Source organism: Lissotriton helveticus, chromosome 3_2 (assembly GCF_964261635.1).
Source record: "Lissotriton helveticus chromosome 3_2, aLisHel1.1, whole genome shotgun sequence".
NCBI classification, from domain to species: domain Eukaryota; kingdom Metazoa; phylum Chordata; class Amphibia; order Caudata; family Salamandridae; genus Lissotriton; species Lissotriton helveticus.
This window is the reverse complement of record NC_136062.1, coordinates 180,185,609-180,257,697: the sequence shown is the minus strand read 5'-3', so window position 1 is coordinate 180,257,697 and position 72,089 is coordinate 180,185,609.

Sequence of the window (72,089 nt, the reverse complement as noted above, 5' to 3'; positions counted from 1 at the left end):
AGCTATGCTATGTTTTGTTGTGTTTTGCTATGTTTTGTTATGCTATGTGTTGTGTTTTGTTATGCTATGCTATATTTTGTTTTGCTATTTTATGCTTTGTTTTGTTATGCTACGCGATGTTTTGTTTTTCTATCCTATGATTTGTTTTGTTATGCTATGCTACGTTTTGTTTTTCTATCCTATGCTTTGTTTTGTTATGCTATGCTATGTTTTGTTGTGTTTCGTTATGCTATGCTATGTTTTGTTGTGTTTTGTTATGCTATGGTATGCTTTGTGATGCTATCCTATGTTTTGTTATGCTATGTTTTGTTGTGTTTTGTTATGCCATGCTATGCTTTATTATGCTATGCTATGTTTTGTTGTGTTTTGCTATGCTGTTTTGTTATGCTATGTTATGTTTTGTTGTGTTTTATTATGCTATGCTATGCTTTGTTATGCTATTTTTGATGTGTTTTGCTATGCTATGATTTGTTATGCTATGTTTTGTTATGCTATGCTACGTTTTGTTGTGTTTTGCTATGTTTTGTTATGCTATGTTTTGTTATGCTATGCTTTGTTTTGTTATGCTATGCTATGTTTTGTTATACTATGCTATGTTTTGTTTTGCTATGCTTTGTTATGTTATGCTATGCTTTGTTTTGTTATGCTATGTTTTGTTATGTTATGTTTTGTTGTGTTTTGTTGTGCTATGCTAGGCTTTGTTGTGTTTTGCTATGCTATATTTCGTTTTGTTATGCTATGCTATGTTTTGTTTTGCTATCCTATGCTTTGTTTGGTTATGCTACGCTAGGTTTTGCTATGCTATGCTTTGTTTTGTTATGCTATGCTATGCTGTATTTTGTTATGCTATGATATGTTTTGTTATGCTATGCTATGTTTTGCTGTTTTGCTATGCAATGCTTTGTTATGCTATGTTTTGTTATGCTATGCTATGTTTTGTTGTGTCTCATTATGCTATGCTTTGTTTTGCTATGCTATGTTTTGTTATGCTATGTTTTGTTATGCTATGCTTTCTTATGCTATGTTTTGTTATGCTATGCTATGCTATGTTTTGTTGTGTTTGGTATGCTATGCTATGTTTTGCTATGCTATATGTTTTGTTTTGGTATGTTATGCTATGCTATGTTTTGTTTTGTTATGCTATGTGTTGTTGTGTTTTGTTATGCTATGCTATGTTTCGTTGTGTTTGGTCTGCTATGCTATATTTTGCTATGCTATGATATGTTTTGTTTTATTATGCTATGCTTTGCTATGCTATGTTTTGAATTGTTATGCTATGTTTTCTTGTGTTTTGTTATGCTATGCAATGTTTTGTTGTGTTTTGCTATGTTTTGTTATGCTATGTGTTGTGTTTTGTTATGCTATGCTTTGTTTTGTTATGGTATGTTTTGTTTTGTTAGCCTATGCTTTGTTTTGTTATGCTATGTTTTGTTTTGCTATCCAATGCTTTTTCATGCTATGCTATGTTTTGCTGTGTTTTATTATGCCGTGCTTTGTTTTGCTATGCTATGTTTTGTTATGCTATGTTTTGTTATGCTATGCTTTCTTATGCTATGTTTTGTTATGCTATGCTATGTTTTGTTGTGTTTGGTATGCTATGCTATGTTTTGCTATGCTATATGTTTTGTTTTGGTATGTTATGCTATGCTATGTTTTGTTTTGTTATGCTATGCTATGTTTCGTTGTGTTTGGTCTGCTATGCTATATTTTGCTATGCTATGATATGTTTTGTTTTATTATGCTTTGCTATGCTATGTTTTGAATTGTTATGCTATGTTTTCTTGTGTTTTGTTGTGCTATGCAATGTTTTGTTGTGTTTTGCTATGTTTTGTTATGCTATGTGTTGTGTTTTGTTATGCTATGCTTTGTTTTGTTATGGTATGTTTTGTTTTGTTAGCCTATGCTTTGTTTTGTTAAGCTTGCTATGTTTTGTTTTGCTATCCTATGCTTTTTTATGCTATGCTATGTTTTGCTATGTTTTGTTGTGTTTTATTATGCTATGCTTTGTTTTGCTATGCTATGTTTTGTTATGCTATGTTTTGTTATGCTATGCTATGTTTTGTTATGCTATGCTATGCTTTGTTATGCTATGTTTTGTTATGATATGCTATGTTTTATTATGCTTTGCTATGTTTTGTTGTGTGTTGCTATGCTATGCTTTATTATGCTATTTTGTTATGTTTTATTATGGTATGCTTTGTTTTGCTATGCAATGTTTTGTTATGTTATGCTATGCTTTTTTATGTTATGTTTACTTATGCTATGCTGTTTTGTTGTGCTTTGTTATACTATGCTATGCTATGTTTTGTTATGCTATGTTTTGTTGTGTTTTGTTTTGCTATGCTATGCTATGTATTGTTATGCTATGCTATGTTCTGTTGTGTTGTGCTATGCTTTGCTTTTTTGTTATGCTATGCTGTGTTTTGTTATGCTATGCTATGTTTTGTTGTGTTTTGTTATGATAGGCTATGCTATGCTTTGTTTTGTTATGCTAGGTCTTGTTTTGTTATGCTATATTTTGTTGTGTTTTGTTATGCTATGCTATGGGTTGTTATGCTGTGCTTTGTTTTGCTATGCTATGTTATGCTATGCTATGTTTTGTTGTGCTATGTTCTGTTGTATTTTGTTATGATATGCCATGCTGTGCTTTGTTTTGTTATGCTATGCTATGTTTTGTTTTGTTATGCTATGCTATGTTTTGTTGTGTTTTGTTATGCTATGCTTTGTTTTGCTATGCTATGCTTTGTTTTGCTAGGCTATGTTATGCTATGCTATGTTTTGTTGTGCTATGTTTTATTGTGTTTTTTATGCTATGCTCTGTTTTGTTGTGTTTTGCTATGCTATGCTTTGTTATTCTATGCTATGCTTTGTTATGCTACTTTTTGTTATGCTTTGTTATGCTAGGTTTTGTTTTGTTATGCTATGCTATGTTATGCTATGTTTTGTTATGCTATGCTTTGTTTTGTTATGCTATGCTATGTTATGATATGTTTTGTTATGTAATGTTATGCTATTTTTTGTGGTGTTTGTTTATGCTATGCTATGTTTTGTTATGCTTTGCTTTGTTTTGTTATGCTATGCTATGTTTTGTGATGCTGTGCTATGTTTCGTTATGCTATGCTTTGTTTTGTTATGCTATGTTTTGTTACGCTATGTTTTGTTGTGCTTTGTTATGTTATACTATGTTTTGTTATGCTATGCTATGTTTTGCTATCCTGGTGTGTGGGATGGTGTGTGTGGAGTTGTGTGTGTGTGGTTGTGTGTGTGAGGTTGTGTGTGTGGGGGGGTTGTGTTTGTGTGTGTGTGTGGTTGTGTGTGTGTGTTTGTGTGTGTGTGTGTGGGTATGTGTGTGTGTGGGGTTGTGTGTGTGGGGTTGTGGGTGTGTGTGTGTGGTTGTGTGTGTAGGGATTTGCATGTGTGTGGTTGTGTCTTTGTGTGTGTGGGAGGTTGTGTGTGTGTGGGGGTGGGGGTGTGTGGGGGTGTGTGTGGTGTGTAGTGTGTGGGGCATTGTGTGTGGGGGGTTGTGTATGTGTGTGTTTGTGTGTGTGGGGTTGTGGTTTTGTGTTTGGGGGCTGTGTGGTGTGTGGGGGTTGTGGTTGTGCGTGGGGGGTTGTGGTTGTGGTTGTATGTGGGGGGGTTGTGTGGTGTTGTGTGTGGGTTGTGGTTGTGTGTGTGGGGTTGTGTGTGTGGGGTTGTGTGTCTGGGGTTGTGTGTGTGGAGTTGTGTGGTTGTGTGTGTGGGGTTGTGTGTGGGAGGGTTGTGTGTGTGGGGTTGTGTGGTTGTGTGTGGGGTTGTGTGGTTGTGGGGTTGTGTGTGTGGGGGGTTGTATGTGTGTGTGGGGGTGTGTATGTGGGGGTTTGTGTGGGGGTTGTGTGGTGTGGGGAGGTTGTGGTTGTGTGTGTGGGGGGTTGTGTGTGTGGGGTTGTGTGTGGGGTTGTGTGTGGGGTTGTGTGTGTGGAGTGGTGTGTGTGGGTGTGTGTGGGGTTGTGTGTGTGTGGGGGGTGGGGTTGTGTGTGTGGGGTTGTGTAGTTGTGGGTTTGTGTGTGTGTGGGGGTGTTGTGTGTGGGGGTGTGTGTGGGGGGGTTGTGTGTGTGGGGGGGTTGTGTGTGTAGGGGGTTGTGTGTGTGTGGGGTTGTGTGTGTGTGGGGTTGTGTGTGAGGGGGTTGTGTGTGTGGGGGGTTGTGTGTGGGGTTGTGTGTGGGTGTGTGAGTGTGGTGAGGTTTTGTGTGTGTTTGGGGTGTGTGTGTGTGGGGTTGTGTGTGTGAGGGGTTGTTTGGTGTGGGGTTGTGTGTGTGAGGTTATGGTTGTGTGTGTGTGTGTGCGGTTGTGTGTGTGGGGTTGTGTGGTTGTGTATTTGGGGTTGTGTGTGTGTGTGTGCATGGGGGTTGTGTTTGTGTTTGTGTGCTGGGATGTTTGTGTGACATTAATACTAAAAGCATCTCAAAATAAAGGACCACAAACATTGAGTTTGTGGAAAGAGAAAGCCCATTGTAAGTCAAACGGCGCTGAAAAGCATTAACACAACAACGTTCTTTGATGTTTGATGTACTTTGGACGAGAACATCAAAGGGGCGCTGCTAAAGTTTTCACGGGCGAAAGTGACACATGTTCTTTGATGTTTGATGTTCTTTGAAGGAGAACATCAAAGGGGCACTGCTAATGTGATTGCCGGCAAAAGTGATCTTGGGCGCTTAATGAGGCTGACAAATGGTGCGCGTGCCCGGCGCACATGCACTGTGCCCGATCCGCCTGCAGACTGAGAGCATTTTTTAAAGTCCCTTAGTATACTCTCGCTGAACAACGCATGTGTGTTGGTTCAGCGAGACCTAAAAATTAATTAGTAGGTGCCATTTAAATGATTGTCAGAGTAATTACTGATGCACACAAATAAATCTTGCATTCTTACAGTGCAAGCACATCTCTTACATAGAGTATTTGAACAAAGTCATAAACCTGCCTCCAAGTCATAGTTCCTATAAAGTACTTGTAAAGCGACAAGCTATGTGCCCTTGTTTCCCCTTGAAAAGCACTGACACCTAGGGCCTCATTTACGAGGTTTTGGTGCAGGGCAGTGCCACAATGCTTCTTGCTGTGCTGGCCTGCGTCAAAAGAAAAGGGCTGGAATGTGCAGTATCTATAAAATACAATGCATTCCTGCCCATTTCCCCTGTGCTTTTGAACAATGGGTTGCCATGCGCCAAAGCAGGCACCCTTGCATCACAATGCAAGGGTGCCTGCATTGCAGGGCTGATTGATTTTGTGCAGGAAGGGACACCTTCCAGCACAAAATCAATCAATTCAGGTGATTTCTTGCCTAAACTGCCATTATTCCACCTTTAATTCTTCTGACTCACACAAACTGAGTATGTCACCAGATAATATGCATTGCATTCTCATAAATGCTCGATCGATGCCCAAACACCAAATCGAAATCTGGGACCTGGTAGATACCATGACCCCAGATATCTGTTTCATTACTGAAACCTGGCTAAAGCCCCACACAATATCTGCTATTGCCCTGGGAGTACCAGAAGGTTACAAATTTCACCATTCAGACCGCCCCGAAAAAACAGGTGGCGGCATTGCTATAATTTATAAAGAGCACCTTAAATTGGATATCCTAGACAAGCAATGCTGTAAAGAATTGGAAATATTGATCTATAGAATCACTTTCCCCAACAGAAAGACCAGCAAGGGAGCACTTATTTATAGACCTCCAATTACATGTCCAAGTTTCTGTATATCCCTCCTAGAAATACTTGGCCCACACATACGGGCTAAGGAGGATTTCCTTCTCTTAGGGGATTTTAATATACATACTGACCAACTCGAATCATCTGAGACTAAGAGCTTGTTTGCTGATCTGGCGACCATTGGCCTTACACAAAAAAAACAGGGTCCCACACATGAAGGTGGACATTGCATTGAATTGATATATACTAATTTTGATAATATATCCTGCAATAAACCGACCCAATTAGATTGGTCTGATCACTTTTTATTGGAGTTTACTATTTTTAAAATTAACAAAGGCTCCTGTAAGAAATCCCTACCCCCTACTATGCGCAGACAGTGGCATAAACTCACATTGGAGGCACTACAAAAGGTCTGGGAAAAACCCGATATTAAGGACACAGACGAAGTGGAACATAGCTTAACAATATTTCAGGACTCACTTACTGTAGCCATTGATAAAATTGCCCCCTTTAAAGCATTTAGGGAATTCCCGGTGGCTAAACAGGAAAAATGGTACACCAAGGCTCTCAGAATGGAGAAGCAAGAATGTAGGAGGATAGAGAAGAGGTGGAGAAAATTTCATTCGGAGGAAAACAAGAAGGCCCATTGTGCAGCCCAAATAAATTATTAGAGCTGCCCGTAAAAATAGCATAGCCCAACAACTTACGAAAGCTGGCAATTCACCAAAAGAACTCTATAGGATTCTTGAGACATTTGTCAAGCCAATGGCATGTATAAGCCCAGATGACTTCTCGCAAAATCTATGCGAGGAAGTCTCCCTATATTTCGAAAACAAAATAGAATCCATCTACGATAAAATTCTAACATCCCAAACAGATAGAGGCTCCCTGATTGTCCCCCTCCTCGCAGAAAACACAAACTTTACACTGACCACTTTTCCCCCTATCAATAATGGAGAGCTTCAAACATTAATGACCAATGTAAAATCCGGGTCTCCGGAGGATCTTATTCCTGCCAAAACATTAGCTCCCCTGAGCATTTTGTTAGGCCCTCTCATTCAAGATGTAATCAACCAGTCTTTGAAGAAGGGTTACGTACCAACTGAATGGAAAAGAGCGGTGGTGAACCCCATCCGTAAGAATGCTGCTCTCCCCTGGACGGAGCTCTCCAACCTCCGGCCCATCTCCCTCCTACCTTACCTTAGTAAGCTGGCCGAGAAACATGTCAACGCACACCTGTCCAATTATATCGAGGCAGCGGGCGGCCTAGACCATTCCCAATCCGGTTTTAGGCCAAACCATAGCACAGAGTCAGCCCTCCTGTCAGTGACCGATAACATCAGGATGTCACTTGATGGGGGGAGCTCAGTGATTCTGGTGCTATTGGATTTGTCCGCTGCTTTCGACACGGTGTCGCATAAAATTCTTCTCGGCCGCTTGAGGGAGGTGGGAGTAAAAGGGACCGCCCTGGTGTGGCTCGAAAGCTTTCTTGCGGATAGGCAACAAGGTGTCCCATTAGGCTCCCACAAATCTATCTGTAGGAAGCTCACCAAGGGAGTGCCACAGGGCTCATGTCTAAGCCCCACGTTATTCAACGTGTATGTGGCCCCCTTGGCGGACATCATAAGATCTTATGGGTTCTCCCCAATTTCCTATGCTGATGACACCCAGTTGTTGTTTCCCTTCCAAACCATCACACCTGCAGTCATGCAAACTTTTCAAAATGGTATGAGAGCTGTGGCAGGCTGGATGGCCCAGAACTTCCTCCAATGCAATGTGACCAAAACCGAAGTCATGTTGTTTGGAGGGGCCACCCTGCTTTGGTCCCCTGACTGGTGGCCACCTGAGCAAGGACCTGTCCCCGTGCCAAAACAGACCATCAAAAATTTGGGAGTGCGCCTTGACCAAGCACTGATACTAAAAGATCATGTCAATCAAGTCACGGGAACTTGTTTCCGAGTAATCGGACTTCTACGACGCATTTTCCCCTTCCTGCCTGACATCCATAGGAAGACGCTGGTACAAGCACTAGTCATCGGACGGATAGATTATTGTAATGGACTACTCATCTCTGCCAATCAAGAACAACTGTGCAGACTGCAGGTGGTGCAGAATACTGCAGCAAGACTCATCTTGAATGCCCTCCCCCGAACCCCCTCACGCCCACTCCTCTCTCATCTTCACTGGCTCCCGGTGAGACAACGCGTCAACTTTAAATTATGCTGCATAATGCATAAGTGTATTTATGGGTCTGGCCCCAAATACCTAAAAGACATATTTGTCCCTTACTCTCCTGGACGCTCCTTGCGCTCCAGCAACACCATGTTGATGCAGGTGCCCAGAGTGACGAGAGCAAGACAGGGAGGACGGGCCCCTTCACTCAAAGGCCCTATGCTATGGAACTCTCTGCCTCCACAGCTGAGACAAATCCCCAATCTCCTTTCTTTCAGAAAGATATTAAAAACATTCCTTTTTACCCAAAACTAATGCCCTTCAGCTTTCCTACTCTGTCATGCCCTATTATGTTTCTTAACCCCTTCAGAAGCTACGCGCGGAGATACCCCTTCGGGGCTGATTCAGGCGCGATGCAAGACTATAAATAAATAAATAAATAAATTTCATCTTTTATTTTTGTTTCTTTTTATTAACCAACGAAAAGTCGACATTACAGAGCACTGGAAATGTGCACATACATGCTTCGAGTCTAGAGCATACATGGGTACAGACATACAGATTACACTGCATAATAACAGAAACTATGGCGTAAGTTGGTCATCAGAAACAGGGTCCGGGGTGGGGCACAGATACATCTGCAATAGTTATTCCGTTTGCTCCAGGTGGAGGACCATTTTCTGGGACATTCACGGGAGACATACACAGTTTTTTCTATGAACATGCATTAGTCCGTGTTGGTTTTCCAGGAGTCCCTGGGTGGCTCCTTCGCACCCCATAACTGCGCGATGTTCTGTTTAGCTATCATTTGGCCCAGCATAGCCCATATCTTATCTCTGCTGTTGAGGTCCGTGTGCTCCCAGATATTCAAGAGGCATGTCTTGGCCTCCAGCCATATGACTACTCCCGACACCCGACTCATACATTCAAGCACTTGTGACCAATAGAACCGGACAAGGGGGCACTCCCAGATTATACACATGAATGAACCAATCTGCCCCCATCCGCGCCTACAGTCACCCTCATCCATCCTTCCCATTTTAACCAGCGTTGGTCCGGAAACATATATCTTGTGGAGGATCTTTAACTGGACCAGACGCAGTTTAGAAGAGATGGCAACCTCCTTCGGGGAGGCCAGAGCCTCTTGCCACTTCTCATCATCTATCTCCAACTAGTCTTCCTCCCAACGCTGTCTCAGGGGCATCAGGGGATCCAGTGTGTTATTAACCAGTTTTTTGTATGTAAGAGATATAATCCCATCTGGAAAGTAACCATCTAAGAGTCTGTCCTCTAGTGGCGAAGCATCCGATAGGGAGGTGTCCTTGGGTATGTTCGACTGCAGCGCGTGTCTGACTTGCAGATATCTTAAGTACTCTGAGTCCTCAAGGTCGTGGCTTTGTGACAACTCGGCGAACGACAGCACCGCCCCGTTTTTCCACAGGTCTCTGACAGTAGAGATCCTGAACAGATCCCACTTGTCAAAACCCCTGGTGGTGCCCAGTGTGTCCAGCCTTTCCGAGTCCCACAAGGGAGTCGCCAGAGTGAGTTTCCCTACTAGCAGCATGCCATATAGCCACCGAATGTTTAGGCGGGCCTGTAAGGGGATACCGTTGGGGCCTAGTGTAGAGGGCTCTGTATTACGTACTCCCGGGAAGTAGCCATTTGTCCTTCCTGTAGGTAGGATCATCTCCAAGTTTATATACGCAGTGGTTTATGGCAGCCAGTTACGTGGACCAGTAGTATCTCTTTATGTCGGGTAGACCAATACCCCCGTCATACCAACCGAGGACCAACTTCTGCAGCGCAATACGAGGCCTATCCTCAAAACAACAGGTTAAGTGATTTCATCTTTGTATAAGTGCTGCGAAATGCAGCACACATAGAACAAGCATTTGCAATGCAATGGTTTTGCCTTTGTTAAAGTTAGAGCTATTGGCATTGCTCTTTACATTATTTTTATTTATGTTTTTTTTAACATAAATAAATGGCATTGTCATTTACAATGCCACTAGCTTTATCTCTCGCAAATGACACACACAAACACACACAGAGCCCCCCAGCCACACAGAGCCCCCCACACACACAGCCACACAAAGCCCCCCACACACACAGCCACACAGAGCCCCCCACACACACAGCCACACAGAGCCCCCCACACACACAGCCACACAGAGCCCCCCACACACACAGCCACACAGAGCCCTCCACACACACCCACACAGCACAAGCAGGCAACAGGGGCACACGGAGGCACAAGCAGGCAACAGGGGCACACGGAGGCACAAGCAGGCAACAGGGGCACACAGAGGCACAAGCAGGCAACAGGGGCACACGGAGGCACAAGCAGGCAACAGGGGCACACGGAGGCACAAGCAGGCAACCGGGGCACACGGAGGCACAAGCAGGCAACAGGGGCACGAAAACTGAGGCACAAGCAGGAGACAGGGGCACGAAAACTGAGGCACAAGCAGGCGACAGGGGCACGAAAACTGAGGCACAAGCAGGCGACAGGGGCACGAAAACTGAGGCACAAGCAGGTGACAGGGGCACGAAAACTGAGGCACAAGCAGGCAACAGGGGCACACGGAGGCACAAGCAGGCAACAGGGGCACACAGAGGCACAAGCAGGCAACAGGGGCACACAGAGGCACAAGCAGGCAACAGGGGCACACAGAGGCACAAGCAGGCAACAGGGTCATGAAAACAAGCACAAGCAGGCAAAAGGGTCACAAGCAGGAATTGTAATTTAGACAGGGCTGAAGTCGAGAACGGTCAGTAGGGAAGTAGTGCGGCTGGTGCAGTGGTACCAGGCCGAAAGGTTAGAGGAGCTGTCTGCACCTCAGTTTGGACAGTTTCCACTCCCTAACAGGGATTGGTGGGAGGGGGTCGTTCTTTAGGGCTGTTACTTCGGGGACGCAGTGCACGCTCCTGCCTGCTGCCTCCGGGACACGACAACAGACAGGGAGAGGACAGGCTGGGAGGGGACAGGCTGGGAGAGGGCAGGGAGGGGACAGGCTGGGAGAGGGCAGGTTGGGAGAGGGCAGGTTGGGAGAGGGCAGGTTGGAAGAGGGCAGGTTGGAAGAGGGCAGGCTGGAAGAGGGCAGGCTGGGAGAGGGCAGGCTGGGAGAGGGCAGGCTGGGAGAGGGCAGGCTGGGAGAGGGCAGGCTGGGAGAGGGCAGGCTGGGAGAGGGCAGGCTGGGAGAGGGCAGGCTGGGAGAGGGCAGGCTGGGGGAGGGAAGGCTGCGAGAGGGCAGGCTGCGAGAGGGCAGGCTGCGAGAGGGCAGGCTGCGAGAGGGCAGGCTGCGAGAGGGCAGGCTGCGAGAGGGCAGGCTGCGAGAGGACAGGCTGCGAGAGGACAGGCTGCAAGAGGACAGGCTGCAAGAGGACAGGCTGCGAGAGGGCAGGCTGGGAGTGGGCGGCACGTATTTGTCCATACGGTGTTATATGAATTACTTAAAAACCCTGCATTTGAAAACTCAAATGCATCAGGATTTTTGTTTTAATTTTTAGTTTGCCCACAGGGGTCTCTTTGTTTTCGAGCGAACGTCTCCCAGGTGTTAGACATAACCCTTGTTCCGTATTTTTCAAATCAAGTGTGAGAAGTAACGCTGCCGCCAGACCACTTCTGAAAGGGCCTGTGACTAGTTGATCAAAGCCGCTAGTTTCCAAGCAGTCACCTGAAGGATGCACGTTACAAGGATGAGAGCACAGTCCCGATTTCGACTAAAGAAAGTTTTCACATTAAAACCTTGCCGTTCTGTTTTTTAAGGCCCCTTTTCTCCAAAACAGTTTTATTAGCCGGACATTGATGAAACTTAGACTGAAATGCTTGAAAACGTACTAAAAATAGTAAAAACCGAAACGATAAATTAGAGAAAAAAATATATATTATTGTTTATTTATTTGTCGTGGGTGTGGCGAATTCGCCGCTTCTCGTGAGGGTTTAGGACGCCTCTTTGTCAATGGCGTGTGCCCCTTTATCCTGCGGCCTAGATGTGTTAAAGGGAGGCTGGGTTTGCGCATCTGCAGCTCTGCACCTCCTGCTGGTTTTCATCCCGTGGCGCAATCTCTGCAGACAAAGGTCGGCGAGGGCGGCGCGCGCTGGCAGTGCGGACTAGCAGCAGCCTCCAGCCTCCACAAGCAGCCCAGAGGGTCGCGAGCACCAGCCTCCATGCCCAGTGCGTGAGACCCGGTAACCAGGCCCAGCTCACATAACCAGGGCCCGACTCTTGTATAAACTGTCTGCCGCCGTTACCAAGCATCCATAACCAAACCTCTGCCTATATCACCAGCCCTCTTAACCAGTTCCAGGCTCCGTAACAATCCCAAACCCACGTAACCAGACACCGACCTTCATATATAACCAGCCCCCGTTACCAGCCTCCCATGGCCAGACCCCTGCCTATACAACCAACACACAAACAGTCCTCTTAACCAGCTCCCCGTAACCAACTTAAACAAGGTACACCTGGAGCCCCCCCAGCCCTTGCAAACTCACTGGGCTGTTCAACGAGGCCCTGGCCGGACCAATGGCCGCGAGGCCCCGTGATGACGCTGCGGGGCTCTGTGGCAGTGGAATAAATGGCGGCACACATGAACAGCGGGAGGGCGGGGCGGGAACGGTGCGAGTTCAGCGGGAGGGAGACTTAATCGTTGTCTACACAGAATCACAGCGGGACCTGACCACGGGCAGCGGAAGCATTTACGGGCCGGAAACACGATGGGGGGCGGGAACGGGGCACACACGGACAGCGGGAGGGGGGCGGGATATCAAATCAAAATGCAGAGCACTCACCTGGACTTCTTGGAGCAATGAGAAGTCGACGGGCCCCGGCGCCATCATCGGCGGAATGAGAGAACACGCCCTGACAAAAAAAAAAAACAACTCCGCCCACCGCTGCATGACATCAGGTTTTCGCCTGGCGGCTGCGCACTAGTGACGGAGAGTGAAAACACGCCCAGCGAAAAAATCGCGGGAACGCCCCCGAATCTGGTCCGGGATTGACGGACAGAGCCGTCTCCCAATGGCTAGCCTCCATTTATGGAGCTAGCCAATGGGAGCAGGGGGCGAGTCCCTGTTCCCCACTGTAAGACATAAGGTTTTCCTAGCGCATGCGTACTTCGTACGCATTTTGCTAGGCAAAACCTAAAAAGGAAAAAACAAGGAAAAATAAAAACATTAAATGTTCACAAGATAGATAACAACCTTAATTTTCACGCAGACATTTGGGAAAAAATGACCCATTTTGCTCCATTTAAAGCAGTCTCTCCTGACTGCTGTACATTCCCTGAAAGATGAAACAGGACTACTTGATCCACACCATGTAACCTGGACTTATGCCCTTAGGTTTGTCATATTTGTTCTTATCATGGATATGTTTCCCAAAAACTGCAGCCACTTCCCTTTCCTCAGACCAGCAGTCGAAGCGCATAAAGAAAAGTATGGGAACTGTGATCCTGAGTACAATGAAGGTGGGGGGTCAGCGAATGTGGGGGCAGGGGTAGAGATGTGGCTAATAAGAAACAAAATAACCTGCACTATTTTGTTGGCCTTTCACATGCAGAGATAACTGCATGAAAAGTGTACTGCACACATCTTAGATGAAAAATAACTGCAACTTAATTTTATCTGTGGGAAAATCATTTTTCTGGTAGAAAAGCTTGGTTGGTGAACGCAATCAATTTAGATGTCTGTGGGTGTAACTGGCAAGTCACTGATTTGAATTCTGGTTGGAAAACTGAGCAAATAGTAATATTTATTTATAGTACTTAGAGGTCCAAGCCTATGACAGAAAGCACTGTGGATATGTAAGTAATTTAATTTAAAAAATGCATTAAACAGAGTATAAATGAACAGTTGTAAAAAGAGTGTGTTAATATGTTTACTGTGCCTTCACATGTTTTGTGTTTAGTAATACGCTGACTGGACCTAGTGCAAATCTTTTAATAGGTTTCCATTATAAGGACAAATTCCTGATTCTATCAATTAAAGCTTATATGGCTCACAAACAGTCTTCAGATTTGCTGATGAACTAATTGCACACATTTGCATTTCTTTCAGGAGCAGGCATCCTGTAGAGAAGGCTTTCATTTTCAATAGCTGCCTCTCCCTTCGGTCACTTCACTTCCCACGTCTTCTCTCCTTCATAGATTGGTATTTTTTAAATAAAAAGTATAGAAATTGTTTTAATGAAATTTCTATAGCCTCATAGCCCGCTGCAGAGGGCTATACCGGTTCTTAAAGGCCTTGAACATGTGTTATAGGCCTGAGCTGTAGGGGAGGGCCTATAACGAGGGGAAGCATCTTTAACAATAGGTATAGCCTGGGGCAGAAGGGCTATAAGGCTATTAGAACATTCCACCCACTAAGGGTAGAATGTCCTAAATTACGAAGGGACAAATAGAAAGACAAACATTGGAATGTTGGAGAAGTCTTATACCAGCCATCATAAGCCCAGAGCCAAAACATTGTCTTTGTAGTACATATGGTTTCACTCTAGTCTTTTTAGAATACTTTATTAGAATGTTTTTACATGTAGAATGCATTTCACTGTTATGTTCTGTGGTTTTCCTATGATATGTGGGTTCTTTTCTATGGCAGTTACTGGTTCCTGCTGTAGCGGAGAGTCCGCTCTTGTTATCTCTCTGGAACTTAATAAAGGACTTTCAACTTACCTGGATTTCCTCCCATCTATTAACTACAACTTTTGGCGACGATACTTTTCAACCCATCGCGCAATCCTTCATGCTTCTAACCTCATTTGCAGTTCAGACAAGAGCTGACAAGATTAAGTTTCTTCATGTCAACTCTATGCTTCCCACCTCAAGTGTTTATAAACATTGGAAAATCTTTTTCGTGAGGTGAGTGTTATATAGACTTTGAAATTTACCTTGGATAACTTATCCAGGACTGCGTGAAGAAACATCTTGGTTGTTGTGCAATTGGATGTTTCCATCTATATACTATAGTGTTACGTTTTGATTTTTGTGTCGAAATAAGCTTATGACACTTAAGAAGCGGCACTGAGCAACTTCCGGAACGTATTCTGGTGTCTACGCTGACTTGTGTGCTTCTGCCAATGTATCGAGTGAAGCTGAATACAGCATGATGCATCGCAATAGTATGCTAGACAAACTCAGTATTTGGTCAGTCGAAACACATGTGTAGCATGTCTGGCGTTTTTGGGCGTGTCTGTAAATCGTGTGAAGTTTACCTTAAGTCGTGTGTACACTGCCTCAGACCGTTAACGCTCTGGTACTATTTCCTTCAAGTGCATGCCTTGTAATGATGACATCATGAAAAACACAAGGGAGTTAGCGAAGATCTAGTGACGTCTGTCATTGAATGACTCTTCCATTCCCTCCGTGACGTCTCATCATCATCCAATCAGCTGCACCAGCTTGACGTTAGCACACGTCTGCGTGCAAGTCCTCGGAAACACTTTGTCATCTAATCAGCTACACCGGCTTGACGTTGGGATACGTCAGCGCGTAAGTCCTGGAAGAATTTTTGTTTTTCGGTTACCATAACAACCCAGCCCCAGTATACTCGCGTCTAAGGATACCGACGCTACGCGCCTTCTTGCGCCTTGCCCTGCTCGAGTCTCCGTCGGCGATACACACGCCATTGCGAAACAGTTTCAGGTACTGAATTTAGCTGAATACCACTTTCTGTGAAAATTCTTAATGTTACATTGCTAATTATCTTCTGAATCGCTCGTACTCAGTTTTTTTTTACGCAACTGAATGTTAGTGGTTTAACCTTTGTTTAAGTTTGTTTGCTCTGTATATTTTCCATACACTTATTTTAGGGTTCATTAATACCATGACCATACATAGTTGCTCACAGAATTGTTCAGTGGTACTCCCACCAAGTTTTCTCCCAAATCCTGACCAACCTAGTATATCCTGGGAAGACTGGTTCCCAATGTTTGACAATTACTTGGACGCGCTTGACGCACAGGAGTTTTCGGCTAAACGGAAGAAAGCGCTTTTGTTGAGTTCATTAGGGAAAGAGGGCCAACATGTCTTTAAGTTCCTTCCTCAGGCCCTACAAGCTAATGGCCAAGCACTTCCGGATGAATACAAAGAAGCTGTTTCGCGTTTAGAAGTGAGATACTCTAAAGAAGAAAACTTAGTCATGAATAGGTATAAATTCTACACTAAAAGTAAAAAAACTGGTGAATCTATCGATGACTTTGTGTCGAGACTTAGAGAAATGTCAGTCAAATGTAAGTTTGGTAACATGACTGATGAACTGATCAGGGATCAGCTCATAGTTCAGTGCAACAATAAAAAAATTCAGGAACGTTTGTGGGCAGCTAAAAATCCAAACTTACAAACTGCTATGGAATTGGCCAAAATCGTAGAACAGTCGGAAGGCTGTATGAAAGAGCTTGAGAAAAGGTCAACGTCAAGTGATGTCAACGGACTCTCTGTTCAAGAATCAATAGATCATCTTCAATGTGATGAGGAACAAAGTGAAGTTGCAGCAGTTAAGAACAAGAAAACATTAAAAAAAAGTTTTGTCCCCGAAAGTTCAAAATCCTACTAAGGTTTATAATACCAAATTGTGTAACAGGTGTGGGAGCGCTGGCCATTCTTCTGACTCAAACTTTTGCTTTGCAGCCAAACAGGAATGTGGACGTTTGGGTCATTTTGCGAGAGTTTGCAAAAGCAAAGCTCATTCTCGTGTTGCTTGCATACAGAATACTACAAGTGTGGCCAATAAAGGTAACAACATTTTAGTGTTGGGATCAAATTTGTCTTGTCTAGAAGAGGAAGACAAACGAAAGAATAGGCCCAAAGCACCATTCACAATTAATGATCGAGTTGTCCATCTAATGGTTGACACTGGCTCACGGTACACGTACATTCCCAATGCCTTGTTTGTGAAAGTGTGGGGCACAGGACCTCTTCTTCCCAAAGACATTTCTCCAGGGGGTTACCAGGGGGTTACCAGGGAGAACATTTAGACATTCTTGGTTACTTTGAGGCAAACATCAAGTTTTCCAACAGACAAATTCAAGGGAAAGTTTATGTGTCTGTGTATGGCCCTGCTATCTTGGGGTGGGTACATCAATACTACCTAAGCATCATACTCAATCCTCGCGCAAACCCACAGTTCATGATTATTGAAGATGGAGGTGTAGAATCTATTCTCTCTGAAGCTGCAGATGTGTTTGGGAAGAGTCTAGGTCGTCTCAAAGGGTATTCTCACAAAATCATTAAAAAAAAACCTCAATCCCCATACAACACAAAGTTAGGCGGGTCCCTATTGTTGAAAAAACAACGAATAACTATGGGTCTTAAACACAAATATGTGTGTATGAGGCTGGCTATGTGTCTGCTTCAGGCATTACTTTGAAGACAAACTATTGGACAAATACCCATTATGAAAAATGTCCATCAGTTACACGTTTCGTACCACCCAGTACATCATTTGGTCTACTTCACAGTAGGTAGTCCATTGTTTATCTCCATGAATAGAGTAAGGAGACAGTTGTCTGGTAGGTTGTTATTGTATTTGTAACTGAAAGCAGTGCATAAGTGATTAGTGAAAAAAGGTGAATGTGTTCATAATAAAATTGGATGGTGCATACAATACAACTTTATTCTGGAGTCATGCACCTCCAAAAATAAAAACAATAGAGTGCAAAAAAGTCAGATGGTTCAAACAAATAACTTCTGACTGGGTAATCTGGTCGACATGTTTCTGCGGACTTATAAAGGTCAAAGTATGTACCTGCCGCTTCCTCAGGACCCATTAACTAAATTGCTACTGCTTGTATGTGAAAAAAATAAATAAGACAATTAACAAAAGGACATTGGTGAACAATAATGCTAAATGTCACCTGTTCACTTCTAGTTTTCCTCCTTAGGTATGGAAGTCCGATTATAAATTCACCAGCGTGTCCACACATAGACAAAGAAATTGAAATATGATAACACCATCATTAGTAAGGGCTATACTTAGACATTGCTAAACTGTTAGCATATATGATACAATGACCTTAGTATGCGCTCCATTGTTCAAAAGTAACAGGGACTCACCTCAATTTGTGAGGGGAAAATGCCTCGCCTCACCTGGCAAATGGCTCAGGAATCTGAAGCACCGCTCTGTGTTGCAGAAAATATTAAAAAGTTGTGACGAAAACACATGACCACCAGACAGTGCAAAACACAATCCCTAAGAACACTCGCCTACTCGATAAGTGTGCTTAAGGGGACTATCTTATGTCAGATTATTTCAATAAAAAGCTGTTCGTCAGCCGACTTATCTCTAAATTACTGTTATTTTTATCATTTATTGTTCGTTTATTTCGCGTTTCTCCACACGTTTTCTCACGTTTTTTTACACGTTTTTTTCCTTCTACTAGGCGTAGATATAGTGCCTATCGGTTGGCTAAACATCGATTTATTCATACCTCATCCTACTCGTGCGAAAAACTCAGTTCAAAGATGTGGTCTCAGTGTGGGAGGCATGTATCATTGAGATCCACAGACTGTGTCCTGATGTCTTAAATTGCAAACTCAGTCAATAATTTACCATTTACTTCCTGTATCTTAATTAGTATTTCTACTCCCAATCTTCACGCGGGGACAGGGTGCTTAGCGCAGTTATCAAGTCAGTCTGAGTTTCAAATGATTTGCAGCTCATTCAGTCAGACATACTGTCATTGATTATTCAGACAGCGCGCTTACACTCTCGGGTTAATCTTGGTTCGTCCTCTCACCCATACACCCTTACCTCTCCATCGGTACTCCTGTCAGCCTGCCGGGCTGTTTGGGGAGGTGCCGCGGATCCAGTAGGGTACTTCCTTATTGTTTTTTACGCGGCCCTGATTGGACCACCAATTCCTCATTAAACTACCATGACTCATGGGAAATGTAGTTTGTAACATGTCGTGCACTGTAATATGACGATCTTTCTATTATAATGACTATCTACAATGCAAAATGATGTTTACATTATCGTACAAACCCACTAGATCACTAGTTTAGTTAGAAGCGAGTGGGGTACTTGCTTGTTATCTTTTATTTTATTTATTGCGCATTTACTTCGAAGTCGTAATGGAGTTAAACTTTCTCTCCCACAATGTATCTAGAGTTCAAAGACTTCTAGCGCGGGTGCACTGTGGATTATTAAATCTTAAGTCCACATTATCTTATCAGGGACGTCCTGGTGCATTATGGGATACGTAGTTCGCATTTGTGTCCTTACTATCTCCAAATCACTCTGATAGTGCAACATCATGTACTATAATTATTGAGACCCAAAATCGTGTATTGTTATATTAACCTCAATACCATATCAACATGTTAATGGATGGCCAAAGACCCTAACGCCGCTTCTATGCACTCCGCACCATACAGTACGACAGAGAGAGTTATTTATGTTCTGTTCGTTCACAAAGTAATAGGAAATCCTTTAAATACTGTTCGCTCATAAGGTGTTAGAGCAGTCTCCCTCATTTTTGCCGTATAAAGTATCCAATGAGTAGGCAAGTCTGTAGTGTCATCCAAGGGATGTCTTTATTTAATCCGGCTTTGTCACAATTAAGTCTATAATGTCATCCAAGGGATGTCTTCATTTAATCCGGCTTTGTCACAATTAAGTCTATACACCCATCTTTGTTCTATTCTGAAAAGATATTTGGACACATCAGTAATATGTGCTGGAATGTTGGGCTGTTCCAGTACCGTCCACTCGAAGTCTGTAGGTTTGTGGCCCACTTGGATGTAATGGTTCGTTAGACGGGTCGCTTGTATTTTACACCTTATTGTGCTCTTGTGCTCGGAGATCCTTGTTCTAATTTTTCGGGTAGTCATTCCAACATACCTGAGTGTGCACGGACAAGTGATGAGACAAATCAAATTGCTACTATTACAATTTGTGAAACGCTTCTGTTCCCAACAGCGGATGGTCCCTATATCTATGGATGTTGTGTGTTTAGTCTGCGGGCATGCGGCACAGTTTCCACACGGATGGTGCCCTGTTACAGGTGGCATATTCCATAGTGTGCCGACTTGGTGAATCTCTCTGGCTGCCGGTCTGGTGTGAATCAATTGGTCTCTTAGACTGGTTGCTCTTTTGAAAGCAAAAAGTGGTTGTTCCAAGGTGTCTTTGCCAGTGTTCAAAATCTTCCAGTGCTTTCGTACTATGCGTTGAATCGCATTTGACCTTGTGCTGAAAGTATTGACAAATGTCAGTCTTTCATTCTTCTCTTTGGGGACAGGTGGTTCTAGTAGGGCTTCCCGATTATTATTCGCCGCTCTTTTTTTGGAGCGTTTGATAAGTTTCTTTGGGTAACTCCTATCACCAAGTTGTTGGGCTAGGTCTTCAGAGTGTTTCTCAAAATCTTCCCTTGACGAGCAGTTCCGCTGCACTCGTAAGAACTGTCCATATGGCAAATTGTCACGCAAGGACTTCGGGTGACAGCTGGTATATTCCAACAATGAATTTCGAGCCATAGGCTTCCTATACAGTTCTGATTCGAGACCCTGTGGTGTTACTGTTATTAACAGATCCAAAAAGGCCAGAGAGTGCTGGTTACTTTCCAGTGTGAAACGCAAGAACTTGTTGCGGTTATTCAGCCAACTGTGGAAGGACTGGAGAGAGATGTCATCCCCACGCCAGATAACCAGGATATCATCGATGTATCTCCTCCATGTACGTATTGATGTCATATACGGATTGTCATTGTTGAGGACGTGGTCCTGTTCGAATTTATGCATGTATAAATTAGCCAGGCTCGGCGCAAAAACACTGCCCATGCTTGTCCCTGACATTTGTAGGTAGCACTGGCCTTCAAACTCGAAAAAGTTCTCTTTCATGGCTATTGTAGCCAGATTCATAATCATAGAGACAGGTGTTATTGAATCAAGGTCTCGATCACCCAGCAATGTTTCAATCGCTTCTAGCGTTTCGTTTTGAGGGATGGAGGTATACAATGACTCCACGTCAAAGGATACTAAAAGTTCTGTTGGGGGATCAAATTCTATGTCAGGCAGGAGTCTAAGTAAGTCCTTCGTGTCCTGAAGGTAGGTTGGCATCAGTTTGACCATTGGTCTCAGGAAGAAATCAACAAACGTTGATAAAGGTTCCAGTATCGATCCGATCCCGGAAATTATTGGACGGCCAGGTGGAGGTCTCTGTGCCTTGTGGATCTTTGGCAAGACATAAAAGTATGGTCTGATAGGATGTGAGATTGTCAAGTAGGCTGCTTCCTAATTCGTTATCCATCCTTCCGCCAATGCCTCCTCTACAATGTGTCCAATGGTTGTTGATAGCCTTGGAGTTGGATCTTCTGTCAACAGTTGGTAGGAACGGGTGTCTCCTAGCTGGCGTAAACACTCCTCTCTGTAGGTTGTCGTATCCATCAGTACTGTGGCCCCGCCCTTGTCAGCTGGTTTGATCGTTATTGAATGATCCTTCATGAGTTCTTTTAAGGCATCTTGCTCAAATTTAGGAATATTCACGAACGGTTTGTGTGTTTGTTTGAATAGCTCCTGCACATCGTGCTGTACAGCTTCTTCAAACGTGAGAACCTTAGCAGGCACCGTGCTTGCTAGAGGACTGAAAGTCGATGGTTTCTTCAGTCCAGTGTTTTCAAAGTTCATGTCGACCTGGTCATTCTTGGAGAAGAAAAAGTGGAGTCTCACCTTTCTGAAAAATGTAGACATCTCGATCTGTGTCTGGAACGGATCGCCCACATTCGTCCCCACAAAGCCAAGGCCTCTGTTAAGAACCTTCTCTTCCAAAGGTGTCAAAGTCCGCAAACTCAAGTTGACTATGAGGCTGGTCCCACGCTCGTTCCTGCTTGTTCTTACGGGATCTGTTTGCCGCTCCGAAGTCCCATTCCTTGTTGGGGGACATTCCATTGTACTTGTCCCTGTGTCCGGCGTCTTCCGCGTGACCTCCCTCTGCCATACCCTAAAAAAGGCACATTCTGGCCTGGTAGATACGGTCCTGGTCCAAAAGGTCCCATGTTTTGAGGGAACTGTGGTGGGCCTTGCATCCAAGGGTTAGGTGGCCACCAAGGATTAAATTGCCCCTGGTTGTAATTTTGTGCACCTCTATGTTTCCACTGGCCTCTCCCTCTTTTAGACGTTGTTGGATTATTCTGATTAGAGGAATCAGAATCAGTGGAATTGTCTTCAGACGAGGATGTTCCGTAGGTAGATCCCCCTGTTCTTCCATTGCGATTGAACGGCGTTGGAACATAATTAGCACTCGTATACGGGTAGATCTTTTCTTTAGAGAATTTCGCTAGATCTTTCTTGCATTTCTCTAATTTCGTGAATAGGATGTTGTCTTTAAAATCCTTATTCGTTTTATTGTTCTCATCTTGTTGTTTTGTAAAAAGTTTTCCGGATATGGTAGCTTGTATTTGTCCTTCCAACAGTTGGATCTCTATCATGATTTATCTGCAGCTTTCTTTGCAGTCTTTATGATTAAGACCAACCAGTCTCTCGTGCACTTCCAGGCAATAAGATACCAATCTCTTATGAAGTCTGGATCATCTAGAAAAAGTCTTGGTGAGTTAACGACAATTAATCCAGAGGGTGCACCGTTCCCTCTAAGATATTCTGCCATAGTAATTCCATGGATGCACGTGCGAGAGTGACTTTTCTTCAAGGTCAGAATCTTTGGCCAACCATCCTGACTAGCATCCTGAGGTTTTGGTAAATTATCTAACATGCTAGGATTATCATCCAATATTGACTGAATCTCCGCCTCATCATAGGCTAAACCCAGGTTGGATGCCATCGTTATTCAGAAGTAAGAAAATTGTAGTTTCAGTATGTGATAAACTATCATGTAAATTTCGAGACAACTACTTAGGTTTCGTGGTCCTAGAGTCTTAAGCACTGACAAACTATCAACGTGTATCAACACAACTTGTAATCCATATCCATTTACAGAAGTGGATCGTAAAACTTTATCTTAAAAATGAACCAGCAGCCGTAGCTGCTCTGGAACTATAACATATAAACAATTGAGGGACGGTTCAAGGGGCAGTTTAACGACCAAGGCACAGTAAATATCCCCCTAGTTAGCTTATGAAAAAACAACGAATAACTGTGGGTCTTAAACACAACTATGTGTGTATGAGGCTGGCTATGTGTCTGCTTCAGGCATTACTTTGAAGACAAACTATTGGACAAATACCCATTATGAAAAATGTCCATCAGTTACACGTTTCGTACCACCCAGTACATCATTTGGTCTACTTCACAGTAGGTAGTCCATTGTTTATCTCCATGAATAGAGAAAGGAGACAGATGTCTGGTAGGTTGTTATTGTATTTGTAACTGAAAGCAGTGCATAAGTGATTAGTGAAAAAAGGTGAATGTGTTCATAATAAAATTGGATGGTGCATACAATACAACTTTATTCTGGAGTCATGCACCTCCAAAAATAAAAACAATAGAGTGCAAAAAAGTCAGATGGTTCAAACAAATAACTTCTGACTGGGTAATCTGGTCGACATGTTTCTGCGGACTTATAAAGGTCAAAGTATGTACCTGCCGCTTCCTCAGGACCCATTAACTAAATTGCTACTGCTTGTATGTGAAAAAAAAAATAAGACAATTAACAAAAGGACATTGGTGAACAATAATGCTAAATGTCACCTGTTCACTTCTAGTTTTCCTCCTTAGGTATGGAAGTCCGATTATAAATTCGCCAGCGTGTCCACACATAGACAAAGAAATTGAAATATGATAACACCATCATTAGTAAGGGCTATACTTAGACATTGCTAAACTGTTAGCATATATGATACAATGACCTTAGTATGCGCTCCATTGTTCAAAAGTAACAGGGACTCACCTCAATTTGTGAGGGGAAAATGCCTCGCCTCACCTGGCAAACAGCTCAGGAATCTGAAGCACCGCTCTGTGTTGCAGAAAATATTAAAAAGTTGTGACGAAAACACATGACCACCAGACAGTGCAAAACTCAATCCCTAAGAACACTCGCCTACTCGTTAAGTGTGCTTAAGGGGACTATCTTATGTCAGATTATTTCAATAAAAAGCTGTTCGTCAGCCGACTTATCTCTAAATTACTGTTATTTTTATCATTTATTGTTCGTTTATTTCGCGTTTCTCCACACGTTTTCTTACGTTTTTTTACACGTTTTTTTCCTTCTACTAGGCGTAGATATAGTGCCTATCGGTTGGGTAAACATCGATTTATTCATACCTCATCCTACTCGTGCGAAAAACTCAGTTCAAAGATGTGGTCTCAGTGCGGGAGGCATGTATCATTGAGATCCACAGACTGTGACCTGATGTCTTAAATTGCAAACTCAGTCAATAATTTACCATTTACTTCCTGTATCTTAATTGGTATTTCTACTCCCAATCTTCACGCGGGGACAGGGTGCTTAGCGCAGTTATCAAGTCAGTCTGAGTTTCAAATGATTTGCAGCTCATTCAGTCAGACATACCGTCATTGATTATTCAGACAGCGCGCTTACACTCTCGGGTTAATCTTGGTTCGTCCTCTCACCCATACACCCTTACCTCTCCGTCGGTACTCCTGTCAGCCTGCCGGGCTGTTTGGGGAGGTGCCGCGGATCCAGTAGGGTACTTCCTTATTGTTTTTTACGCGGCCCTGATTGGACCACCAATTCCTCATTAAACTACCATGACTCATGGGAAATGTAGTTTGTAACATGTCGTGCACTGTGATATGACGATCTTTCTATTATAATGACTATCTACAATGCAAAATGATGTTTACATTATCGTACAAACCCACTAGATCACTAGTTTAGTTAGAAGCGAGTGGGGTACTTGCTTGTTATCTTTTATTTTATTTATTGCGCATTTACTTCAAAGTCGTAATGGAGTTAAACTTTCTCTCCCACAATGTATCTAGAGTTCAAAGACTTCTAGCGCGGGTGCACTGTGGATTATTAAATCTTAAGTCCACATTATCTTATCAGGGACGTCCTGGTGCATTATGGGATACGTAGTTCGCATTTGTGTCCTTACTATCTCCAAATCACTCTGATAGTGCAACATCATGTACTATAATTATTGAGACCCAAAATCGTGTATTGTTATATTAACCTCAATACCATATCAACATGTTAATGGATGGCCAAAGACCCTAACGCCGCTTCTATGCACTCCGCACCATACAGTACGACCGAGAGAGTTATTTATGTTCTGTTCGTTCACAAAGTAATAGGAAATCCTTTAAATACTGTTCACTCATAAGGTGTTAGAGCAGTCTCCCTCATTTTTGCCGTATAAAGTATCCAATGAGTAGGCAAGTCTGTAGTGTCATCCAAGGGATGTCTTTATTTAATCCGGCTTTGTCACAATTAAGTCTATAATGTCATCCAAGGGATGTCTTCATTTAATCCGGCTTTGTCACAATTAAGTCTATACACCCATTTTTGTTCTATTCTGAAAAGATATTTGGACACATCAGTAATATGTGCTGGAATGTTGGGCTGTTCCAGTACCGTCCACTCGAAGTCTGTAGGTTTGTGGCCCACTTGGATGTAATGGTTCGTTAGACGGGTCGCTTGTTTTTTACACCTTATTGTGCTCTTGTGCTCGGAGATCCTTGTTCTAATTTTTCGGGTAGTCATTCCGACATACCTGAGTGTGCACGGACAAGTGATGAGATAAATCAAATTGCTACTATTACAATTTGTGAAACGCTTCTGTTCCCAACAGCGGATGGTCCCTATATCTATGGATGTTGTGTGTTTAGTCTGCGGGCATGCGGCACAGTTTCCACACGGATGGTGCCCTGTTACAGGTGGCATATTCCATAGTGTGCCGACTTGGTGAATCTCTCTGGCTGCCGGTCTGGTGTGAATCAATTGGTCTCTTAGACTGGTTGCTCTTTTGAAAGCAAAAAGTGGTTGTTCCAAGGTGTCTTTGCCAGTGTTCAAAATCTTCCAGTGCTTTCGTACTATGCGTTGAATCGCATTTGACCTTGTGCTGAAAGTATTGACAAATGTCAGTCTTTCATTCTTCTCTTTGGGGACAGGTGGTTCTAGTAGGGCTTCCCGATTATTATTCAACGCTCTTTTCTTGGAGCATTTGATAAGTTTCTTTGAGTAACTCCTATCACCAAGTTGTTGGGCTAGGTCTTCAGAGTGTTTCTCAAAATCTTCCCTTGACGAGCAGTTCCGCTGCACTCCTTAGAACTGTCCATATGGCAAATTGTCACGCAAGGACTTCGGGCGACAGCTGGTATATTCCAACAATGAATTTCGAGCCATAGGCTTCCTATACAGTTCTGATTTGAGACCCTGTGGTGTTACTGTTATTAACAGATCCAAAAAGGCCAGAGAGTGCTGGTTACTTTCCAGTGTGAAACGCAAGAACTTGTTGCGGTTATTCAGCCAACTGTGGAAGGACTGGAGAGAGATGTCATCCCCACGCCAGATCACCAGGATATCATCAATGTATCTCCTCCATGTACGTATTGATGTAATATACGGATTGTCATTGTTGAGGACGTGGTCCTGTTCGAATTTATGCATGTATAAATTAGCCAGGCTCGGCGCAAAAACGCTGCCTATGCTTGTCCCTGACGTTTGTAGGTAGCACTGGCCTTCAAATTCGAAAAAGTTCTCTTTCATGGCTATTGTAGCCAGATTCATAATCATAGAGACAGGTGTTATTGAATCAAGGTCTCGATCACCCAGCAATGTTTCAATCGCTTCTAGCGTTTCGTTTTGAGGGATGGAGGTATACAATGACTCCACGTCAAAGGATACTAAAAGGTCTGTTGCGGGATCAAATTCTATGTCAGGCAGGAGTCTAAGTAAGTCCTTCGTGTCCTGAAGGTAGGTTGGCATCAGTTTGACCATTGGTCTCAGGAAGAAATCAACAAACGTTGATAAAGGTTCCAGTATCGATCCGATCCCGGAAATTATTGGACGGCCAGGTGGAGGTCTCTGTGCCTTGTGGATCTTTGGCAAGACATAAAAGTATGGTCTGACAGGATGTGAGATTGTCAAGTAGGCTGCTTCCTTATTCGTTATCCATCCTTCCGCCAATGCCTCCTCTACAATGTGTCCAATGGTTGTTGATAGCCTTGGAGTTGGATCTTCTGTCAACAGTTGGTAGGAACGGGTGTCTCCTAGCTGGCGTAAACACTCCTCTCTGTAGGTTGTCGTATCCATCAGTACTGTGGCCCCGCACTTGTCAGCTGGTTTGATCGTTATTGAATGATCCTTCATGAGTTCTTTTAAGGCATCTTGCTCAAATTTAGGAATATTCACGAACGGTTTGTGTGTTTGTTTGAATAGCTCCTGCACATCGTGCTGTACAGCTTCTTCAAACGTGAGAACCTTAGCAGGCACCGTGCTTGCTAGAGGACTGAAAGTCGATGGTTTCTTCAGTCCAGTGTTTTCAAAGTTCATGTCGACCTGGTCATTCTTGGAGAAGAAAAAGTGGAGTCTCACCTTTCTGAAAAATGTAGACATCTCGATCTGTGTCTGGAACGGATCGCCCACATTCGTCCCCACAAAGCCAAGGCCTCTGTTAAGAACCTTCTCTTCCAAAGGTGTCAAAGTCCGCGAACTCAAGTTGACTATGAGGCTGGTCCCACGCTCGTTCCTGCTTGTTCTTGCGGGAACTGTTTGCCGCTCCGAAGTCCCATTCCTTGTTGGGGGACATTCCATTGTACTTGTCCCTGTGTCCAGCGTCTTCCGCGTGACCTCCCTCTGCCATACCCTAAAAAAGGCACATTCTGGCCTGGTAGATTCGGTCCTGGTCCAAAAGGTCACATGTTTTGAGGGAACTGTGGTGGGCCTTGCATCCAAGGGTTAGGTGGCCACCAAGGATTAAATTGCCCCTGGTTGTAATTTTGTGCACCTCTATGTTTCCACTGGCCTCTCCCTCTTTTGGTGGTTGTTGGATTATTCTGATTAGAGGAATCAGAATCAGTGGAATTGTCTTCAGATGAGGATGTTCCGTAGGTAGATCCCCCTGTTCTTCCATTGCGATTGAACGGCGTTGGAACATAATTAGCACTCAAACAAACTTGGCACGGAGACACTTTACCTTGACCTGCTCTTCAGCGGCTCCTTTTCTTTCACCGCCCACACCTCGCCGCACCCGCTTTGCGGGTGCCGCATCGCCTCGTAAGGCGCAGGGGCAAACCAGGAAGACTCTGCAGCTGTAGGGCGGCTCCGGGTGAGAGGCGCTAGCGGGGCTGCGAGCGTGCAGGGACTCCAGGAACCAGGAGTCCCTGCGAGACCGACCTACACCTTCCGGTCCGCTCTCCCTGCTGGCCCGCCCACCGCCCTACTGAGGATTTAAAACCTTCCCTCGCTACCTTTCTAGTGGGACCCAAACAAACTTGGCACGGAGACACTTTACCTTGACCTGCTCTTCAGCGGCTCCTTTTCTTTCACCGCCCACACCTCGCCGCACCCGCTTCGCGGGTGCCGCATCGCCTCGTAAGGCGCAGGGGCAAACCAGGAAGACTCTGCAGCTGTAGGGCGGCTCCGGGTGAGAGGCGCTAGCGGGGCTGCGAGCGTGCAGGGACTCCAGGAACCAGGAGTCCCTGCGAGACCGACCTACACCTTCCGGTCCGCTCTCCCTGCTGGCCCGCCCACCGCCCTACTGAGGATTTAAAACCTTCCCTCGCTACCTTTCCAGTGGGACCCAAACAAACTTGGCACGGAGACACTTTACCTTGACCTGCTCTTCAGCGGCTCCTTTTCTTTCACCGCCCACACCTCGCCCCACCCGCTTCGCGGGTGCCGCATCGCCTCGTAAGGCGCAGGGGCAAACCAGGAAGAATCTGCAGCTGTAGGGCGGCTCCGGGTGAGAGGCGCTAGCGGGGCTGCGAGCGTGCAGGGACTCCAGGAACCAGGAGTCCCTGCGAGACCGACCTACACCTTCCGGTCCGCTCTCCCTGCTGGCCCGCCCACCGCCCTACTGAGGATTTAAAACCTTCCCTCGCTACCTTTCCAGTGGGACCCAAACAAACTTGGCACGGAGACACTTTACCTTGACCTGCTCTTCAGCGGCTCCTTTTCTTTCACCGCCCACACCTCGCCGCACCCGCTCCGCGGGTGCCGCATCGCCTCGTAAGGCGCAGGGGCAAACCAGGAAGACTCTGCAGCTGTAGGGCGGCTCCGGGTGAGAGGCGCTAGCGGGGCTGCGAGCGTGCAGGGACTCCAGGAACCAGGAGTCCCTGCGAGACCGACCTACACCTTCCCGTCCGCTCTCCCTGCTGGCCCGCCCACCGCCCTACTGAGGATTTAAAACCTTCCCTCGCTACCTTTCCAGTGGGACCCAAACAAACTTGGCACGGAGACACTTTACCTTGACCTGCTCTTCAGCGGCTCCTTTTCTTTCACCGCCCACACCTCGCCTTCGCGGGTGCCGCATCGCCTCGTAAGGCGCAGGGGCAAACCAGGAAGACTCTGCAGCTGTAGGGCGGCTCCGGGTGAGAGGCGCTAGCGGGGCTGCGAGCGTGCAGGGACTCCAGGAACCAGGAGTCCCTGTGAGACCGACCTACACCTTCCGGTCCGCTCTCCCTGCTGGCCCGCCCACCGCCCTACTGAGGATTTAAAACCTTCCCTCGCTACCTTTCTAGTGGGACCCAAACAAACTTGGCACGGAGACACTTTACCTTGACCTGCTCTTCAGCGGCTCCTTTTCTTTCACCGCCCACACCTCGCCGCACCCGCTTTGCGGGTGCCGCATCGCCTCGTAAGGCGCAGGGGCAAACCAGGAAGACTCTGCAGCTGTAGGGCGGCTCCGGGTGAGAGGCGCTAGCGGGGCTGCGAGCGTGCAGGGACTCCAGGAACCAGGAGTCCCTGCGAGACCGACCTACACCTTCCGGTCCGCTCTCCCTGCTGGCCCGCCCACCGCCCTCTACGCCCCCTATATCTTACCACAACTTTCCCGCAGCGCGGGACGCAGCTCGGGGTGAAGAGCGGGCAAAGAGCGGGCCGTTAGAGGACGGACAGAGCCGGGCCGGGCTACCTCTCTAACATCTAGCCCAATAAATCCTCCGAACATATCTCCACCTAAACAAATATGTCTCCAAGGGGAAGCAGAAGTAAGTCAGCAGCAAAAAAAGGGCAATTAACTGGCCCCTTAGACAGTTTCATAACGAAGGCTAACACGTTTATAGATGAGAGTATTTTACTCATAGAACGGAGAGTTTCCCAAGACCTTTTGGAGGCCCGACGATCCTCACTGGGTCATCTAGCAACCGCAAGAACGCCTGTCCCAACCAAAGGTCAAAGACATAGCGAGGGTGGGACTAACAACAGGCAGAGCCTCCCAAATATAGTTGATCTATCGGTGTCACAACTTTCAGAATCTCAACTAATAGCTGACTCAGACCTAGAAAAAACTCCTGATCTAAATTTACACCCTACTCCTGAAGAGGCAAGACAGGCAAGAGGGAGGAGGGAGGGAGCCATAAAAAAGAGAAAAAATCACGTAGTTACAAATGAAACACCAATGAGTAAACAAACTACATCCGCATTGGAGGAAACAGGAAACATACTTCTCCCCCCATACCGGCAAACCAGAGTAGGCACATCGTTATTATACATCATGATGCTTCACCCACCACGAATTTCGTGTCGGAATCTGAGGGCTCACCACCAAACGAAATTGATAGTAATTGTAATTTAGATCTATTGGGAAAAATTGGAATTCTCCTACATAAAACTCTTTCACCCATCCAAGACACCTTGGCAAAACTAGAAAAAGCCGTAGCCGAACTTACAGCGTCGGTGAAAACTAATTCATCAAATCATGCACAAAATTCACATAAAGTACAAAAACCCGGGGCGCCAAAACCGGCAAATATAATCCCCGCGGCCCAAGTAAACAGCTCGATACCTGTGCCTACCATAGCCCCGAAACCTTTAGCTATAATACCAACAAAGAACAAACCATCAGACACTTTAGTTTCAACAATCCCATCAGGAAAAAATAGTACCCCCTGTAATGGCACTATCACAGCCACAAATAATAAACAACCACCAACTAAACAATCCCAGACATACCGACCGAGGGAAAGACAACAACAGGGCGAAACACGACCTGTAACACGACCAGTAACACTCCCACCAGAAGCGAGTCCCTTCGTTGCTATATTGACAGGCGTTCCAGAGCTGACAGACCAAAAATTCGAACCAAATTGGTCATTAAAAAACAAGATACAACATTGGCTCAGCATAAACCGTCCACCACCACCCCCCTATTGTTCCACTAGAATTCTGATGATTAGAAGAGCCCCTTGGGTTGGCCATGGCAGAAAAACAATACATGGGGGCTGCGTCCTAATTACTTTTGAGGACCCCAGAATAGTGGAACATATTTGTTCAGAAGAGGACCACACTTCAAACGGGGGGGTAGGAATAAAACGTCTTTCCTTCTTTTACCCACCCACACCTCAAGATGCTCCCTCGCAAACAGAGGGACCCTGGTACACAGTAGGCCCTCGTTATCGAGGCAGAGAAAGGGATGAATGGAGAGGGCAAGAACAGTGGAGAAAATATAGGGAACCCCCACGCTGGGACAGCTGGAACGGATTACCATTAACAAACATGTATAGTGGTCTAGAGTGTGTCGACTGACCACCACAGCCTGGAGAACAGACACCTAAAACTACAGCTATCCCGCCAGCTCCAGTTAACCTTTTAATCTCCGAAGATCCACCCATTCCCAAAAACCTACAAACAGACACTGCCCCCAATAATAATCACCCAGCTTTGAGCGTGATCTCATGGAACATCACGGGATTGCGACCAAAGCTGGAGGATGGAACCATCATGCACCATGTACACAGACATCAAATAGTCTGTCTGCAGGAGACATGGTCACAATCAGAACTTCACCTGCAGGGATATAAGACATACTTTTCCCCTGCATTAAGGGGACAAAAGGGTAGACCAAAGGGAGGACTAAGTATATACATAGCTAACACCGTCCAAAACATAAAAATAAACATCATTGAACTGGAGCTTAACTTCCAGATCATTGGTCTCTCTTTACCTAAAAGTGAGTTTATAGTCCTCATCAACTTCTATAATAATCTTGAGGAAATACAGCTCCAGAGAGTTTTGGCCCACCTTTACGAAAAATTAACATCCCTTAGACAGAAACAAGGAGCAAGGGGTGCACTGTCTATAATATGGGCAGGAGATTTCAATATTCACCAATGTACCCAGCCAGACCAAAAATGTCCTGGTATGGTGACAGAAGAAGGAGATTTCCTCATCCATTTTTCCCATAATAACGTGGGTGGAATAATGAACGATCTCCTATCAGATTTGGATCTTCAAATAGCAAATATCCCGGATCACAGAACTACCTTGTTAGAACCGACCTATATAGGAAGAGGTTTCAGTACTACGGTTGATTATTTTATAATATCAGCCAGTCTACAACCAAGAGTAAACAGCTTTGAAGTCATACCAAATACCCAAAGTGATCACGCTATCCTTAAACTGGAATTGACTACAAATCACCAGCAATCTCTCCCTATGACGATAGCTAGTGTACTGACCCAGGATAACCTGAACTTGGGCCAATTGAATGGGTACTCAATAAAATGGGGGAAGATTAATCCAGAGGAAATTACCAAAGACTTGATAAAATCAGTATACCCCCAAATTAAGAAATGCTTAGATACACCGATAGAAGATGACCAACTTCTTAATAACTTTGCACAAATTATGGAAAAAGCAAAGTCTCTACTTACAGCAAAACATAAAACTGGAGCATGCCGTCCAAAAGGCTGGTTTAACCAAGAATATACCCAGGCTCACTCAAAACTGAAAGTGGCACTAAACAAAGATGAAAGGGATCCTCATACTATATCCGCCTTAAGAAAGGAATATCTCACAGCCAGGAAAAAAAGAAAAGCGGAATTAAAGCAAGCCTTATGGGATGAACTCCACGTTAGTGCACAGGAAAAGAATAGCCAGTCTTTCCGGAGAGTAATAAGAACCCCTTTTTTGGCTGACGACACAAATCCAAAAATTGAAGTCGCGATAGATGAGTCAGAATGGGTATCACATTTTTCTAAAATCTTTCAAAAACCATCCTCTGAGAAAGAAATTGAAGATGAGAATTTAAAAACTCCGCTCTTTCCTATTCAAATAGACTTTGAAATTTCCGAGATCCTTCTGGCCTTGAATTCAAGCAAAAATGGAAAAGCGCCAGGCCCGGATGGAGTCCCGGCTGACCTCTTTAAGTATAGCACAGATTTTTGGGCCCCGATCATCACCATGGTGTGTACGGCAGCAGCAAAGAAAGGAATCCTGGAATCTTGGACAAGGTCTGTTATGGTACCGATATTCAAGAAAGGCAACCGCCAGGACCCCGCTTGCTACCGCCCAATATCTCTGTTGGACTCATTGGGAAAGATAGCAGGTAGGGTGATCCTGGAACGACTTCAGGACTGGGTGGGAGAGAGAGGTATACTGTCCGATCTACAATTTGGCTTCAGAGAGGGTTTTGGAACTGTGGAGCAAGCCCTAAACCTCTCTGTGATCTTTGGAAAATATATACACGCCAAAAAAGATAAACTTTATATGGTTTACGTGGATTTATCCGCGGCGTTTGACTGTGTTTCCCACACCAAATTGTGGTCCCTCTTAGCCCAAATGGGGGTAGATCCGCCACTCCTGAATTTTTTAAGGGAAATGTACTCCAAGCCCTCTGCCAGAGTCCGTTTTGGCACAAAGGGAGAGCTGACAACGTCCTTTAGAGTGGAGCGTGGAGTCAGACAAGGATGTGTCCTGGCGCCCTTTCTTTTCTCCCTCTATACTAACAACTTGGAGGTTGAGCTTCTGACGGGCGCCCGGGACCTCCCACAGGCAAAACAACGCCCGATTCCCGCTCTGCTCTATGCGGACGACGCTGTCCTCCTGGCACGGACCCCCTGTGAACTCCAAAAGATTCTTGATAGGTATTCTCAGTATATGGGTACCCTAGATCTTCACGTAAACGTGAAAAAGACTTTTGTGATGACGGCAGGTGCTGGGAGAAAACATCTGAAAAATATTACCCTTAATAACCAAAAAATAGACTCTGCAACCGAATATTGCTATCTGGGAATCACAATAGACAACAAACTGTCCTGGAAAAAGGCAGTGGAGGCGAGGAAACACTGCTTTAAAAGAGCGCTAGCGGCATTGGTGACTTCCTCACAAAAACTGGGAAAGCGACCGCCCGTGGAACTGCTAACGATATTTAGGGCCAAATGCATACCAACAGCCCTGTATGGAGCAAGTCTATGGGGTCACACGGACGTCACTTCCTTGCAAATAGCAGAATTTTTTTTTTAAGGTTCCTTCTGATGGCCCCAAACGATCCTCAACCTTTGCTTGCCACGCTGAATTAGGCGTTCCACACATTGAGGATCTTGCAAAAATCCAACCGCTACTTTTATGGCGCCGGATCTGGTCTTCGGAAAAAAATGACCTTACCAAGATGATAGTGGCAGATGCCATGACATTAGATCACGCTTTGAAAATTAAATGGTTAGCCTACATCAGGAACTTCTGCATTGACCTTGGGGCAGAGCAATACTATTCAAACCCCGAAAAAATCAGAGAACTTACGAAGAAACAACTAAAAGCATTAGCCCTGGGACATTTGGAAAACCTGAGAGTACAATCCGAAGTAGGTAAACCGTCTGTTCAACATGCGATAATGGTTCAATCCACTCTTTTAATTCAGCCCTATCTAAAACTTAACATTGGTATCTTTGATCGCTTCCTACTGATAAGATTCAGACTAAACATGTTTCACAGACTGGTAGCCTTTCCAACAGCAAATGTTTGGGACCCGAATCCACCCTTATGTCCCTGCGATGAAAAGTCAACACAAACTACCCTCCATACTGTCTTGTTTTGTAAGTTCTATCAGGAACATCGCAAGATCTGGTTATTGACTTTATTAAAATCCTGGGGTCTCAGACAATGTCGTCCTGCCATGCTGTGCTTACAGCTTTTGGACACTGAAGCTACCTGTTACCATGTTCTCAATTTTTTGAAGTGTACACATAGACATAGAAAAAATCTCTAAAAGCAATCTCCTCAAATAATGTATTGCCTTCTTCAGATGTGGAATTTATTGTTATATATAACCACTGTGCACTGTTTTTATACAAATTGTTTTACTACGTATTAACATGCTTTTATGGATTTCTAATTTTGAAATTCCGAATAAAGATTATTATTATTATAATTAGCACTCGTATACGGGTAGATCTTTTCTTTAGAGAATTTCGCTAGATCTTTCTTGCATTTCTCTAATTTCGTGAATCGGATGTTGTCTTTAAAATCCTTATTCGTTTTATTGTTCTCATCTTGTTGTTTTGTAAAAAGTTTTCCGGATATGGTAGCTTGTATTTGTCCTTCCAACAGTTGGATCTCTATCATGATTTTATCTGCAGCTTTCTTTGCAGTCTTTATTATTAAGACCAACCAGTCTCTCGTGCACTTCCAGGCAATAAGATACCAATCTCTTATGAAGTCTGGATCATCTAGAAAAAGTCTTGGTGAGTTAACGACAATTAATCCAGAGGGTGCACCGTTCCCTCTAAGAAATTCTGCCATAGTAATTCCACGGATGCACGTGCGAGAGTGACTTTTCTTCAAGGTCAGAATCTTTGGCCAACCATCCTGACTAGCATCCTGAGGTTTTGGTAAATTATCTAACATGCTAGGATTATCATCCAATATTGACTGAATCTCCGCCTCATCATAGCCTAACCCAGGTTGGATGCCATCGTTATTCAGAAGTAAGAAAATTGTAGTTTCAGTATGTGATAAACTATCATGTAAATTTCGAGACAACTACTTAGGTTTCGTGGTCCTAGAGTCTTAAGCACTGACAAACTATCAACACAACTTGTACTCCATATCCATTTACAGAAGTGGATCGTAAAACTTTATCTTAAAAATGAACCAGCAGCCGTAGCTGCTCTGGAACTATAACATATAAACAATTGAGGGAGGGTTCAAGGGGCAGTTTAACGACCAAGGCACAGTAAATATCCCCCTAGTTAGCTTATGAAAAAACAACGAATAACTGTGGGTCTTAAACACAACTATGTGTGTATGAGGCTGGCTATGTGTCTGCTTCAGGCATTACTTTGAAGACAAACTATTGGACAAATACCCATTATGAAAAATGTCCATCAGTTACACGTTTCATACCACCCAGTACATCATTTGGTCTACTTCACAGTAGGTAGTCCATTGTTTATCTCCATGAATAGAGAAAGGAGACAGATGTCTGGTAGGTTGTTATTGTATTTGTAACTGAAAGCAGTGCATAAGTGATTAGTGAAAAAAGGTGAATGTGTTCATAATAAAATTGGATGGTGCATACAATACAACTTTATTCTGGAGTCATGCACCTCCAAAAATAAAAACAATAGAGTGCAAAAAAGTCAGATGGTTCAAACAAATAACTTCTGACTGGGTAATCTGGTCGACATGTTTCTGCGGACTTATAAAGGTCAAAGTATGTACCTGCCGCTTCCTCAGGACCCATTAACTAAATTGCTACTGCTTGTATGTGAAAAAAATAAATAAGACAATTAACAAAAGGACATTGGTGAACAATAATGCTAAATGTCACCTGTTCTCTTCTAGTTTTCCTCCTTAGGTATGGAAGTCCGATTATAAATTTGCCAGCGTGTCCACACATAGACAAAGAAATTGAAATATGATAACACCATCATTAGTAAGGGCTATACTTAGACATTGCTAAACTGTTAGCATATATGATACAATGACCTTAGTATGCGCTCCATTGTTCAAAAGTAACAGGGACTCACCTCAATTTGTGAGGGGAAAATGCCTCGCCTCACCTGGCAAACAGCTCAGGAATCTGAAGCACCGCTCTGTGTTGCAGAAAATATTAAAAAGTTGTGACAAAAACACATGACAAACCAGACAGTGCAAAACTCAATCCCTAAGAACACTCGCCTACTCGATAAGTGTGCTTAAGGGGACTATCTTATGTCAGATTATTTCAATAAAAAGCTGTTCGTCAGCCGACTTATCTCTAAATTACTGTTATTTTTATCATTTATTGTTCGTTTATTTCTCGTTTCTCCACACGTTTTCTTACGTTTTTTTACACGTTTTTTTCCTTCTACTAGGCGTAGATATAGTGCCTATCGGTTGGGTAAACATCGATTTATTCATACCTCATCCTACTCGTGCGAAAAACTCAGTTCAAAGATGTGGTCTCAGTGCGGGAGGCATGTATCATTGAGATCCACAGACTGTGACCTGATGTCTTAAATTGCAAACTCAGTCAATAATTTACCATTTACTTCCTGTATCTTAATTGGTATTTCTACTCCCAATCTTCACGCGGGGACAGGGTGCTTAGCGCAGTTATCAAGTCAGTCTGCGTTTCAAATGATTTGCAGCTCATTCAGTCAGACATATCGTCATTGATTATTCAGACAGCGCGCTTACACTCTCGGGTTAATCTTGGTTTGTCCTCTCACCCATACACCCTTACCTCTCCGTCGGTACTCCTGTCAGCCTGCCGGGCTGTTTGGGGAGGTGCAGCGGATCCAGTAGGGTACTTCCTTATTGTTTTTTACGCGGCCCTGATTGGACCACCAATTCCTCATTAAACTACCATGACTCATGGGAAATGTAGTTTGTAACATGTCGTGCACTGTGATATGACGATCTTTCTATTATAATGACTATCTACAATGCAAAATGATGTTTACATTATCGTACAAACCCACTAGATCACTAGTTTAGTTAGAAGCGAGTGGGGTACTTGCTTGTTATCTTTTATTTTATTTATTGCGCATTTACTTCGAAGTCGTAATGGAGTTAAACTTTCTCTCCCACAATGTATCTAGAGTTCAAAGACTTCTAGCGCGGGTGCACTGTGGATTATTAAATCTTAAGTCCACATTATCTTATCAGGGACGTCCTGGTGCATTATGGGATACGTAGTTCGCATTTGTGTCCTTACTATCTCCAAATCACTTTGATAGTGCAATATCATGTACTATAATTATTGAGACCCAAAATCGTGTATTGTTATATTAACCTCAATACCATATCAACATGTTAATGGATGGCCAAAGACCCTAACGCCGCTTCTATGCACTCCGCACCATACAGTACGACCGAGAGAGTTATTTATGTTCTGTTCGTTCACAAAGTAATAGGAAATCCTTTAAATACTGTTCGCTCATAAGGTGTTAGAGCAGTCTCCCTCATTTTTGCCGTATAAAGTATCCAATGAGTAGGCAAAATCTGTAGTGTCATCCAAGGGATGTCTTTATTTAATCTGGCTTTGTCACAATTAAGTCTATAATGTCATCCAAGGGATGTCTTCATTTAATCCGGCTTTGTCACAATTAAGTCTATACACCCATTTTTGTTCTATTCTGAAAAGATATTTGGACACATCAGTAATATGTGCTGGAATGTTGGGCTGTTCCAGTACCGTCCACTCGAAGTCTGTAGGTTTGTGGCCCACTTGGATGTAATGGTTCGTTAGACGGGTCGCTTGTTTTTTACACCTTATTGTGCTCTTGTGCTCGGAGATCCTTGTTCTAATTTTTCGGGTAGTCATTCCGACATACCTGAGTGTGCACGGACAAGTGATGAGATAAATCAAATTGCTACTATTACAATTTGTGAAACGCTTCTGTTCCCAACAGCGGATGGTCCCTATATCTATGGATGTTGTGTGTTTAGTCTGCGGGCATGCGGCACAGTTTCCACACGGATGGTGCCCTGTTACAGGTGGCATATTCCATAGTGTGCCGACTTGGTGAATCTCTCTGGCTGCCGGTCTGGTGTGAATCAATTGGTCTCTTAGACTGGTTGCTCTTTTGAAAGCAAAAAGTGGTTGTTCCAAGGTGTCTTTGCCAGTGTTCAAAATCTTCCAGTGCTTTTGTACTATGCGTTGAATCGCATTTGACCTTGTGCTGAAAGTATTGACAAATGTCAGTCTTTCATTCTTCTCTTTGGGGACAGGTGGTTCTAGTAGGGCTTCCCGATTATTATTCGCCGCTCTTTTCTTGGAGCGTTTGATAAGTTTCTTTGCGTAACTCCTATCACCAAGTTGTTGGGCTAGGTCTTCAGAGTGTTTCTCAAAATCTTCCTTTGACGAGCAGTTCCGCTGCACTCGTAAGAACTGTCCATATGGCAAATTGTCACGCAAGGACTTCGGGTGACAGCTGGTATATTCCAACAATGAATTTCGAGCCATAGGCTTCCTATACAGTTCTGATTTGAGACCCTGTGGTGTTACTGTTATTAACAGATCCAAAAAGGCCAGAGAGTGCTGGTTACTTTCCAGTGTGAAACGCAAGAACTTGTTGCGGTTATTCAGCCAACTGTGGAAGGACTGGAGAGAGATGTCATCCCCACGCCAGATCACCAGGATATCATCAATGTATCTCCTCCATGTACGTATCAATGTCATATACGGATTGTCATTGTTGAGGACGTGGTCCTGTTCGAATTTATGCATGTATAAATTAGCCAGGCTCGGCGCAAAAACGCTGCCCATGCTTGTCCCTGACGTTTGTAGGTAGCACTGGCCTTCAAACTCGAAAAAGTTCTCTTTCATGGCTATTGTAGCCAGATTCATAATCATAGAGACAGGTGTTATTGAATCAAGGTCTCGATCACCCAGCAATGTTTCAATCGCTTCTAGCGTTTCGTTTTGAGGGATGGAGGTATACAATGACTCCACGTCAAAGGATACTAAAAGGTCTGTTGCGGGATCAAATTCTATGTCAGGCAGGAGTCTAAGTAAGTCCTTCGTGTCCTGAAGGTAGGTTGGCATCAGTTTGACCATTGGTCTCAGGAAGAAATCAACAAACGTTGATAAAGGTTCCAGTATCGATCCGATCCCGGAAATTATTGGACGGCCAGGTGGAGGTCTCTGTGCCTTGTGGATCTTTGGCAAGACATAAAAGTATGGTCTGACAGGATGTGAGATTGTCAAGTAGGCTGCTTCCTTATTCGTTATCCATCCTTCCGCCAATGCCTCCTCTACAATGTGTCCAATGGTTGTTGATAGCCTTGGAGTTGGATCTTCTGTCAACAGTTGGTAGGAACGGGTGTATCCTAGCTGGCGTAAACACTCCTCTCTGTAGGTTGTCGTATCCATCAGTACTGTGGCCCCGCCCTTGTCAGCTGGTTTGATCGTTATTGAAGGATCCTTCATGAGTTCTTTTAAGGCATCTTGCTCAAATTTAGGAATATTCACGAACCGTTTGTGTGTTTGTTTGAATAGCTCCTGCACATCGTGCTGTACAGCTTCTTCAAACGTGAGAACCTTAGCAGGCACCGTGCTTGCTAGAGGACTGAAAGTCGATGGTTTCTTCAGTCCAGTGTTTTCAAAGTTCATGTCGACCTGGTCATTCTTGGAGAAGAAAAAGTGGAGTCTCACCTTTCTGAAAAATGTAGACATCTCGATCTGTGTCTGGAACGGATCGCCCACATTCGTCCCCACAAAGCCAGGGCATCTGTTAAGAACCTTCTCTTCCAAAGGTGTCAAATTCCGTGAACTCAAGTTGACTATGAGGCTGGTCCCACGCTCGTTCCTGCTTGTTCTTGCGGGATCTGTTTGCCGCTCCGAAGTCCCATTCCTTGTTGGGGGACATTCCATTGTACTTGTCCCTGTGTCCGGCGTCTTTCGCGTGACCTCCCTCTGCCATACCCTAAAAAAGGCACATTCTGGCCTGGTAGATACGGTCCTGGTCCAAAAGGTCCCATGTTTTGAGGGAACTGTGGTGGGCCTTGCATCCAAGGGTTAGGTGGCCACCAAGGATTAAATTCCCCCTGGTTGTAATTTTGTGCACCTCTATGTTTCCACTGGCCTCTCCCTCTTTTGGTGGTTGTTGGATTATTCTGATTAGAGGAATCAGAATCAGTGGAATTGTCTTCAGACGAGGATGTTCCGTAGGTAGATCCCCCTGTTCTTCCATTGCGATTGAACGGCGTTGGAACATAATTAGCACTCGTATACGGGTAGATCTTTTCTTTAGAGAATTTCGCTAGATCTTTCTTGCATTTCTCTAATTTCGTGAATAGGATGTTGTCTTTAAAATCCTTATTCGTTTTATTGTTCTCATCTTGTTGTTTTGTAAAAAGTTTTCCGGATATGGTAGCTTGTATTTGTCCTTCCAACAGTTGGATCTCTATCATGATTTTATCTGCAGCTTTCTTTGCAGTCTTTATGATTAAGACCAACCAGTCTCTCGTGCACTTCCAGGCAATAAGATACCAATCTCTTATGAAGTCTGGATCATCTAGAAAAAGTCTTGGTGAGTTAACGACAATTAATCCAGAGGGTGCACCGTTCCCTCTAAGATATTCTGCCATAGTAATTTCATGGATGCACGTGCGAGAGTGACTTTTCTTCAAGGTCAGAATCTTTGGCCAACCATCCTGACTAGCATCCTGAGGTTTTGGTAAATTATCTAACATGCTAGGATTATCATCCAATATTGACTGAATCTCCACCTCATCATAGGCTAAACCCAGGCTGGATGCCATCGTTATTCAGAAGTAAGAAAATTGTAGTTTCAGTATGTGATAAACTATCATGTAAATTTCGAGACAACTACTTAGGTTTCGTGGTCCTAGAGTCTTAAGCACTGACAAACTATCAACGTGTATCAACTCAACTTTTAATCCATATCCATTTACAGAAGTGGATCGTAAAACTTTATCTTAAAAATGAACCAGCAGCCGTAGCTGCTCTGGAACTATAACATATAAACAATTGAGGGAGGGTTCAAGGGGCAGTTTAACGACCAAGGCACAGTAAATATCCCCCTAGTTAGCTTATGAAAAAACAACGAATAACTGTGGGTCTTAAACACAACTATGTGTGTATGAGGCTGGCTATGTGTCTGCTTCAGGCATTACTTTGAAGACAAACTATTGGACAAATACCCATTATGAAAAATGTCCATCAGTTACACGTTTCGTACCACCCAGTACATCATTTGGTCTACTTCACAGTAGGTAGTCCATTGTTTATCTCCATGAATAGAGAAAGGAGACAGATGTCTGGTAGGTTGTTATTGTATTTGTAACTGAAAGCAGTGCATAAGTGATTAGTGAAAAAAGGTGAATGTGTTCATAATAAAATTGGATGGTGCATACAATACAACTTTATTCTGGAGTCATGCACCTCCAAAAATAAAAACAATAGAGTGCAAAAAAGTCAGATGGTTCAAACAAATAACTTCTGACTGGGTAATCTGGTCGACGTGTTTCTGCGGACTTATAAAGGTCAAAGTATGTACCTGCCGCTTCCTCAGGACCCATTAACTAAATTGCTACTGCTTGTATGTGAAAAAAAAAATAAGACAATTAACAAAAGGACATTGGTGAACAATAATGCTAAATGTCACCTGTTCACTTCTAGTTTTCCCCCTTAGGTATGGAAGTCCGATTATAAATTTGCCAGCGTGTCCACACATAGACAAAGAAATTGAAATATGATAACACCATCATTAGTAAGGGCTATACTTAGACATTGCTAAACTGTTAGCATATATGATACAATGACCTTAGTATGCGCTCCATTGTTCAAAAGTAACAGGGACTCACCTCAATTTGTGAGGGGAAAATGCCTCGCCTCACCTGGCAAACAGCTCAGGAATCTGAAGCACCGCTCTGTGTTGCAGAAAATATTAAAAAGTTGTGACGAAAACACATGACCACCAGACAGTGCAAAACTCAATCCCTAAGAACACTCGCCTACTCGATAAGTGTGCTTAAGGGGACTATCTTATGTCAGATTATTTCAATAAAAAGCTGTTCGTCAGCCGACTTATCTCTAAATTACTGTTATTTTTATCATTTATTGTTCGTTTATTTCGCGTTTCTCCACACGTTTTCTTAAGTTTTTTTACACGTTTTTTTCCTTCTACTAGGCGTAGATATAGTGCCTATCGGTTGGGTAAACATCGATTTATTCATACCTCATCCTACTCGTGCGAAAAACTCAGTTCAAAGATGTGGTCTCAGTGCGGGAGGCATGTATCATTGAGATCCACAGACTGTGACCTGATGTCTTAAATTGCAAACTCAGTCAATAATTTACCATTTACTTCCTGTATCTTAATTGGTATTTCTACTCCCAATCTTCACGCGGGGACAGGGTGCTTAGCGCAGTTATCAAGTCAGTCTGAGTTTCAAATGATTTGCAGCTCATTCAGTCAGACATACCGTCATTGATTATTCAGACAGCGCGCTTACACTCTCGGGTTAATCTTGGTTCGTCCTCTCACCCATACACCCTTACCTCTCCGTCGGTACTCCTGTCAGCCTGCCGGGCTGTTTGGGGAGGTGCCGCGGATCCAGTAGGGTACTTCCTTATTGTTTTTTACGCGGCCCTGATTGGACCACCAACTCCTCATTAAACTACCATGACTCATGGGAAATGTAGTTTGTAACATGTTGTGCACTGTGATATGACGATCTTTCTATTATAATGACTATCTACAATGCAAAATGATGTTTACATTATCGTACAAACCCACTAGATCACTAGTTTAGTTAGAAGCGAGTGGGGTACTTGCTTGTTATCTTTAATTTTATTTATTGCGCATTTACTTCGAAGTCGTAATGGAGTTAAACTTTCTCTCCCACAATGTATCTAGAGTTCAAAGACTTCTAGCGCGGGTGCACTGTGGATTATTAAATCTTAAGTCCACATTATCTTATCAGGGACGTCCTGGTGCATTATGGGATACGTAGTTCGCATTTGTGTCCTTACTATCTCCAAATCACTTTGATAGTGCAATATCATGTACTATAATTATTGAGACCCAAAATCGTGTATTGTTATATTAACCTCAATACCATATCAACATGTTAATGGATGGCCAAAGACCCTAACGCCGCTTCTATGCACTCCGCACCATACAGTACGACCGAGAGAGTTATTTATGTTCTGTTCGTTCACAAAGTAATAGGAAATCCTTTAAATACTGTTCGCTCATAAGGTGTTAGAGTAGTCTCCCTCATTTTTGCCGTATAAAGTATCCAACGAGTAGGCAAGTCTGTAGTGTCATCCAAGGGATGTCTTTATTTAATCCGGCTTTGTCACAATTAAGTCTATAATGTCATCCAAGGGATGTCTTCATTTAATCCGGCTTTGTCACAATTAAGTCTATGCACCCATTTTTGTTCTATTCTGAAAAGATATTTGGACACATCAGTAATATGTGCTGGAATGTTGGGCTGTTCCAGTACCGTCCACTCGAAGTCTGTAGGTTTGTGGCCCACTTGGATGTAATGGTTCGTTAGACGGGTCGCTTGTTTTTTTACACCTTATTGTGCTCTTGTGCTCGGAGATCCTTGTTCTAATTTTTCGGGTAGTCATTCCGACATACCTGAGTGTGCACGGACAAGTGATGAGATAAATCAAATTGCTACTATTACAATTTATGAAACGCTTCTGTTCCCAACAGCGGATGGTCCCTATATCTATGGATGTTGTGTGTTTAGTCTGCGGGCATGCGGCACAGTTTCCACACGGATGGTGCCCTGTTACAGGTGGCATATTCCATAGTGTGCCGACTTGGTGAATCTCTCTGGCTGCCGGTCTGGTGTGAATCAATTGGTCTCTTAGACTGGTTGCTCTTTTGAAAGCAAAAAGTGGTTGTTCCAAGGTGTCTTTGCCAGTGTTCAAAATCTTCCAGTGCTTTCGTACTATGCGTTGAATCGCATTTGACCTTGTGCTGAAAGTATTGACAAATGTCAGTCTTTCATTCTTCTCTTTGGGGACAGGTGGTTCTAGTAGGGCTTCCCGAATATTATTCGCCGCTCTTTTCTTGGAGCGTTTGATAAGTTTCTTCGGGTAACTCCTATCACCAAGTTTTGGGCTAGGTCTTCAGAGTGTTTCTCAAAATCTTCCCTTGACAAGCAGTTCCGCTGCACTCGTAAGAACTGTCCATATGGCAAATTGTCACGCAAGGACTTCGGGTGACAGCTGGTATATTTCACCAATGAATTTCGAGCCATAGGCTTCCTATACAGTTCTGATTTAAGACCCTGTGGTGTTACTGTTATTAACAGATCCAAAAAGGCCAGAGAGTGCTGGTTACTTTCCAGTGTGAAACGCAAGAACTTGTTGCGGTTATTCAGCCAACTGTGGAAGGACTGGAGAGAGATGTCATCCCCACGCCAGATCACCAGGATATCATCAATGTATCTCCTCCATGTACGTATTGATGTCATATACGGATTGTCATTGTTGAGGACGTGGTCCTGTTCGAATTTATGCATGTATAAATTAGCCAGGCTCGGCGCAAAAACGCTGCCCATGCTTGTCCCTGACGTTTGTAGGTAGCACTGGCCTTCAAACTCGAAAAAGTTCTCTTTCATGGCTATTGTAGCCAGATTCATAATCATAGAGACAGGTGTTATTGAATCAAGGTCTCGATCAACCAGCAATGTTTCAATCGCTTCTAGCGTTTCGTTTTGAGGGATGGAGGTACACAATGACTCCACGTCAAAGGATACTAAAAGGTCTGTTGCGGGATCAAATTCTATGTCAGGCAGGAGTCTAAGTAAGTCCTTCGTGTCCTGGGGGGCGCTAGAGGGCGCACTTGCAGAATGGCCGCATTGACGTGAGGCTCCTGCAGCCTGGAACTACAATCCGTTAATTATCCTACTTTTTCATCGTCTCGGATTGTTTGGACAGCGCTATGTGAGAGAGGGGACCCAGGCCGAGCCTCGTGAAAGTTACAACGCTCCAGCACCTGTCTGCCCGGAGAACTGCCTGCTGATAGAATTGCCGGGAGCAGAGGACGAGGAGAGCGGCGAGGGAAGCCAGCCTGCTAAGCTACGCAAGGCCGCTGCGGGCCACGAGGCAAGTGGGACCGGCGCTGCAGACCAGGCGCTACCCTCACAGGCACGGTTCCGGTGAGGGATCGGAACCGCGAGGCGTGTGCGCACTGTGCAGGCGCCGAGGGCTGTGTGGCGGCCGCGGTCATAAACACTGCTCCTGCCGAGGCGGACGTAACATCTTGACTGGCTGACGGCGGCTGGGAGAGACGGCGGCCATTTCGCGCCGGAGGGGCGTAGGACTGAGCAGGCAAGAACACTCGAGCCTGCTTTTTCCCTGTAACCTGCATCTTTGCGAACGGCCCCCGCACGCGGAGCAGCTGGTCTGAGACACCGCTGCGGACCGCTCATTGGGACTGCCTTCTCATATGATTGACCTCGGGACTGCAATTCAAAGGGACAGCGCGGGGAACGAGAAGACGAGGGACTGGCTGTAGGCTCGCAACCTCGCCACCTGTTGCATATGCAGTCGGTGTGCTAGACTGCCTCTTCTGCGCGATCTGTGAAGACTGGTTTACAAAGTCTCGGTAGATATCCTCGCTGGGACATTAAATCCTAATTTCCCTATGAAAGACTGTGCAGTGCCTGGCGGCTTCCCCTCTGCTCCCTCCTTCGCATACTGTCACTTGCTGTGAAGGCTGATTGAGACAGCTCTGCACCCAGGAAATTGGCTGATTGTGGAATTGATATATGAGCACTGGCACTGGAGTGGCGGCGAGGGAAACACTTCTGCCCACAAGGGCACGGGCACTCCCGGGCGTTGAGACCGGGGCAGGAACTGCATCATTGACGAGTCTGCGATCGGTGCAGGGCTTGGCGAGCGTAGGAGACAGCGATTACCTTTCGTCTACTCCGGACACCGCGCCTTCCCAACGGCTACAGGCTCTGCCCGCCTCCCACCATGGGTAAACCGGATAACAGGCAGCCCAAATTGTCGTTTGACTCGTCTACCACCAAAAAGGGACTACGAAACACGCAAGAGGCGGGCAACTCCCAAGCCCCTACTTCAGCAGACGTTGAGACTCAAGTTGGCACCCCGGACTTCCAACAAATGATGCAGGAGATGCGACAGGGGTTTGCTACCATTGTTGACAAGGTGGACAGGATGTCGTCTCGCATGGACGCAATAGTACATAAAGTGGATGTGCATGAGGAGCGCATCACAGCAGCAGAACAACGCTTATCAGATGCTGATGACACCACAGCTACACACACGACTCAAATCGCGAGGATGGACAATGTGCTCAGGATCATAGCCGCGAAGAATGAGGAGTTGGAAGCCAGAAGCCGTCGTAATAATATACGCGTAGTAGGGGTGCCGGAAACGACCAACACGGGGCGCATGGAAGACTACGTCGAGAAGATACTTACTGCTCTGATTGGCCCGGAGGCGTTCTCCAAACAATTTATTGTTGAACGGGCGCACCGGTCGCTGGCGCCGAAGCCCTCTACAGGAGCCCCCCCGCGACCCATCATTGCCCGCCTCCTCAATTATCGAGATCGAGACGCTGCATTACGGGCGGCCCGATCCCAGCGCACGCTGTCCTGTGACGTAGTCAATTTCTCCATATATCCGGATTTTACGCCAGTGGTGCAAGAACAACGGCGGAAATTCTTGGAAGTTAAGAAGAAACTGCGGACCCTGCAAATTGACTATGCGCTCCTGTATCCTGCCAAACTGAGAGTGACACATCAAGCGAAGCAACACTTCTTTACTAACCCGCAACAGTTCGAGGACTTTGTAAAACGAATTAAGAGGGAACGCGCGGATCACAGACGACAAGGAAATGACAGGCAAGAAGACTTTCACTCAGCCAACGAAGATGAATGACAGTACTTATTGCGTGCGAGCCCCCCTGCATTGCTGTGGAGGCTGCAACGTGTCTGAATGGAACCTGACCTGTTGATTGGCTTCAACATACAACTGCTGTCCGGGTGATCACTAGACGATGGTGGTAACGTATTCCGGGCACCCCCCCCCCCCACTACCTTAATCGGGACTGGTCTGGGTGTCAGAAACAGGGCCAAGGAGTGGGGGGAGGCTAAGTGCGCTACTAGGTTGCACCCCGCATGGTGTACCCCACTGCATTTACTGTAATTGCTACAAATGTTGGGAAGTTTAGGACTTTTTAAGGGTGGGGGGGGAAGGGATTACTGGCAAGTTGGGATTGCTCCAGTGGGTGGGGGGGGGGCACTAACGTTGGTGCACTTTGGACTGTTAATTGTGTTCTGCCTTTCTGTAGACACCTCCTTATTGTGATGTTTATGCTTGGCTACTGCTGCTGCGGGCTCAGGTCGCTTTCTGCTGTGCCTTATAGTACCTCTAGCGCTGTACCCATGTCGTGCTATACCTGTGAGGCTCTGGTGTTTCATTTCATTTGCTGTATGACTAGACATCAATGGGCACTTCTAGGCTGCTATACTATATGCCTCTATGCTAATCCAATTTTTATGCCGCTGCCTGATATGTTTGAGGACCTATGTGCCGCAATGGAGAAGTGGGATCGCGCAATATGTTCTTTAGTGGAGTACAATGCACTGTACATACCTCATGTTTGGCCAATTGCTAACGCTACAGCGTTGCGGTGTCTACAAGGGTGGGGGGAGGGGGATGGGATTGTTTGGTTGACTTGGTTTGTTCTACTGTGGATTGTGATACGAGTTGCACTGTCATTAACGGGTGATTTGTCTAATTTACCTTGTAGTATACAGGACTTGGGGCATGCGGTCCAGGCTGCGCACACAGGTCACAGACTACCTATACACAATAAGGTGCACTTCATAGTCTCCTTGATCACAGATGGGCAAGACATAACAATGGAAATAGCATTTGAGATGTTACGACACATTGCAGATGGGTGGTACTGATCTCAATATCTTAACCTGGAATGTTCGGGGCCTCGGGGATCCCAGGAAGCGGCGGCAAATACTATCATACTTAGATAGGCACTCAATACACATAGCCTTTCTGCAGGAGACACACCTTAACAAGTCCACTACTTACACATTTGCCAGTAGATGGGCAATGAATGCTGTATTTTCCTCCTACTCTACATATGCTAGGGGGGCGGCGATACTGGTCAAGCGGAACACACCCTTTGTCATGGCTGGCTCCAAGGTAGACGCTCAGGGACGCTACTGTTTACTATGGGGAAGACTGGGACATACGGCAGTCACCCTTGTGTGCTGCTACGGACCTAACATTGATGACCCGGGTTTCTTTACGGAACTTTGGGCAGCTATTATGGGGACGGGACCGCACCAAATCGTATGGGGGGGAGACTTTAATACGACGCTGGACCCCACGTTAGATAGGTCACACCCCGCCCCACACCACTATACCAAGGCGCGTGCGGAACTCCGCGCAATAATTACTGATTATAGCTTAGTGGACACCTGGAGACGCATCCATGGAGGCCTGAGGGAAGGCACCCACTTCACTGCACAAGCACGCTCATGGGCCAGACTGGACTATATATTCTTGACGCCACAACTCTACACTTCACTTCATCGTGCACACCATCTCCCGAGAACCTACTCAGACCATTCCCCTGTGAAAATCACACTACGCTCAGCTGAATTAGGCCCTCCCCCTACTGCGTGGCGGATGCGCCCTTCACTACTACTAGACGACACGATTCAGGAGGAACTCCGTGATGAATGCTTAGAATTTTTTAGATGCAACAAAGACTCTGTTAAGGATGTTGAGACCATTTGGGATGCATTCAAAGTAGATGCTAAGGGGGATTTGCATCGCTAAAGGATCTGGGTTGTTAAAAGACATTACCTCCCGCATCCGGACTCTTGAAACAGAGCTTAAAGATCTGGAGACGACATTGGTCACTGCCCCATCCGACTCTACCTTACTTATGATCCGAGATAAAGTCTCTGAATATACGGCCGAGGCGACAAGAGAAGCTAAATTCAGGGGCAAGTACTGGACGGCTCGCCTCTACGGTGAAGGCGACCGTCCCGGGAAAGCTCTCGCTTCCACGATTAAATTGATGCATGCACCTAACCTCATACTTGAAATCGAAGGTCCAGATGGTGTGGTGGTTCGGGACACGACGCACATCCTTAACTCCTTTGTTTCGTACTACGGCACGCTCTATACCTCCTCCAGAGAGGGGGAACTGCAATTACAGGATTATCTAGCTGACATAACACTGGGCTGGCTCAGTGCGCCTTTTGAGCTGGATGAGGTGCGGGACGCAATTATGGGAATGCAGTCAGGAAAAGCCATGGCCTTGGATGGAATTCCGATAGAATTCTACAAAACGTACATCGACTTTATGGCCCCTGTACTCCGTGAGGTATATGAGGATGCCCTGGAGGTGGGCCACCTACCGCCCTCAATGAGAACAGCTCTTATTGTCTCCCTCCTTAAGCCGGGCAAACCACCACATGTGTGTGACTCGTACCGCCCCCTGTCCTTATTAAATTGTGATGTTAAGGTGCTGGCCAAGCTCATTGCAAACCGCGTCAGTCTTCTACTTCCCAATCTGATACTTCCAGATCAGTCTGGATTTGTTCCGGGCAGGGCTACCTCCCACAACTTGCGTACCTTCTTTTCTGTACTCAACTCGGTGCATGAAGACCTACCTATGGCGGCTGTCTTTCTTGACACCACCAAGGCGTTTGACTCCCTGGAATGGGACTATGTGTTCCGAGTTTTGGAGAGGATGGGATTCCCGGCGATTTTCATCGCCTGGATTCAACTTCTATATGAAAGTCCTATGGCCTCAGCCCTTATCAATGGGAAACTATCAGCCGCATTCCCCATCACAAGAGGGACTAGACAGGGAAGTCCCCTTTCCCCTCTCCTTTTTGCGATTGCCACGGAACCCCTGGCTGCTAAACTGAGACAACATCATAATGACAGTGCGCTCCGATGCTTTCAACGGCAAATCTTAGTCTCACTGTATGCAGATGACATTACTTTATACGTCCGTAATCCTTGTATTAATCTTAACCCCATCCTCAGAGAGTTCGTGCGCTTCGGTAGACTGTCAGGGGTCCAGATTAATTGGGGAAAGTCCTGCATCTTCCCTCTCACGCCCTCCACTGAGCGGTTTGACCTAGACTTCCCTCTCACCTGGAGCGAAGGTGATTTTAAATACTTGGGGGTCCACATAGAAAAAAACAGAGAGGAACTCATGCGAGCCAATTATGGCACTGCTATGAATCGCATAATGGATAATGTGGCGCGTTGGATCACCTTGCCTTTGTCGATGGCGGGAAGGACCTCCCTGATAAAAATGGTAATCCTTCCAAAATTATTGTACTTATTCTTGAACATCCCTTTTTACCCGGGTAGAGCCTTTTTTAGCCAGCTGCGCTCTGAACTCATTAAACTAGTGTGGGGGGGGAGGTCGCCGCGGCCCAAGTAGGACACCCTGACTCGCCCCTACTCACACGGAGGCTTCGGAGTACCCGATTTTGAACTGTACTATCAAGCGGCGCAAGCCCACTACGCTTACTTTTGGATACGCCAACCCAGGTACATGCCCCAACTAGCTGCTGAACACTGGTTGGCCCACCCTATCCCAATAGACGGTGCACTTTACGCGGAGGTCTCCGGCAGGGACAAAACGCCTACGACGGTCCTGAGCACGGTCACTGCTTGGTCCCAGATACTAGCTAAACTGGGCAAGACGTTGTTATATGCTCCGTCATTGCCTTTGAGTTACCATCCGGACATGCCCCTATTGCAAGAACCTGGCTTCCGTAAATTGTGCTATAAACTGCGAGTTCTGACCTGGGGACATCTATACCGCAATGGTACATTCTGCACCATGGAACAATTATATGAAGGGATACAACCCACTCCGCTTGAAGTGTTTTTATATATCCGGTTACGTCAGGGTGTGAGGGCACTTACACCTGCCTTCCCACAGGAACCGGAGGTGTTGGCGCCCTTGCAGACTCTACTCCAGTTGGACGCTCCATATAAATTGGTATCGACAATTTACAGGACGGTGCACACGCAGGTGGACTACATGGCTCTACCTGCTAGGTTGAGATGGGATCAAGAGCTTGATAGCCCCCTAACGGACAGGCAATGGATATTTTCCCTACAACACACAGAACGCATTTCGGCTAGCAGTAGACACAGAATTATACACTATAAATTCATACACCGCCTATACTATACCCCGGCCCGAATGTGCAGACTCAGCTACGGGCGACGGACAATTGTGATAGATGCCGGGACCCTGGGGCGGACTTTTTACATCTCGCCTGGACATGTGGCGCAATACACCAATACTGGGTTCAGGTGATTGCCGCACTTTCTGAGATGACACACACTACAATACATCCTTCCCCGGTTCTGGCACTACTGGGGTACGTGGAACCCATACAAGCGACACATCGCAAATTTATTGCACTGGCCCTACTGGTGGCCAAAAGGAGAGTGGCGTGTCGCTGGGGCAGAGGCAGAGCCCCTAAATTTAAAGACTGGATGAATGATTTAGTATATTGTCAAGATCAATTAAATACGTATTCGGAATTATTGCCGATTACTTCTAGACCATGTGACATTTGGGCTCCGTTGCGGGGATACCTTGCCAGGAATGATGCAGACTCTGTAGAGGGAGCACCCAACTAATGTAATACCTGACCGTTAAGATAGATACATCTATGCTGGGGCTGAACGAGGTGCTGACGTGGGCTGTGATTGCGGGGTGGGAAGGGCGGTACTGGAGACTGGTTCATCTTCGCACACCATGCTGAGACCTTGGGCCCAGCTGAAGGGACTGCACTCATGATTCACTCTATGTGTTTGAACTGTTCGAGACTCCTGGGATATGTCTTCTGCGGGGAGAACAGAGACCCATTAAACTCCGGCTTCTACTTAGCTGCCTGCTGCATGTAATTGTTATGCCAACCTTGAAATTTTTAGACGAAGTGTACTATTTCCTCTTCCTTTCATGCATTGATTGTATTATGCCTGTGCCTTGCATGTGTAGCCTTACTGCACTTTCTGATGTAGCTCTGTATGTCCACAAAATTTCAAAATAAAGTTTAAAAAAAAAAAAAAAAGTCCTTCGTGTCCTGAAGGTAGGTTGGCATCAGTTTGACCATTGGTCTCAGGAAGAAATCAACAAACGTTGATAAAGGTTCCAGTATCGATCCGATCCCGGAAATTATTGGACGGCCAGGTGGAGGTCTCTGTGCCTTGTGGATCTTTGGCAAGACATAAAAGTATGGTCTGACAGGATGTGAGATTGTCAAGTAGGCTGCTTCTTTATTCGTTATCCATCCTTCCGCCAATGCCTCCTCTACAATGTGTCCAATGGTTGTTGATAGCCTTGGAGTTGGAACTTCTGTCAACAGTTGGTAGGAACGGGTGTCTCCTAGCTGGCGTAAACACTCCTCTCTGTAGGTTGTCGTATCCATCAGTACTGTGGCCCCGCCCTTGTCAGCTGGTTTGATCGTTATTGAATGATCCTTCATGAGTTCTTTTAAGGCATCTTGCTCAAATTTAGGAATATTCACGAACGGTTTGTGTGTTTGTTTGAATAGCTCCTGCACATCGTGCTGTACAGCTTCTTCAAACGTGAGAACCTTAGCAGGCACCGTGCTTGCTAGAGGACTGAAAGTCGATGGTTTCTTCAGTCCAGTGTTTTCAAAGTTCATGTCGACCTGGTCATTCTTGGAGAAGAAAAAGTGGAGTCTCACCTTTCTGAAAAATGTTGACATCTCGATCTGTGTCTGGAACGGATCGCCCACATTCGTCCCCACAAAGCCAAGGCCTCTGTTAAGAACCTTCTCTTCCAAAGGTGTCAAAGTCCGCAAACTCAAGTTGACTATGAGGCTGGTCCCACGCTCGTTCCTGCTTGTTCTTGCGGGATCTGTTTGCCGCTCCGAAGTCCCATTCCTTATTGGGGGACATTCCATTGTACTTGTCCCTGTGTCCGGCGTCTTCCGCGTGACCTCCCTCTGCCATACCCTAAAAAAGGCACATTCTGGCCTGGTAGATACGGTCCTGGTCCAAAAGGTCCCATGTTTTGAGGGAACTGTGGTGGGCCTTGCATCCAAGGGTTAGGTGGCCACCAAGGATTAAATTGCCCCTGGTTGTAATTTTGTGCACCTCTATGTTTCCACTGGCCTCTCCCTCTTTTGGTGGTTGTTGGATTATTCTGATTAGAGGAATCAGAATCAGTGGAATTGTCTTCAGACGAGGATGTTCCGTAGGTAGATCCCCCTGTTCTTCCAGTGCGATTGTCCCTATTGTTGTCAGAGATGAGGTCAAACAGCTTATTGGTGATATGTTGGCAACTGGGGTTATAGAGCCTGTGGAGGCTTCCCAATGGATTTCTCCGATTGTCGTCACGAAGTCGGACGGCAAACTCTGCTTCTGTGTGGACTTGCGATCTTTGAATCAGTGTGTGGTCGCAGGCACCTTCCCTTTGCCCAATATCTCTGAGTTAGTCACTACCTTAAAAGGGGCCAAAGTATTCTCAAAGCTAGATCTTAGGAGTGCATACCACCAGATCGACGTACATAAATATTCAAAAGGTTTGATAGCTTTTATCACTCCTTGGGGTACTTTTCAGTTTACTCGCCTCCCTTTTGGCCTCAATTCTGCGGCTAGCGTGTTTCAGAAGATGGTTTCCAATATATTTGAGGGTGTAGGAAATATGGTATACTTTCAGGATTACATTTTAGTTTATGGGCAGACTCTCGAACAACACCACACCACTCTTAAAATTGTTTTAGATAGATTGTCTTCTGCTGGTCTCACTCTCCGCAGAGATAAATGCAAGTTCTCAGTTGATCATGTTGATTATTTGGGCTACACTATCACTCCTTTGGGTGTTAAACCAAAAAGGGATCTGTGTCAGGCTATCCACTCTGCACCTCAGCCGAAGGATAAGGACCAATTACGTTCCTTCATGGGGCTCATTGAGTACTACTCGAAGGTTGTAAAAAACATTTCTGATAAAACTGCATGCTTGAGGTCTTTGCTTAAACGTGGTGTGAGTTTTTCATGGAATGTTCAACTCGAGGAATGTTTTCACAATATCAAAAAGGAAATTTGTAATGCCAAAGTTTTGTCACCTTTTGATGTACATAACAAATCTATTGTTACAGTGGATGCCAGTGCGACGGGTCTTGGCGCTATGCTTTCACAAGTCAAAGGTGGGTCTGAATTCAAACTTGCTTTTGCTTCAAGAACATTGACTGACTCAGAGAAAAACTATTCAGTCATCGAAAGAGAAGCATTAGCCGCTTCCTGGCCAGTGGAGTGTTTTAGAACGTACCTTTGGAGTAGGAAATGTGTTCTAAGAACGGATCACAAACCTCTTATCAAGGTTCTTTCTCCAGGTGGTACTGGTAAAGGGTCTGCTAGTCTTATGAAACTTGCTGCAAGACTCCAGGAGTTCCAATATTCTGTTGAATATATATCCAAGGATGGAAAAAATGTGCAGGCTGACTGCCTATCCAGAATGTCTTTGGATTGGCGTACCTTTCATGATTCTGTTGTTTCTGAAGGTACGGAAGATATTGCAGTTGCTTCTATAGAAGACGCTGTGTTTGTTGGAGAGGGTGTTTTTGAAGCTAGTGACTGAGAAAGGGAAATGGTCAATGATCATACGCTCCAAGAAGTTATTAAGCTTCTAAAACTTGGTTCTAGGAGGGAAAGTTCAGTCTCTATTTCAGTCAGACCTTTCATCAAAGTGTTTGATGATCTTTCTATCATCAATAATAACATTTTAAAGATGAGAATTGTATACCTCCATTTGGGCTCAGACACAAACTGTTAGCTTTAGCTCACGAGGGTCATATGGACCAAACTCTCACTCAGCGCCGGCTTAAAAATAATTTTTGGAGGCCAGGCATTGATGCTCAAGTTGTGGAGTGGGTGGAGAATTGCATCATTTCCAGAGAAGGCGAGAAACGTCTGAAAGTGGGACCAAAATCAGTTGAGGCGCATATACAAAAACCAGGCTCACCCTGGTATACTATTTGCCTTGATTTCATTGGTCCTTAGGGCGAACTTAATGAAAAAGATAGGTTTGCCATTGTGGTAGTTGATGTCTATTCTAAATGGTTAGTTGTACAGTTTACCAACGATGTTACCACTGAGAGTACTATTAAGTTCTTAGGCAATCTTTTTAAGGATGAAGGTATTCCTTCTGTTATTATCACCGATAATGGCACACAGCTTACTTCAAAAGATATGCAAACATTTTTAAAGCGTTGTGGTATATCACACCATTGCATGTCTTGTACAATCCCCAGGGCAATGCAATATGTGAGAGGGCTAACAAAGTTGTTAAGGGTATCATTCAAATGGCCTCAACTAATGGTTATGTTGTGAGGAAAATGGTTAATGAAATGTTGTGGGCCTATCGCACAACTCCTTTGGTTCATGGTCAGGATTCACCATTTCAGATAATGAGAGGGCAAGCTCCTGGTTTGAAATTAATACCAGCTTGGATGAAACAAATGGTTACATTACAAACAAAACATCCAGTCATTTCCTCTGCCACGAATATTTCATCTCCTTTTGTGGTAGGTGATTTAGTTAAAATTAAGGGTGGTAGGGTGCAAAAAGGATTATCTAAATTCAAAGGGCCTTTTAAAGTCAAGAAAGTTCTTGATCATTGTGTCATTCTCAACAATGGTGAGTGTTGGAATTTTAGAAGAGTGGCTCTTTACAAAAAGAATGTTGTTGTATCTGATGATAATGTTGAATCTTCTTCCCCCAATGCTAGTGGTTATCTCTTAGCAGCTCATACATCTGTGGAGCCCATTTCTTTAGTTCACACTGGTGAAGCTAACAATACTGGAAGTGGAGATGCTCTCATGACTCAAGATCACACTTCTCAAACTTCTGATTTACCCATTGGTAGTTTGTCTAATGAGCGTATTCCAAGATTTCGCAGACCACCAACATATTTACAGGATTTTGTTTGCTAGTTTTTGTTTTTTTCTTGTTGATCTCAAATTTATTCTCCGTTGTTTACAATTTCCCATTATACTTTATCTTCAATTGTTTTAAACAATTGAAAGGAAGAAGATGTGTAGTACATAGGGATTCGTTCTAGTCTTTTTAGAATACTTTATTAGAATGTTTTTACATGTAGAATGCATTTCACTGTTGTGTTCTGTGGTTGTCCTATGATATGTGGGTTCTGGTCAATGGCAGTTACAGGTTGCTGCTGTAGAGGAGAGTCCGCTCTTGTTATCTCTCTGGAACTTAATAAAGGACTTTCAACTTACCTGGATTTCCTCCCATCTATTTACTACAACCTTCAACAGAGCTCTCAACATTCCAATGATCTAATAAAGCTTGGGGACGTCATTTCCCATTCCCCTGCCTACTGCTACCTCTGCCTCAGACTGATTGAAAGTTTTAAATTATGAAAAGTATAATTTCACACTTTTTGCAGTGTCAATTGTTTTTTCCAAAGTCGGGTTATGATATCTAAGAAACTGGTCCTGGATTTTTTTGTTTGAAAACATGATGATGACTTGATTTTTGATGTAAGGATCCATTTTTACAATCTCATGCCCGCTTGTACTGGCTTTTCAAATAAGTCCTACCCTTGCAACCTTTGTGGCGCACCTGTCCTATAACCTTCCTTACAAAGAGGCAAACTGACCACTTGGCAGAATTTGTCGGTGGCGTGCTGGTCTTCCAACCTCCTATAACCGCTTTACTACGGTGGCAATTTCGCCGTGCTGCGGCGGTTTTATTGAGTGGGCATGGCTGCGTTGGCCAATGAACGTGTGCAGCATTACGGAGGTAGTGCTCACAACGGCCGTTGGCCGACGGGCGCATCAAAGGGGTTAAACACATGCTCTCTTGTTGTGGTGTTCCGTTGAAGTAGGGAGTAGTTTGTCTCGTGTACAGCTATCCTCTCAGGTACAACCGGGCACTGAATGAGGACGTACCTGTCTTCTCATTGTCTGCTCACCAACAATCTTTGCTCACATGCAATAACTGTTCCTCCTTTCATAGCGTATCAATGACAAACAATAATGTCAGCTGTGGGCTCAGTTTTAAATCTCTCCAAAATCAATCAATCAATCAATCAATCAATCAATCAAACTTTCATCTGGAAGCCCCTGAAGATAAGGATTCCATAGCCCTTATTTCAGAGCTAGAGATGGTGGCACTCTCTCAAAAGGCCACAAGCCCTACTCACTCAGCGGGACATGCTTTAGATGAGCCACAGCGAGCAGATCTCTACAAAGGAGATCCTTCCCCTAACATGGTCTGACCATTTGGCAGTTTTATTTGATATTAAGATATTGCATCCTACTCCCCCCCCCCATCTCAGTTCCATCCCCCCAAACAGTTTAAGGATTCGAAAGATATAGATCAGGCCCCTCTTAAACAACATCTTATGAATACCCAGCCTGAAGATGTATCAAACCCAAAACTGCCACGTCACCTGTGGTAGTAGTAGTAATTTTTTTCTTTCCTTTTTTGTGGTTTGTTATATTTAAATGTATTACAGATCACTTTATGGAAACGTATATTGGTATATTTGGCTATTTATTTAGAGGAATTATCTGTAATCCTACACTACAAGCTCTGTTTTACCACTGGTAGTCAGTATCTTAATGACACTATATGTAATTCATTTCCCAGTCGCTTTAACTGGAAAATGGATTGTTACCTTAATACTATACTCAGCACTGCCAAGTTCTAACATATGATTATACAATGTAATGTAAAAACTTCAATAAAATTGTGTTTGTAATAAAAAAAAGAATTGTCCTCCATGAATTATACAGAATGGCTTCAAAATGCATGTACAAAACTAGTGCAGCACAAAACAGTATCCAAAAACAGGAAGACTCCCTCTGCCCCTTAGTTCTCTGAGGCACTGAGACTAGAGAAACAATGTTGTAGGAGACAAGAAAGGCACTGGGGCCAAGATTATGTCAACGAGGAGAAATCACGCTACAAGATGGCACTAGCAAAGTACAAACGTCTCACAATCACAGAAAAAAGTAATAACTACACTAGAAAAATAAAAACAGCACAAGACTCTGCTAACACTTGTTTTAGGTAGTCTCGAAATTGGCAGATACAGCAGACAGCTCCATTAAATTGGCATCCCAATCACTCTGTAACTCTCTGGCTAGCTACTTTTAAGATAAGGTGGGACAAATATACTCTAACTTCACTGCCCCCGTGGTGGGCTGGAATCAGATGGCTGGAATCAACGAAAGCAGAGACAGTCCTAACTTCATGGAATTCAGACCAGTATCAGTAGAACAGATGCCCGATTTGATTAATACAGCCAAATCAGGCTCTCCGTCCGATCCATGCTCCCACTCAGTCCTGAAACTGATTCCAGATATAATAAGCATCAACCTGACGAGCATCTGCAATTCTATGTTCTGTACAGGCATCTATCCCTCCATATGGAACAAGCATTTGCAATGGAATAGGTCTCGCATTAGGAAAGTTTGAGCTATTGGTATTGTAAATGACAAATGTTTTATTTATGTTTTGGTTTTGAAAATAGCTAAATTAATAGCTTTGTCATTTACAATGCCAATAGTTTTAACTTTCGCAAATGTGACACCAATAGCATTTGTAATGCAATATGTGTTGTATTTACGTGACTTAGATGTATTGATATTACAAATAACAATGGCTTTTAATTTTTTTAAATAATTAATACTTAAATAAAAGTTATTGTAATTTATAATGGCAATAGCTTAAACTTTTGTAAATAACTTTTGTGAAGATTATGTTCAGTGTATTTTATTGTGACGAAAATCCAAGAACAGAAGTGAAATATTAACATCTTTTTGTGACATTTGTAATACAGCTTGAAACATTGAGAGAACATATTTGAACCAGTTGTTGTTGAATGGTTGTACAGATTGATGCTGTGGTGGCGCTGAGTGATGCTGTGGTGGCGCCGAGTGATGCTGTGGTGATACGATAGATAGAGGGAGGGCGATAGATAGATAGAGGGAGGGCAATAGATAGAGTAAGGGCGATAGATAGATAGATAGATAGATAGATGGATAGATGGAGCGAGGGTGATAGACCGATAGATAGATATATACACTCTGAAACTAGATAGATAGATAGATAGATAGATAGATAGATAGATAGATTGATAGATAGATAGATAGATAGATAGATAGAGTGAGGCCGCTAGATAGATAGATAGATAGATACACTCTGAAACTTACAAAAACTAGGGATAATAAACAGACAACGGTACATAGAATCCGAATTACATGCGCGAATTTGAGGATTTATGAGTGCAAGGTTGTCAGTCACACAGGCACAAATATGGTGACAATCACATAGAGATGCTGCAACATGCACCTCCAGACAACAAATAGCATCAGATTTCACGCGAAACATACAGACCGTATAAATGGGATTTTTTTTTTTTAATAAATCTTTTTATTAATTTTAAACAGGAAAAAAGGGAGCAGACATGACTGGACCCATACACACATATGAAATATCAGGGTGGAAGGGAACAATAGCAGGATAAACATGGAGCAACAAAATTCAATGAGTGGTCCGCGACAGCAAGCAGAAGATACGACTAGCAAAATTACAGTCAATGAATAGGTTAAACGTGGACCCCCAAGACCTTCCCACCCAGCTCAAAGCAGCTGAAGATTCTTTGCAACCAGACGGGTTAGGCCGAGAAATTCAACACGGTGTAACTTTGGCAATAAAGTTCGAAAAATGCTCGGGATTGCGCCACCAGGGTCAGCTACTATTCATCCATCTGGGGGTGGGGTGTAAGATCAGGAGGAGGAGGATATAACAGGATATTCCGACGGGAGACGGAGGTCGGCGGAGCCGGGTGCCTAAGCGGCCATCTTGTGCACGATCATAGCTGCTCCCCCAAATGTGATTTGTTTTACTCGCTAATATTAAGATGCCACACTGATGTAATATTGCTGGAGAGTAAATCCCACCAGGGGAGGTGGAGGGGAGGGGGAGGGCGAGACAATGTTTCACTAGAAAGTTTAAGAACGAAGTGGAGAGTTCGAGGGTATTTTTTTCTAAATCCTCTCACCCCTTCTCACTCTTGAAATAGTCATTTACTCTTGTCAGTGGCAGCATAAATCCCTTTCGCGATGGGATTACCTGCGACTGGCGTATTTTGCACGGTACTTCAGGAACGTGCTATTTGGCAAAATCCGTAGGTGCAGATTAACAACTTTTTGTTTGCACAATTATGCCATTTGTGTCGTAGCACTTATGTATGTATTTCAGTGCAGTAGAAAACTGAGGATACCTAACATCGAGTAGATCTGTATCTGGGGAGAGCTGGCGCAGAAACCCTCTCTCTCTGTCATGGCAGGAGCGTTTGCAGCGGGAAGTGTCTGCATGATGGGTTTTCGGCGCAGATGTGCTCCCTTTATGGCGCCGAACCGTCACTTAATGGCGCGAGAGGCAGGGGGGGGCCAAAGCTATTAAGCTGTTCTTCGGCAGTTTTACAAAGGCAGGAAGCGCCCCAGTTAATTGGAAAGCTGAATGGAAAGTGGGTGGTGCGATCGAAGGAAAGGGGGGGTGTTTAAGAAGACTCATTAACATATCAATAAGACGTGACCCTCCTTTCTGATTTATTTTGAAAGGCGTTTCTTGTGATGGTGATACTTCTACCAAAAGGCATGCATTCTCAAATTCTCAACCTGTCCACGATTAGTGTTTCCATATGCACATCAGTCAAGTTCTAAGGAACGTTTGAATGTGTTGACAACAGAAGGTTACGTTTCTATTTTGCAAGAAGTGAGAACTCTCCGGAGAGTTCGGCATCGTACTCATCCGGAGCCCCGCCTCTCCCAAAAAACTTCAAAGATCTTTCACCTTCTGCAGATATTACTTCAGAAGGGAAAAGGTGAGTGAAGGTGTGGCGTAACGGCCAGAAGAGTTGATTTTTGAACTGGGGAAACAGGTCCAAGTCTCGGCATGGGGTCCAACACCCTGTGATTCTGGGCAAATCACTTAATCTCCCCTTATCTACCAAAATGAATGTGTCCTTGCATAATGTAACTGGCGCTTATGTAAAGTGCTACAGTACCTTCGGGATGAGTTCCTGCCATATAACAAGGAAAACGCAATTGCTTAAAGCGACGCAATATGAATTATGCTTTAGACTAGATCCGGCCGTACATTAATATTTGTACTCGCAGCATTTGTGTCAGGTCTTTTTTTTAAGTTTGTACTGCAGCCACCTACATTAAACACCCGCTGCTCACCTTTAATATGTTGCTGCTTAGGCTGCCTTTGTGCCGGAGGGTGGTGGGTGCGTGGAAGCAACAATGGGATCAAAGCAACAATTTCATTTTAAACAAGTTTTCCCGAACGTGTTGGTCTTTGATACGTGTTGCTCATTGATAAGTGCGTGCGGGGACGATTGGTTGTTAAGGATAATGTTTTGTGGTTCTGTCCCTCCGTACGAGCTGGTGATGTGTGTTGGTATCAGACCAATTTAAGAAAGCACGAAGCCCTTGGAAATAACAGACGTGGCATGTAGCGCTGACTGAACTGGTACCGCTTAAGGCGCTGGCGTGTCCACCACCCACGCGAATGACCCGGTGTCAGGCAGTTGGGTGTTCCTTGGCGGGGGAGTGGGAGGGTCATGTTCATCAACTTAGTCCAGTGGGAGCAAGGTGCACAATGTTCGTGACAGCTGCAACAAGAGACTGCCCGCTGGCAAAACAAGTGTTGCAGTAAAACTAGGGGCAGCGCATGGGTTATGCTAAGTCCAAGCAGAACACAAGTGTGGCGGGAAGAGCGCTCATGGGTGTAATGTTGTGTCTCATTAATACACATCGTTTCCCTTTAAGTTTCCTTCTCTCCTACTTGTCTCTATTCTTAGAATAGGAATGTTACAAGATTCTTAGAATAGGAATTCTATGTGAAATGTTTGTCAGTTACGATCTGAAGCTGTTGGTAGATGAGGCAAATAAACTAAGCTCATGGATTACTTCTAATTCTCAGTTTAATTCATTTGGAGAACACCACATTTATATTGGCGACGATTCGATCCTACCTCGGTGTGCCTCAACACACAGCTGTTCCTGACGCGATCTTCCTCCCCAGCGGCAGTTTGAGTTCGAAAGGAAGCGATGTCTTCCCAGCGGCAGACAAAAGATGACAAGCGGATGATTTAAAGACCCATTAGTGCGGTGAGGAGTATTGCGGGAGGATAATTTAATTTTAAAAGGGACTTTAAAAAAAAAAAAAAAAGGAAATAAATAACGCGCTCCGCGTTAAGGAACAGTTAAAGCTTGCTCGCGCTGCTCGCGCGCTATAACGCGATCACATCAGAAGAACGCGGTGCGTTTCAATATTTCGCACGCTGAGTGTCAGTGACGCATTGCGCACCCTCGTGTGTTTATGTGACGTTGACGCTGTGATTCATCTTTGTTCCCTGCGTTTCACTGACGCATGAATGAGTAACAAAGAAGAGAAAAGAACATTACCTAAGCGTTCTATTCCTTGAATCTAAAAAGGAACGAAGCATTGTTGGAAGAAAGAGGAGAAAGATATTATAGCTGCATACAATTCCATTATGACATAAACAAAAAAAAAAAAGAAAAAGAGAGACTGGAAGTGAGCAGGTCATTATTGCATGACAATAATTAGTATAAAGGCAAATTTTTTTAAATAAATTACTGAAGGAGAAGAATTTAAAAAAAAAAAAAAAAAGAAAAATGCAAAATGTAACACAACCTGCATTTTTTTTGATAAGTCCAGGGGAGCCAAACGTAAAATGGCAGAAATGGAAGAAAATATTTGCGAATTACGCAAGAGTATGTGGCACAAACTTAAGTGCAGAAAGGAAGCACTCATTATTATTACACTGCTTAGGAGGAGAAGGCCAAGATGTACTGGAACATTTACCAGAACTCACTGCGGCAGAACAGAGGAACTTAAATGAATACGAAGTAGCCATAGAACAGTTAGATCGTCATTACCTTCCTAGGTTGAGCACAATAATGGAAAGATACCATTTTGGATTAAGAGGTCAAAAAAGAGATGAGTCTGTTGAAGACTATGTATCTGCGCTAAGAAAATTAGCTTCATCTTGCAAGTTTGGTCAAACGTTGGAGGAGAGAATAAGAGATCAGTTTGTATTAAAATGTGCTCATGATAGCATTCGGAAAGAACTATGGCTAAAGGATGAACCACCATTAGAGGAAGTTCTTGTAATAGCAAAGCAGGTAGAACACATGACGAAATGTGTAGATGAACTAAAAGGAGAAAAAGAAAAGACAGTTGAACCGGAGAAGAAAGTTGAATCCAAAGTTGAAGAAGTTGTTTGTCAAGTAAAAAAGGAAGAAAAAGTGGACAGTGGAAAAAGTGACAATGGAATGAATAGGTTCAATTCAAGTTTTAATATGTCTAACAAATTTTCTTGTTTCAGGTGTGGTAACACAGGTCATTTAGCTAATTCTCCAAACTGTCCTGCCTTGAAATCTATTTGCAATGACTGTGGAAGAAGGGGTCATTTTTCAAAATGTTGTAGGGCAAAGGGCAACAAAAGAGATAATACTAATAAGAGATGGTCTCAACCACAAGTGAAGACCGTGACTTTCCAGATCAGTAGTGGTCCTTTAGAGCATCCCACACATTTAGTTAAAGTGAACGATGCCATGATTGAGTTTAAGTTTGATTCATGTTCTCAGATTACTATGATTGATGAGAATTTGATGCATAAGACTTTTGGGAAAAATGTTAAGCTTTTTAAGAGTGATATTTTACCCTTAGGTTATGGCAGCAAACCGATTAAGATTTTGGGATATTTTATGGCCACTATGGAATTGGGTTGTCGAATTATTCCAGGGAAGATTTATGTTACAAATTTTGGGGATGCCTTAATTAGCTGGAGAGATCAACGTGATCTTGGAGTTACACTTAATCCGAATGCCTCACCTCAGGTACAAATACTAGAGGTAGAAAACCTGTCTGATATGTTTGCAGAAAAATTTCCTTCTGTATTTGAAGATAAGTTAGGATGTTTAAAAGGTTACAAACATTGTATAAAGCTTAAGAAAAATGCAATTCCTATAATAGCAAAAGTAAGAAGAATTCCACTTGCTGAACAAGTAAAAGTTCAAGTTGAGATAGAAAAGTTAATAGCAAATAATATAATTGAACCTGTAGAAGCAACGGAGTGGTTAGCTCCCATTGTAGTAGCAAAGAAGCCTACTGGGGAGATTCGTTTATGTATTGACTTAAGAGCGTTAAATAAGGAGGTGGTGGTAGACAGATTTCCGTTACCTAATATAGATGAGAATGTAGGTACATTAGAGGGTGCTAGGTACTTTACCACCCTGGATCTGGCATCTGCCTACCACCAAGTTGAATTGGATACCTCTTGTCAAGATTTAACCGCATTTATAACACCCATGGGTACTTTTAAATTTAAAAGAATGCCTTTTGGATTAATATCAGCGGCCTCGGTATTTCAGAGAATCATGACGCATATACTTAAAGGGCTACGAGGGGTAAAATGCTACCAGGATGATCTTTTAATATATGGGTCTGACATGCAAGAACACAATGAACGTGTGTGTGATGTGTTAAAAAGGTTGTCTGACTCTGGTTTGTCTCTCAAAAAGGAGAAATGTAAATTTGGTTTGGAGGAGGTGAATTATCTTGGTCACTGCATTAAGAGTGAAGGTGTTTTTCCTAAATCAGACTTAGTTACTTCTATCGATAACATGGCTGAACCAGTTAGTAGGGATGAGTTGTTATCTTTTCTCGGGATGGTAGAATTTTATGGAAAATTCATAGTACATTTTGCTGATAAGACAAAGAGTATGAGGAGACTCACTGGGAAAAGTGTCACATTTGACTGGTCGGATGAATGTAAAAAAGAATTTGATGGTATAAAAGAGGAATTAAAGAAAGCTCCATGTCTGCAAGCATTTGTCCCTGGTTTACCCACATACATATTCACTGACGCAAGTGATAAGGGATTAGGAGCAGTTTTAGTACAAAATAAAAATGGTCATGATTCGCTAATTGCCTGTGCTTCCAGGTGTCTTCGTGGTCCGGAACTAAATTATTCCGTTATTGAAAAGGAATCTTTGGCAATATTTTGGGCACTTAAAAAATTCAAAAATTTAGTTTGGGGGACTAAATTTGTTGTCAAATCTGATCACAAACCATTAAAAGAAGTCTTTTGTAAAAAGGGGTTAGATTCTATCTCTTCTAGGATTAGAAGGTGGATAATATCTTTACAGGAATTTGACTTTGAAGTACAATATTTACCTGGTATCTCAAACAAGGCTGCGGATTGTTTTTCAAGGTTGGTGAAAGGCGATAATATATGTTGTGATGAAGAGTACATTGATGAAGATGAGTTTCTCAATGTTTGTGAGGTTACAGAGGGGGTAGTAGGAAAAGATGAGTGGAAAGAGGAATTATTAAAAGACGAAGAGTTGGTTAGAGTAATATCATTATTAAAAGATAATAAACGTCTAGACAAACCATGGTCCTTGGTTTCTCAGGAGTTATCCATTTCTGATGGCATGTTAACTCGTGGTTTGAGACTTGTACCTCCTACTTCATTAAGGAAAAGATTATTGTTACATGCACACTCTGGACACTTGGGCATAGTGAAAACAAAGGAGATGATACGTACACAATTCTGGTGGCCTGGTATGGATTTAGAAATAGAACGTATGGTTAGAGACTGCGTTGAATGTTGTACAAGTGACAAGATACTGAAAGTCAGACAAATGCCTATGGTTTGTAGAGACTTACCCAATCATCCTTGGGATGAGTTAGCCATTGACATTTTGGGTCCCCTCACAGGAGTATCTGATACACCTTTCTTGATTGTTTTAATTGATTTATATTCACGGTGGATAGAGGTATCTGCAGTTAGCGACATTACCTCAAGTTCTATTATCAAATTTTTATCTGATATATTTTTGAGGGAGAGTTTTCCCAATAGCATCTTATCAGATAATGGTCCGCAGTTTTGTTCCACCATGTTTGATGATTATCTTAAAAAATGTGGTATAATACATAAACGTTCATCATTATACCATCCTGAAACAAATGGTGCTGTTGAGAGGGTCAATCGCACGTTAAAGGAATGCATTCAGCTTGCAAGAGCTAGTGGATTGAATTGGAAAGAAGCACTAAGGGAAAGGATTGATGCATATCGTTGTTCCCCTCACTCAACTACTGGGAAATCTCCTTTTGAACTGTTCAGGGGTAGAGTTCCCAACACAATGTGGTGTCCAGGATGGATGAATCTGAAAAAGGGGTTTGTTGATAATCGTGTTGGTGCTTGGAGAGAGAGAGAGATAGAAAAGCAAACTTGTAGAAAAATATACTTTGACAAAGTTAAATGTGCTAAATTCCATGAAGTAAAAGTAGGTGACCTTGTGAAGATAAAGGCACCCGTAGGGAGAAGGTCTTGGTCAAAATACACTAATGTCAGACCTGTCATTAAAGTTTTTGGTAATGCAATCAAGACACAGGATGGGAGGATTTGGAACAAAAGTCGAGTTGTGGTGGTTAAGTCGAAGAACGTTGCTCAAGCTGACTGTGATTCTGACTCTAATCTTCTTGGCACTAGTAATCGTACTCCATCCTGTTCCAACTTTTCATCTGGTAATCGTGTGAGGAGTCAGAGATTACGCAGTGCTCCAATGTATATGAAGGATTACGTGTAAGCAATGTTGATTCTTCTTTTATTTGTCTGCTCTTTTTGTCTTTAACTTCTTTTGATTTTCTGCTTTGCAAGTTGTTGTAAAGAAGGGAGATGTGTAATGTTGTGTCTCATTAATACACATCGTTTCCCTTTAAGTTTCCTTCTCTCCTACTTGTCTCTATTCTTAGAATAGGAATGTTACAAGATTCTTAGAATAGGAATTCTATGTGAAATGTTTGTCAGTTACGATCTGAAGCTGTTGGTGGATGAGGCAAATAAACTAAGCTCATGGATTACTTCTAATTCTCAGTTTAATTCATTTGGAGAACACCACATTTATGTCCTCACACACCATGAAGAACTGTAATCTTCATTCTCAGGGAATACTTACTAATAAAAAGAACTTGGCACAGAAGCTGAAAATATGAAAAGACATCTTTATTAAATTTAATAAGTGAGGCCACGTCACACAGAAGCCGTAGCAACTGAATGAGGTAGTCTGAGGAATACAGAGAACAGAGGCCTTATATATATGCTCAGGGTTACAAAACTAAGCATAAAAGTAAGGGGCAGTCCTTGCTTTTGCAAGCATGCAAAATGCCTAACATTCGTTCTTACACAAGCCGGACAAACCCATAATAAAAGGACCACAACCCATATCATAAACAGACCATAAAAGAAGGAACAGAAAACAGATAAGGGGTGTGTGTGTGTGCATACCAAACTCTACAATGTCCTGTGCTTTGATCCTCAATCTTGATCAGCTAAAGGGCAGGAACTGGTTTAATAAGGTCAGCTTCAGGCAACAGGGTCAGTTCACTCAGGTCAACAGGAGTCAGCATGAACTCGAGCTAAGGTCTACATGTCCTTAAAAGACTGGTTTCAGCCACGATCATGACCTATGTGAGGGCAACCACAAAATGTCTGCCATACACAAAATGGAACCCACAGGTTCAGAATTCACAGAACCTCAGACCCTCCTTTTGCCCTTACATAGGCAATCACTCAGTCTGTATCTGAATCGGTGTCAATATTATCCGTTATTCCCTTCACTAAGGCATTATTACTCAAATTATTTTTCATGGAACGCAAGGGATAGACTTCGTTGGCATAAATAAACATCGTCTGATATGCCCATACAGATCCATTGTAACTAAATGACAGAACCAAATAGGGAATACCTCTATCTGTAGTATGTGGCATAAGACCACACACCCAACAATTAGTGGTGTTCATTACTAACTGGTGTTGATGCAGAAGCTGTACAAAGGAATTATTAGTAAACTCTGACCTCCTAACCAGTTCATGTTCAGGTGAAACAGTGGTGATCCTCATCAATGCTCTGAGGTGAAAAGGGGGTACTCTTCCACAGAGAATGGATTTTATTCTGCTTTTACTAAACAGAATACTACTTTAAAACAATGCCAGCAAAATAGCAAAAATTAGTCCCCTAACACCCATTTTATGCAATTGCACGGGAAATACCCAGAGTCCGTCCAAGCCTCTCCGGCAGGCTTTTATTGTTCATCAAATCATCTCCCATTGTTGCATGGGCCTCTTGATTCAGGCCTCCCATGAAAAATAGTGTTTTTCAGTATCCGTTGGAGTGCCCTCCTGGCAAACACTAACAGCTCATTTGAAAGTCTCAATGTCTCAAGGCAGTGCACCAATATCTCTTCTCTGCGGCAGGCACTACAGATAGTGTGCTCTCCATTGATCATGGGCACAGATCATCTCATGCAGACCCAAGTACTATTAATCAGGAAAGAGCAACAGGCTTTCATACTCAGCAACACTTTCAGACTCCAACACTCGCTTTTCAGTGCCAGAGGATGCTCGGGCTGCTCTTTCATTTAATCATAGGTACCACAATGTAGTGCCTTTTGCCGGTCTTGGATCCTCCGTTGCACTGCATTTCCATTGGAGCAAAGAAAAAGGGGGGTGGTGTGGCCAAAACTCAGGCCAAGGGGCTCAATGGACTGCCTACTGTCAGAGGTTACCAGCACATGACAGGTGAAAAACAAAAAACTTAAAATAACTGGAATCCTTCTCTTTCGCTCTTTGGCACTGGAACTTTGGTTCTGTGGCAAAACCAGCTCCTCCTTCTTTTCTGATGTTCAACGCCTTCTGATGAAGCAAGTACAAAACGTTGGAGATACCACTGATGACATGTTGCCGATCGCGGTCTGGGTGCTGGGACTGTCACTGATGGGAATTAGCTTTTCATCAATGGTCCGCAGGTTATTATGACTTAATCCCGCAGATCCTAGTGACGTAGGAAATGGGACACATTTGTTATTTTCCTTCAATTTAGTACACAAATAGTTCATTTAACAAAGGGACTGCAAACAGGTGGCCTGCAATCTTCAAAGGAGTGGCTATACGCCATGGAACTATTGTGATCTAAAATACACTGTCATTCTCATAGAATACAAAAACAAAGGCAATAAGCAAAACAGTGCCTCTAATTTCTTCAATTGGGTTTCCATGTGAGAGCATATCCTCTACCATCTAAGGGTAGATAACTATATGAGAATTTTATCTAAATGGATGTCCTCACACATAGTGTCATCATCTAATGGGGTAAACACAATTTTCTCTCAATAATGACATATAGGTGTTCCTAGTACATTACTGCAATCTGGAAGTGTGAACCTAATAGAATAATAACAAAAAGAAGGCTAACTGGTGAAAGGAATATGGAAAAGGCAATTACTAGGCACAATGTGACATCAATCAGGGGAGAAATGTCGATAGAAAAATCTATAGGAAGAACAAGAAATTACTCAGGTGATAGTCAAGTTTGTGACACAATACCAAGAGTATGGGTGATACACAAAAAGTCAAAATAGTACACAAATTTAAACTCTACCACTGGCCGCTACACCATATACTGTAATCTCAGCTAATGTTCCAATTCCTTCTTCAGGGAAAAATGAAACCTTGTTTCCTTTATAGTACAAAGCCATACACTATTCAGGAAGCAGAACAAAACTGACTAATGTAATATAAAAATTAGGTCACCATGCACAAAAGTCACAGTTCTATAATTTATCCTTACGTCCAATTCAGGATACATCATTTTAGGGCTGCCTGTTCCTTACAGGAAAGGGGGCAGTAACGTGACTGTAGGTGAAACCTTGTTTCCTGTATATCTTTTTTATTTTTGTTCAAATACCATTATAGCCAAATTTGACATGCACTGGTGAAGTGTTGTCTGTCTTGCTCACAGGATGAAAAAATATCATATCTGTGAAATTTAGCGCAAATTCACCCAGCTGTTGTACAGGATACACATCGTCATGTATATCCTTTCACAACACATGTAAACTTGTAATAGTATCATATGCAGCAACATAAAACAAAAACATGCAAAAAAACGCACAAAACGGACATGTCAAGCCATCAGATATACTCGCTGTATATCAAGCACAAAAAGTATAGACAAAACAATAGCATATATAAATGAGCGGTGACGCACAACACCAGGTCATGTACTAACAATATTCGGGCCTGCTTAATTTGTCAGGTTTAAAATCCTCACCCTCCTTTTGACAGCAAATCACCAGGTAGTGGATATTTGGCTGTCAAATGCAACTTACTGTGTGTCACTTCTGACAAACAGGACCAGCAGGAACAATTCATGAAAGGATAAAATGCAAGAATATGTAAAATGCACAAACATTTCTTTTCAAAGAAATTACGCAAAAACACATCTCTTTTCAACCAACCAAACTCACGTGTCTTGTCAGCCTTAAAATCACCCAGAACAATCCATGAATGATCTGTGAGCAGAAGCAAAAAGAAAACATGCACAACACACAAAAGAGAGACATTTCTCATGACAAACAATGAGACATCAATTATAACTTTTAATCAGAAGACAAAACATAATACACATTAACAGACACAAAAATAAATTTCCATTACTTAACTGTTACCATCTTGTCAGGCAGCTTGCAACATCAAGCCACCTTAGTTTTGCCTTCCTAAAAGTAAAATTGTTACACTGACACTCCATATTAATTTGGCACCTACAATTTCCCACTGTGAAAAATAATTCTTAATTGGCAAATCGTTCTCACTTAGGCATGTAGTCTTCAAAATTTTAGTAAAGGGCTTTGTCTTATTTTTTTGTCTAAGACTTAATGCACCACTTTGTTTTCTGTCAAATAAAAGCAACTAGCAGACATTATTTTTAGAGCAGAAATACAAATGTATCAGTTCTGCAGAGCATTTAACATGATGTTGGGACTTTCAAAGAAACCCTTTTTTTTTATATTTTCCCTTTGGAATTAAGTTCTTTAATTTTATTGATGTTCTTATTTAGAGACCAGAAACCCCACCTTTTAGAGGCCTGTTTAGCAAGGTCATTCTGCATTCCACAGAGACAAGGCCCTAATTTAAAAGGTCACAAATGTCAACATGACAGCCTCTTCCATTGTTTACAGGAAAACTAAAGATAGCATCTTAGCGCAACTTGAGCAGCCTGTTCTCCTAGCCCACAGCTTCTGCTCATTCTGAGGCTGACAAAGGCGAAAGGCCTTCCTAATTCCTCCTAACCTGTAATAATTCACTCTATTTTGAAAAATAATTTCTCCTTTGTAGGCGCTAAAAATTATCTCTATTCCCAGATTATTAAACAACAGTTACTGTGAATAATTCACCGAACCTAATAACACACATACCAGTTTTAGAACAAATGCTTGTTGCAATGGTACT